The following is a 72,089-nucleotide window of genomic DNA, read 5'->3' as shown; positions in this document are numbered from 1 at the left end:
TGGTAACAACTCATCACGAGCGACGGTTGAATCCTTCTGGGTTGGTGCATTATGACCATGCCACCGAATCTTATTTCATAAGTGCTAAGGGGAGTTGCCTAGACCCCCCACACTGCGGCCACACAGTTACACTTACATAGGTGAGTTCTCCAAGGATGTACTGCAAGCATCCTGTCATTTAAGACCTTGAACTCATTAAGAGCTCCTAAGCTCATCCTTACTAGCAGTCAAGCATCTATCCAGGGAAGAGACTATGAGATTACATCTCAATCAATTTGATGCTTACGTTTCACCCTTATAGCTTGTTTGTACCACATTGAACCTACTTTTTGGGATCTCCAATCAGATAGGTTGGGTTGCCGCTATAGATGAAACCAGACAAGTCCCATTCCCTTACTGGATCTCTTGATTTTCTCAGAATCAAGTCCTTTAGTGAGTGGGTCAGCAATATTGTCTTTTGAACTTACAAAGTCCAATGACACCACTCCAAGAGACACTAGCTCACGAATAGACTTTAATCTTATTCGTACATGTCTCTTCTATTTCTGGTTATACTTGGAGCTTCTAATCTGAGCTATTGTTGTTTGATTATCACAGTGTACCGAAATAGAAGGTATTGGCTTCATCATCAAGGGAATTTTAGAAAGAAGACCCTTAAGCCAATTAGCTTCAGTTACTGTGGTATTCAAAGCACACAATTCTGCCTCAGATGTAGACCGGGTTATAATCGTCTGTTTAACAGACCTCCAAGCAACTGCACCGCCTCCAAGTGTAAAGACATAACCAGTAACGCCTTTACACTCAGCAGTGTCAGCTATCCAACTAGCATCACTATATCCCTCCAGGACTGCAGGGAATCTCCCGTACCACAAGCCCAAGGATATAGTGCCTTTCAGATATCTGAGTACTCTGTCTAATGCATCCCAATGCGTTCTGTCCGGACAGCTGGTAAACCTGCTCAATTTCGATATAGCAAAAGAAATATCAGGTCTAGAACAATTTGCTAAATACATTAGACTACCTATTATTTGTGAGTATCTTAATTGAGACACTGCCACACCACTCTTATTCTTGTGAAGAGTTTTTGAAGGATCATAGGGTGTGACTACAGATTTAACTTGGCTATAGCCATATTTCTCTAATACTCTCTCAACATAGAGTGACTGAGAAATTGCTATTCCATCAGTTGATCGAGTCAACTTCAACCCTAAAATCATATCAGCACAACCCATATCCTTCATATCAAACTTACCACTTAAGAGGGTCTTAGTCTCATTTATAATAGAAAGGTTAGTTTCAAACAGTAGAATATCATCTACATATAAGCATAGTATAATACAATTATCACCTTTCATTTTAACATATACACATTTATCAGAGTCATTCACTTCAAAGCCAAATGATAGCATAGCTCTATCAAATTTTTCGTGCCACTGCTTTGGGGCTTGCTTCAAACCATAAAGAGATTTGACTAACCTACAAACTTTGTTCTCATTTCCAGAAACTACATATCCCTCAGGTTGATCCATATATATCTCTTCTTCAAGATCTCCATTAAGGAATGTTGTTTTAACATCCATTTGATGGATCTCAAGATGATATATGGACGCCAATGCTATTAATACTCGGATTGTAGTAATTCTTGTAACAGGAGAATAAGTGTCAAAATAGTCAATCCCTTCTTTCTGTTTGAATCCCTTAGCAACTAGACGGACTTTGAATTTATCTACTGACCCATCAGGTTTTAGTTTTCTTTTAAACACCCATTTACATCCTATAGTGTTACACCCAAGAGGTAAATCTACTAACTCCCAAGTAGCATTAGAGATAATAGAGTCCATTTCACTTTTAATGGCCTCTTTCCAGTACTTAGCTTCAGGAGAAGCCATAGCATCTCTATATGTCATAGGGTCACCTTCTATATTATAGGTGATAAAATCCTGGCCTAAATCCGTAGACACACGTTGCCTCTTGCTCCTTCTTGGTTCTGTACACTCACTAGATTCATCTAGTCTAGAGTGACTTGAGGAAGGTGTACCCACTACGGATAATGGGACCTCTACAGAAGAAGGCTCTTTTCTAGTAGGAATACTAGATTGAGGTGTTCTCGTCTTCATAGGAAATATATCCTCAAAAAATGTAGCATCGCGAAGTTCTACAATAGTATTTGCATCTATTCCAGGAATTTCTGATTTAATAATCAGGAACCTATATGCAATACTATTTTGAGCATAACCCAAGAAGATACCATCTACGGTCTTTGGACCAAGTTTTTTCCTTCTGTGTTCAGGTACTAGTACTTTTGCAAGGCACCCCCACACTTTAAGGTATTTCAAACTTGTCCTTTGGCCTTTCCAAAGCTCATATGGGTTTTTATCCCTTGACTTCATTGGGACTCTATTTAGCACATGACATGCAGTGTATAGAGCCTCCCCCCACATAAAGTTGGGTAACCCAGAACTGCCTAACATGGAATTAATCATATCTTCAAGGGTTCGATTTTTTCGTTCTGCTATACCGTTGGATTGAGGACTATATGGAGTAGTTACCTCATGGATTGTACCTGTATCTTGACAAAATTTTTGAAACAGGTTCGAGGTAAATTCTCCACCCCTATCAGACCTTAACTTCTTAATAGTTTTATCGGTTTGATTCTCAGTTTCAGATTTAAAAATCATAAATTTATCTAAAGCTTCATCCTTGGTTTTTAGCAAATAAACATAACAATAACGAGAGTGATCATCAATGAAGGTAATGAAATACCTTTTATGGTCTCTCGTTATTACACCGTTAAACTCACAACAGTCAGTATGAATCAATTCTAAAATATCAGAATTTCTATCAACTGATTTGAAGGGTTTATGGGGTTGTTTATATTGCACACAAATTTCACATTTTTTCTTATCATTTATAGCATGCTTAGGGATCATGTCTAGATTCATCATCCTTTTTACGGTATTAAAATTGACATGTCCTAATCTGTCATGCCACAGATCATAAGACTCAATGTTATATGAACAACCAATATCAGAAGTTTTATTTAAAGTAACATTTTCTACATTGAGTTTAAATAAACCTTCATTAAAGTAACCTTTTCCAATAAAGGTTCCTAAATGTAATATTACAACTTTATTACATTTGAAGTTCAACTCATAACCAGCACGAACTAACTTTGATCCGCTAATCAAATTCCGACGGACCGCTGGAACATGATGCACCTCATGCAGTGACAGGACTTTTCCAGAGGTGAACCTCAGGTCAACTTGTCCTATCCCAAACACCCTGGCTGCAGAATGGTTCCCCATGGTCACGGAAGTGCCTTCAATTACCTGATAAGTAAGGAAGGCAGATCGATCAGCACAACAGTGTACATTAGCACCTGTATCAACTAACCATTCATTGGGTTGATAGATCAAGTTTAGTTCGGGTTTGAAGGTAACAAACCTATCGCTGGTGTCGTCACTAGCAGTCACGACATTTACTTGTGCCTTGGTGTTGGACGTATTGCTTTGGTTCTTGTCCTTTCGCTTAGGGCAGAATTTGGCATAATGTCCAACTCGTCCACATGCCCAGCCTTATCAGTTTTCTTTTGAACCTTTGGGTTGGGTTTCATCTTGTTCTTCATTTTCTGATTTTTGAATTTCTTCTTGTCAGATGAGACTACTACATTTGCCTTTGGAATAAAATCCATAGACATTCTTGTATCATCATTTTTATGTTGCTTCCGATGTTCTTCTTCGATATTTAAGGCAATCATCAAATCTTCTAGAGAGATTTTACCTCTCCGATGTTTAAGAGTCATGCCAAAATCTTCCCAACTCGGAGGCAATTTTTCGATGATAGACAAGACCTGAAATTTTTCAGGTAATGGCATATCTCCTTCAGCAAGACCATGAATTTGAACTTGGAATTCATGTGTCTGCTCAACCACAGATTTGCCTTCAACCATTTTGAAGTTCAGGAATTTTGTCACAGTGTACTTTTCTAAACCAGAATCTTTAGAATTGTATTTTTTATCCAAAGATTTCCACAGCTCTTTAGCTGAAGCGGTTGAACAGTACACAGTATTATTTTTTAGTTATCTTTTAATAACAACCACAGTATTATTAATTCAATTTAACCAGTGCAGCGCAGTACTTGGAATTAATTAAAAAAGTGGTAAAGAGCCATGCATAAAAGTTGATCAGAACAAGCTAACAATAGCATATCTAAGGAGCCTTTTATGAACCTCCCAAATGCAGGCAAGAGTGCATAATTTTTTTTTTAAAAAAGGAAAAAATATTCTCCTCCTCGTTCTCATAAAAGTGATTCGAGCTCGGCTCGTTTAAAGAGCTCACGAACATGTTTATTTATAGGTTTTCGTATCAAAATAAATACAACTTTTCGAACCAAATATCAGGCCCTAAGAGGGCCTGATTGTTGGTAATATATTTAAAGCAATATAAACAGCAGTATTATATTGACACAAAAATAGCATGCAATAAACAGATAAATAAAGTAGTCGGGTTTAGAATATAGTTATCCGGTTGAAGCGTCGGCACGCCGACTGTCCTTAGAGAATTTATTGCCGCCTCACGGTGCAAAGGCTCCCGGCAAAATTCCCCCAAGATCCGACAACCGCTCGTCTTGTCCGTAGGTGCACTCCAAAACGGACGCGACACTCGGACCCAACCTCAGATCGCCGAAAGACCAAGCCTCAGGACACGACAAAGGCACAGAAAGACTCGAACTCGAAAAGAAAAACAGAGGAGGTGCTGTGCAGAATGTATCTCACAGAGAAGGGAGAAGAAGGAAGATTGAGTGAAGAATAGAGGCACTGCTTGTCCCCTTTTATTCACTCCGAGGAGGTACGAATCACTGCTTCGCTAGCGAGGAAACGCGTCCGTGTCTCCTCACGCGCGGTGTCGCGTCCGTGTCTCCTCTCGCGCGGTGTTGCGTCCGTTCCTTACTCGGAACAAAAACCAAACTCTGGTTTGGTTCGAACCAACCGAACCGGAAACCAAACTGGTTTGGTTCAGACTGAACCAAACTAGCAAAAACAGACCGGGCCGCCCGTGAGCGCAAGGCCCACGGGCTGGGGATTTGCACCCCCCCCTGCGCGCGTTAATCGCGTACGTGATGCCCGGTTTATGGATTTCCGGCTCGAACCCCCCAAATCCACTCGATTTGGGCTTGGCACGCGCATGCGTGTAGGTCCCCTTATCATTGCTAAGCAAGGATGGAAGGGCTTCCTATATAAGCCCTTCCAAGCTTCTCCACTTAGCAATGTGGGACTAAAAACACTACCAACAATTGCTTTGAATTTAATACAAAATTCAACACTGATAAGATAAGATGATATTAGACCCTCTTTGAGTTTCATATTCACAATGGTATGATTTTGCGCTCATCAATGAAACTTAACGATATTCACAATGGGTTTCGTATCAGGCTCTCTTTGGGTTTCATATTCACAATGGGTTTCTTTTCCAATTGTTATTCTCTTTGGGTTGCGAGCCTATAAACGAACACATTCAGGAGCCCTTTAAATGAGACAAGCTCAAACATGAGATCACACTCGCGAGTCTATAAACGAACACATTGGAGAACCCTTTAAACGAGCTGAGCTCGAACCCGAGATCACGCTCGGTTCTTTGGGCCTGATATCTTATGATATCATGCCCAAAGAGGGCCTGATATCTTATGATATCAGGCCTGTTGGTGCAGCAACGGGGTCGGCCAGAGGACGCAGCGTCTAAAAAGAAAAAAAAAATCTTTTTCTATTTTTTAACTAAGATTAGTACCACTATTACAATAATTATAAACTCAAAATGGACAACTAAGACAATTAAAAGAGGCTAACGAGTTTAACTTGATTACAACCTAGGTGGTTGTTAATCCAAGGTGATTGCAAAGCTCCACTAGAAATATCTCCTTCGTTTAGATGGAGAAGTCTCTTACAATCTTTGAAAAGCTCAGGAAAGACTAGGAAATTGATTATAGTAGTTGTTGTTCATTTCCTAGGTCTAGGAGTCTTTTTATAGCCCCTGGGAAATCTCATCCGAAGCTTAAGGGCGCCTCCAGCAGGCTTAATCAGCTCCTTTCACTCTCTTGCTGCTCCGATCGCCTAGGTGATTGCGGCCAACCGAAAGAGGGCTCACCCGAACCCAATTTTCGACCTTCTCTTCGAGCAGGCTTCCGCTCCGGCTTCTTGTCTCTCGAATGTCGTGTACGTTCTTCTCGTCCACCGGTGTACTCTTCCACAGTACTTCGCCCCTCGGATGCACCGAGCCCATCGACTCCCTTTCCGTGTCATCCTTCTCGCTAGCTGCATCTTCCACTCGTTTTCCTGTGCTCCTAAGCTCCTGCACACTTAGATACAGGGATCAAAATAAAACAGAACCCAACCTAACTTGGTTGATCATATCAAAATAACTACGGGGTCCAACAATCTCTCCCCTTTTGATGTGCATCAACCCAAATTCAAGTAGTAATAAAAGAAATTGCAAATAACACATTAATTTATAATAAAAGAAATTGCAACACTAAGTATAATATAAACTGATTTGAATTCAGAATTTTAAAAAAAAAATCCTAACTCCCCCTAAACTTGTACCTATTCCTCCCCCTTTGATCACATAAAAAAAATTGGGTAAAAATATGAAAATTTAAGTTTTAGGAAAAAATTTGATTTAATAAAACAAGTAAAAGAAATCTAAAACAATTTCTAAGTTATGAAGTTTTCCAAAAATTGACAAATATTGAAAGCATTATTTTAATTAATTTCACAAGCTTATCAGTTTGTCAATTAAATATTTAATTCAATAATCGGCTTCCAGGTTGTGGTGAGGTACTAGACGTTCTTAGTTATTTGATCATCAATCACTTCTAGACAAAGTCTTCTAAAGAATTTAAATATTTAACTTTTTTGAAAGCCTTAAAAAAATATTTTAATCTAAGTATGATCTTGGAACCCAATATAAGTTCTTTCCTACTGGATTAACTAAAAATTTGGGGGGTAGAAGATTTTTTGGAACTTTCCTTATTTGTCCCTGGTGATGTCTAATATACTAATGTAGTCTACCATAAATTCTTAGTTTTGATTTTTGAAAGTTATTTGGTTTCAAGAATGTATGGTCATTTTTCAATTTTTCGATTTCTATTTTCAATTTTTCATTTTCTAATTTTAGATTATCATACAATTCTAGAGGACATGTCTTTGCTAACTTCAATTTTAACTCAGCATTTTCCTTTTCTAATTTCCCTAGATCTTTAGTAAGAATTTTAATAAAATTAAAGGACTGCTTGGGAGATAGAGCACGTACCTCACTTACCTCAATTTCTGATGATCCCCCTTCATCGCTGCTTTCTTCCGATGATCCTCCCCCTTCATCTATGCTCATCTCTGAGTTGGTCTCATCTTCTTCTTGATGGATTTCCGTTAGGGCTAGTCCAGCGTATGCTTCGATTCCAGATTCGGAGGATGACGACTTGTCCCACGTGGCTTTGAGATTATATTTGGGTCGAGCTGACTTCTTATTCTTTTCCTTGTCTTTGTTCTTCAATTTCGGGCAGTCATCTTTAATGTGCCCCTTCTTTGTTGCAATTGTAACATCAGACAATCCTTCTATTTCGAAGATACTTTCTCATCTACGATTTAAATTTATTAGATTTAATAAATTTATTGAACTTTATTACCATAAGAGCTGCTTCGACTTTATCGATGGATGCTTCGGAGTCTTGATCTTCTGTCTTTGCTTTTAGGGCAACATTGAGATTTTTCGTTTCTATTTCTTTAGGATTTGGAATTCGAGATTCATGAAGTTCAAAAGTGGAAAATAAATTCTCTAGCATAATTACCTAAAGATCCTTAGAGATGTAGTATGCATCAACTAAGGACGCCCATTTTGAAGTTCTGGGAAAGGCGTTGAGCGCATACCGGATTGAATCTCGGTTTGTTACCGATTCTTCGAGATTGTTTAACTGAGTAATCAGTTTCTTGATTCGTGCTTGGAGTTGAGCTACCTTTTCTCCATCGTTCATCCTCATGTTTGTTAGCTGGGTTCGGAGAATGTCTCGCCTTGCTAACTTTGCTTCTGAGGTACCTTCGTGAAGTTCTAGAAACTTCTCCCAGAGATCTTTAGCGAAGTCGTAGCTGCCGATTCGATTGACCTCCTAGGGCGGAAGAACTTTGCTGGGTTCGGAGAATGTCTCGCCTTGCTAACTTTACTTCTGAGGTACCTTCGTGAAGTTCTAGAAACTTCTCCCAGAGATCTTTAGCGAAGTCGTAGCTGCCGATTCAATTGACCTCCTAGGGCAGAAGAACGTTGAGCAGATGAAATTTTGCTTTACTATTCGCCACAAAGTCGGCTTATTTCTTCTTCGTTCACTGATATTCTTCTTTGTCTTTTGGAACTATAAAACCATATTTCATTATTAATAGAATTTCAAAATATGTTTTGAAGAATACCTCCATCCGACATTTCCATTGTGCGAAGTCTCCCTCGAACTTTGGTGGGTGAATGCTTGTACCGACCATCGTCTTGATCTTGATGCTTCAGTTGACGGTTAGTCCTTCTGAGGCGGTTGGACTCTGATACCACTTGTTGGCGAAGTGGCGGGGCCGGCCAGAGGGCGCAACATCTAAAAAGAAAATAAAAACCTTTCTTTATTTTTCAACTAAGATTAGTAGCACTATCACAATAATTATAAACTCAAAATGAACAACTAAGATAATTAAAAGAGGCTAACGGGTTTAACTTGGTTACAACCTAGGTGGTTGTTAATCTAAGGTGGTTGCAAAACTCCACTAGAAATATCTCCTTCGTGTAGGCGAAGAAGCCTCCTACAATCTTTGAAAAGCTCAGAAAAGACTAGGAAATTGATTACAGCAGTTGTTGTTCATTTCCTAGGTCCAGGGGTCTTTTTATAACCCCTGAGAAATCTCATCCGAAGCATGAGGGGGCCTCCAGCAGGCTTAATCAGCTCCTGTCGCTCTCCTGTTGCTCCGATCGCCTGAGTGATTGCGTCCAACCAAAATATGGCTCACTCGAACTCAATTTTCGGCCTTCTCCTCAAGCAGGCTTCCGCTCCGGCTTCTCGTCCCTCGAACGTTGCGTACGTTTTTCTCGTCCACCGATGTACTCTTCCGCAGCACTTCCTCCCTCGGATGCACCGAGCCCGTCGGCTCCCTTCTCGTGCCATCCTTTTCACTAGTTGCGTCTTCCGCTCATCTTCCTATGCTCCTAAGCTCCTGCATACTTAGACACAGGGATCAAAACAAAACAGGACCCAACCTAACTTGGTTGATTACATCAAAACAACCACAAGGGCAAATAAGGCCCTCTTCCCACCACGAGGCCTTCCCAAAGAGGGCACGATATCTTATGATATCAGGCCTCCACCTTCTTCAATCACTCATAACTCATGCAATCCAAAAATTGACTAGCCTCCACCTTCTTCAACCAATCCAAAATTTTTATTTGACAATCTAAAATTTTTTTTGACGATCAATCCGTGTACTTGTTGTCGAGAAGAGCTTGGAGATGGACCATGAGCTTATCTACATAGGCCCTATGTTGGTAAGGCCTAATATGGAACTAATCAATTTTTCCAGCACTTTAGATACACATAAAATCACTCATAACTCATGTAATCCGAAAAGGACATGCTCTACCACCTTTCAACACAAACTCATAATTCTACAAAAGACATCACCATATAGAAAAACCAAACAGAATGCTCATTCCACATCAATACATCCAGTCTTTGGCTATTTCCAGTTGCTCTATTTCCAGTCTCAGTAAACTAAAAACAAGATATCAGACTAGTCTTTGGCATCAAAATACAATTCTTTGATTACAATATAATCAAACAAAAAAAAATTTTTGATGACTAATTCTCGTTGAGTGAAAGCTTCTCTAACATTGGAGTAAAGGGAAGATACCAAATCAAAACCAAAATCAAGGTAAATCTTCTCTAACACTGGATTCACTAAAAGAAACACACAACAAGTTAGCCAAATGACAGTATGCATTTACAATAGTATGCATTCTAAAAAAAAAAATTAGCCAATTCTGAAAAGGAAGAAGAAGAAGAAACATCAAAGCAATTCTAGTGTAGATAGAGGGAGAGGGTTAACAAAACTGTTGAAGTTATTGAAAACAATTATTAATACAAGAATTACAGGAAAAACATACCTTAGAAGGAGGGAGATCCTTTCCATTTCCATAAACAAAAACTTGTGCTTCTCTAACCACTGTTGATACACACAGGAAATGCACTAAACCAAATAGCAAACACTTCAATACAAGAAATGCACTAAACCAATCAAACATACAAACAAAGGAAATAGATATACCAACAATAGATAATTACAACATCCTAGCGCATATTATTAGAACCTATAACAATAAAGATAATTTATTAATTTTATTTTCTCAATAAATAATAAATTACTATAATTTAACAAATTAAACTTTGATAGTACTAACTATAGATGCCAAATCCAGTTCATATGTGTCGTCAAGACTGATATGATTGTTATCTTCAATTGATCTGATAATCAAAACATTGTCATATAAAAAAATATATTAATAAATTTGTTTACAAGAAAAAATATAATAAAAATGAAAAATTGAATTGGCATATACCCTTGTTGCAAATTGGGACAGTTACGCTTGTCATGTGACACACTTTGATGCCCGCATCCACAATAAAGCTTAGAATTTGATGTTGATTTCTCCTTTGATGATTTTAATCTCTTTCCACATCCTTTAGTTCTTACTACAGAAGGATCAATAATGCCAAGGCTCTCATCAATGGATTTTTTTTCTTTGACTTTTATCACTGTATATTGTACTAATGGACATCTCTTGAATTTTGTTGTAGATACAATCGAATTGTTCATCCAAGAAGGTTGTTCTCTCATTACTCAAAGATGTATCATCAACTAACACTGAAGCTTTATAGGATAACCTCGAGTGCCTCGACATCAAATACCTTTCTGAATCTAGATCATCAATGACATTTTACTCCCCTAAAGCATATATTGCTCCAACTTTTGTATCTTGTGTCCATCGTTTGAGTATATACATATCAGGCAAATGAAACACTTGGTTGATATGAAAAAAAGCTAACATATGTCTGCATAGAATGCCCTCAAACTCAAATTTTGTGCAACTACACGATATGTAATCCCTTTGCTTGTCATGTGTGAGCACTCTTATTTTTGAGGAAGAGGAACTTTGAAATTTCATCACATGGTAAACCGCTGAGGCAACTCCTGTAAATGTCTGTTGCACATAATAACTATGACTCTTGATCATTTCACTTTGAAACTCCAGCCATTTCTTTTTTGTGTACAGTTTAACCATTTGACTTTCCTTTGGCTAGGTTGTATTAACCTTGGGATGTTCATTCATATCAATATATTCTGCAACTAACTCATTGTGTCTTTAGTGTCTCAATGCTCTATTAAAATGTGTGATAAAATCCATTAATGAGTTCTTATTTTAGGCATATTTCTTGAAAAATGCATGTGAGCCTTCGGATCTTTGGCTACTTGACATTCCTGCAGAAAATACATGACTAAAATATGCTGGCACCCATCTGTGTCGCAATTCATATATCAATGAAAATCAATCATTTTTCTCTAAGTTAGTTTCCTTGATAGTCTCTTCCCATGACTTCTCAAAATCATTAGGTGTTGTAGAATTTGTTATAGTGTCCTTTAAGCTATGATAGTGGTTTCGAAAAGTCAAAGGGTCTAATTTATCTGAGAATTTGTGCAATATGCGCCACAAACAATATCGATGCACAGTTTGAGGTAAAACCTGTGCAATAGAATTTGTCATTGTAGGATCTTGATCAGTGATGATAATGTTTGATGCACCTTTAGGCATGATTTCTAAAAACTTTGTAAGCAACCAAACAAAAGATTCAGTTTTCTCATCACTAAGAAACTCGTAACTAAAAAGAATTGTCTGATGATGACGATAAACTCCTACAAATGGTGTCAAAATCAAACTATATTTGTTGGTGTTATAAGTCATATCAAATACAATTACATCACCAAATACACTGTGTGCCCTTCTTGATACACGATCAACCCAAAAACATATACTGAATCTGTTATCTGAATCAGTCTCGTAGTTAAAGAAAAAAGTTGAATTCTTCTCTTGCTCAAATGTAAAAAACTCGATCAGTGTTTTAACATCAATACTTTTTTGTTCATCCCTTAGATTTCTTCCAAAGTTTCTAATATCAGTTTCTGTGCAACCTGTTGGAGCAATTCCAATTGTCCGTGCGACTATATGTTTTGGTATTTTGGACAAAGGGTTTAAGTGAGGTTCACCCTTGTATTTGATATGCATATTTGAGTTGTGCAGTTTTGCAGGATACACATATGACTCAGGTTGATGGCTTCGGGTCCGGTGAAGGATGGAGCATCCGAGGGACTATGGACAAGGCAACAAGGACAAGGACCGAGGGAAGCGACTTCGAGGCATATGCGAATGATGACATTGGGGATGCACCACGGGTTTGAATGCATCTGAGGGACGAGAGACTAAGGAAGTAGGCTTGAAGGCAAGAGATCAATGCTGCAAAGAAGCATCAAGTGAGTCGTAAGGGTGAGGGTCCAAGTACTGAGAGATTGTACTCGGATACCAACCGACTGGAGTAGTCGACTGGGCAGTCGACTGGGAGCAAATAGAATGTTTCTGTTCGCTCGACCAGTGTGGAGCAGTCGACTGGTATCGAGCCGTTGGATTGTAACGGTCAAATCTCCACAGAGAGCAGTCGACTGACATTTTCACCAGTCGATTGGTAGGCGAGATTTTCCAAACCATGGCCTATATAACCAAGACTTTGGAGCTTGGTTGAGGTTGACGAAATAGAGGTGGTTAACCCCTATTAGTAATCTAGCAGTGCCCTAGCTTCTCAAGAGTTCTTGTGAGAGTTGTGGTGAGGTTTCTCCGCCCACAAGGAGCTACGTGAGCTAGCCAGAGGTCTTCCGGGGAGTAATCCACTGACAGATAAGGATCATCCACCTTACGGACAACCATAGAGTAGGAGTCTTATCGCCGAACCACGTAAATTGGTGTGTATTGGTTTGCTTGCTTTTCTTTCTTAGTCTTTATATTCCCTTTAGTGTTTAGCTTGTTTGTTTTGTATTTGCTTGTATTCCGTTGCATAAGCTAACAAGTGTAGGAAGAGCGATTGATTTAGGGACACCATCCATTCAACCCCCCTTCTAGCCGGGCGTAAGATCCTCTTAGACAACCTACCCATTCAGGGTCTCCATACTCTATCTCTAATAAATACATTTGTTGATAAGTTGGTACATTGGCCTCTGAAAACTATTTTGTCAATGCTTTCTTGACTGTCGAAACACTACGATGTGAGCGTAGTAAATGCACCTTTGATGGAGTCGAGAGCGGATGATTATGAGCCTCTATGAAGTTACAGACAACCCAATTCGGTCCCGTCTGTTTCTTGACAAATGCAATATTTGCCTTATAACTCATTCTAACCGTGCCACATGTTCTTTCCCTTGTTAGTTGAACATGGTTTGAGTGTTTATTGTGCCACATTAGATCTGTATGTCCTTTTTAAAACATATAATTTGTTTTCACGTCATTTCATTTGTTATCTTGTTTTTCCTGCTCGTGCTATTCCTTGAACTAAATCCGGCTTCTCATGTATATTGGTTATAGAATGAATATGCATCCTCTAGAGATGAGAATTCCATTTCAATTTTTGACTTTCGATCATCTGTAACTTGGAGGATGAATTCCTGATCATCAACTCTATTTTTTTTCATTTCTGAGCGCCCTGACATTATATTTGACAATAGATAAATAAATAAAAATTGTTCCAATTAACTTGACAGAGACACTAAACTCTAACAGTTGTCTAAAGCATAATAATAGAATAAAACATAAGTGATTCTGATATACAGAAATAAATTCTTATGAAAGAAACACTAAAATAGTGCATAAGGTTATGTTCAAACATTTAAAAGTTAATAAATTCCAGTATAATGGAGTAAATATGCACCATGATATCTGCTATAAGTAAAGCTCCGACTGCCCATTCTCAATCAAAGATACTGCATTGGTCAGAATATTCATTCCCATCATTAATGACTTCATTTGCTGAGAAATAAGGGAAGTATAGGAATAAATATGCTGCATTGGTCAGAATATCCATTCATATCATTAACGACTCCATTCACATCACAGAAAGAGAGAGATTTTACTGGCGAAAACCCTAAAAAGAAAATTACAACACAGCAAAAAGTATATAAGTATTTACTAGTGAAGGATGTCCTGGGCGAGAGACTGCTTAGCTGTGCGGTTTGGTGCTGAGGGATGATCGTGACGTAGGGAGAGCTCATGTAGGCGAGAACAGAGATCGGTGGCTGATCACGACAGAGTGCTTATGCTCGCGGCAGAGAGGCGATGTGCGAAGGGAGAGCTCGTGGTCGGCGAGGGATAGCTTACGACAAGAGAGGGCTCGTGGCTGGTGAGGGAGAGCTGCGGCAGGAGAGGGAGAGCTTGCGACTGGCGAAGGGAGAGCTCGCGGCTGGCAAGGGAGAGGTCACAGCAGGAGAGGGCTAAGCTTGCGGCGTTTTGGCTAGGGTTATGCGGAGAGGAAGGATCGTGAGGAGAGGAACGCGGATTGCCGCGATTTTTTTTATTTTTATAATTTTTTTACCCACACGGAATGCCAACTCACCTGCACCGCACGAAGCACCACAGAATACCACTCCTACACACACACACACAAAACTTTTGGTGCAAAGGTGGATGGCTCAACGGTATAAATTGGGCACCACACAAATTCAAAAGCATAGTGGTTCCTCGCCTAATTGTGGGTACTTAGAACATTACTTGAGTACAGTAGTTCCTCGTCCAATCGTGGGTACTTAGAAAATTACTTGAGCGCCTTATTGTTATACCATCACTAGGAGAGCTAGAAATATTTTTTTTATGGCAAAAGGTGATTCGCTCACCCCTACTAATTCGTCCCTAGGTCAATACGGAAGAGATAAATTATGAGTGACTATAAACCATTAGTGCAAATGATTAAGATATGAGAGAGATCATATTCGAACAAGTCGAGTTTTGATCCCAAAACTTTAGAAAAATGATATGCTCAAGGAAAAAATCTTAATGAAAAATTCAAGGATAGACACATAAATTTATGGGGCCGATAAAAAGTGAAATGAGGGATCATAAATTTATGTGTCTATCCTTGAACTTTTCTCTAAGATTTTTTCCTTGAACATATCATTGCACAAAACTTTATAGGGCAACATCCTATGTCCCACGCTGTCTTCCATGGTTTTAACAAACCTCTTATAGATTCCACTTTCAACAAGAGGCTTCGATTCGTTCCAATCAAGGGAATGGTTAGATTTGTCATACAAGTGGTTACTAAAAATCACACACAAATGGAGAAAGATTTGACTTTCTTTTACTTCAAGATGAAGATGATTGCTTTGTCTCTCCATTACAGTAAGGCTCCCTCAGCACCAAGGTGGATGACACTTATTAAATTCCTTTTCCTTTTTGAAAAATAAATTTAAATAAATAAATAAATAAATAAATAAAGATTGAATTCTTTAACAAATTACATGTTATTTGTTTCACACAAATAGAATAAGATGACGACATGAAAAACCATCTCTTTTTGCCGCATCCTGGAAACATCATCACAGGCACCTACTACTCCACTTCCAAAACACCTTTTGGAAAGTAAAAGAAAAAAAATCATTTAACACTCCGAGATTTACACTTATATTCCAAATTATCTTCTGATCTTTAAAACATTAAAATTAGACCTAAATCATAAAAGGGGGTCCTTATATATATATATAATCTAGATGTCTCTAAGCTTTTGATGCAAAGGTGGATGGCTCAACTGTACAAATTGGCCATCAAACAAATTCAGAAGCACGAGCAGTTCCTCATCCAATCGTGAGTACTTAAAAAACTATTTGAGTGCCTTATCGTTATACTACACTATCACCTCGAGGGCTAGAAATACTCTTTTGTGCTCGATCTTGAAGTAGCTTTGATCAAAATTGTTGCTTTAAGGTGGTGTTTCTTTGGTGAAGCACAGAGATGTATTTTAGGTGTTAAATTATTAGTAAGATGCCTCCTTGACAATATAGCTAGTTAGAAGTGTCTTTTTAATATTTAATTTTAAATTTCAAAGCTCTTGTAATTTCATATCATAATTATTAACATTTTTTTTAGGAGCGAACATAAAAAGCTAGATTTTCTACTCTTCTAAAATAGTATAAAAAATAATATAATTTGTAATCTTGTGTTTCTTTATCAATTATAGTTAAAATTCCAAGGTATTTTAATAGTTTTAACACTAGAAAAGGCTATTGGAAGATAAGATAATTTTTTGAGGGGCAAAATGAAACATTTTCATACCTTTCTAAGTCACCCAAGTCAACCACAAACAAAACTTTCCTTGTAAATAATGATTTAGAATGGATGCAGAGATTTAGTAGGAAATTTGAGTTGAACTTTTAAAAAGGTCACGATGGCACTACTTTTTTTTTTTTTAACCAATGAATCGAATCGTGGAGTATTCTCTTTCGAAAAAGGGATTAGGATTAACTTGAGGTAAACTAGTGTATTTGCGCATTCTCACGATGTCAGATTGGTGTCGTTCGGTGTGACTTTGAAAGTTATTTTCGAACTTAGGGTTCAAAATCAATCCTATAAGCTTGCGTAAATCTGATCAATTTACAAGAACCACACTCAAGATGCACTAAATCCGTGAGGGCATTCGAAGCAGTATTTGGTGATAAGTTTATATCTAGAATTTACGATTGAATAAATTTGTCGAGAAAGGGGGGCATCAAAGGTTTGAAAGTCGATGTGAAGGCATATATAAGTACATAGACGTCAGACGTATAATGAAATAAACGATGTTATAGAACAAAGCTTCCCATGTTGATTGTTGAACGGCTCAATGTTGCATTGCGTTATCGTAAACTTTTGTAAACCTTTGAAGGAAAGTATTTGTATACTTGTTACTTTACTTCCTTATGCTGTTATACATCTTTGCACTTTTTAATTAGGCTGGATGTTGAGCCGACCCAAGGCCATTGAAACGGCCCAGATTGTGCCGGTCTGGTCCTGGTACAATTCACTTGTTCAACAGCCGGTTCAGCCCGTTCCATTCTGGGCCTCACTTATGCCCCATTACGCGAGTCGTGAATTAATTGGTGGCTTAACATGCCTCCTTTGGGGAGCCAACCCTATAAAATAACGAAACCCTGGAACGGAGAACTTCTCTTTCGCTCTCTCTGCTTGCGTCGACGCGCCTCCACGCCGCCATCTTTCTTCCGACCGCAAGCGAGAGCCCCTCCACCACCGCGATGCCTTATCTCCTCTCATCTCAATCTGTCCTCGCTGAGGAGACGATGCTTGTGAAGGAGAAGAGTACGATTTTTAAGAAGCGGAAGGCCGATGATGACGAGGAGGAGAGCAATCCCGTATCTGATTCCACTATGTCGAAGAGGCCGAAGATGATGGAGGAGGGCGAGGAAGCGGATCTGGATGATCCGAATGCCTTGTCCAAGTTTAGGATCTCAAACGTCTTGAGACAGACCTTGAACTCGAACGGAATAAAGGCTCTGTTTCCCATCCAAGCCATGACTTTTGATCTCATTCTCGATGGGTTTGATTTGGTCGGCCGAGCACGGACTGGTCAGGTGTTTGATTCTGTGCTGCTTCATGTTTCATTTTTTGTTCTATTACTGTTAATTGTTTCGCTTACCATCACTGCAAATTATGCTCTGTTTGAAATTTGAGAACATTTTGTAAAAACTATATAATCCTCGAAATTAACTGATGTAGAATATGATATCATTTTCTTATCCTGAAAAAAAACTGATATTTTTGCTGATGGTTTGCGTATACATATATATAATTTGAGAAAATATAAAGCCAAAAGGACTAGCGAAATCTCCTTAAGCAAAATGAAATATATACAATAAGCTGAAATAATGCACAGATGATAGAAGTGGAGAGGTTAAGATGATACAGAAACAACTTATTATTCGTTAATTGTCTATTGTTTTGGCTTATTCAAGTTTCCCAAGTTCATTGTTAGGTGTATGGATTTTTCACAATTTGTAGTGGAGTAGCATCCAGTATCAGTCTTTGATGGAGAACATGATTGGGGATTTGTCTTCAACTCCTAGAAGCATCAGTTAGACTATATAACTAAACTAATTAGACTAATATTGGCAAAGCTCTGAAATCTTGCCCCCAGCTTTTGTTTTCTCATTGGGTGTACCACACTGTTTTTTTCCCAAAGGGCGCTCCAGTTGTTTGCATGTAACCGATCCGTTCAAACCTTACATACATCTTGTCCGCACTTACCAACATTGTAGGCTTCCCCCTTTCTCAAGCCCTTTTTTCTTCCTCCTCCACCTTTTCCTCTGCTCCACCGACAACAGTAAGCCTTTCTCCTTTCTCCTCTTGCCCTCCTCTACCTCTTCTGTTGCCCCATCAAGAATGGAGACATCAAATATTTGACCAAAAAGCTTGAGAGGGGAAGTCAACTGTGTTGGCAAGGGTGGAGCAAATGTATGCGAGTTTTGGTGGATTGGTTGGGTGATCAGATTTTTTGGGGGCAGGTGGGTGAGAGTCAGAAGACATTTAGGACCTTTTTACAATTCAACATGGTCCCCTATAAAAAAAACAAAATATGGGATTTCCAGTGGAAAATACAAAATTTAGGAGCATAATTTGGCAAATTTTCTTTTATATTTTGACATTGATTTGAGCTTTATAATTTCTACTTGATCTTGATTGATGTTGCCCAAGCTTAATCCTCATCTAGCATAGCTGTTCTGTTTATAAGTTTGTAAACTGTATTTTCACTAACGAACTTCAATTTTGGGCACTGTTTTTTCTTATATGTATGTATTGTACTGACTATTTTGATATTTGTATGGACATATTCATAGGGTAAGACCTTGGCTTTTGTGCTGCCTATGTTGGAGTCTTTGACAAATGGAATGCTCAAGACATCAAGAAAGACTGGTTATGGAAGGTCTCCTAGTGTTTTGGTACTTCTTCCAACCCGAGAACTTGCAAAACAGGTATTCCAAATTATAGATTATTTGTGTATGTCGTGTGTGCTACTATTCCATGATTCTTCATTCCGGTACTTGATGCTTATGACAATGAATCCCAGGTGCACTCAGACTTTGAGATCTATGGTCGAGCAGTGGGGTTATCTTCATGCTGTTTGTATGGTGGATCTCCTTTCCGTGCTCAAGTAATGTCAATAAGAGCGGGGGTTGATATTGTTGTTGGAACTCCAGGACGTGTAAAGGTATTTTCTGTTTCTATAGTTTCATAGTCCTTTTTTTTTTGTCTCTGTGCTTCTTTTTCCTAAAAAATAATCTGTCTTTTTTTTTACAGGATCACATACAGAGAAATACTCTTGACCTGAAAAATTTAAATTTCCGCGTGCTTGACGAAGCAGATGAAATGTTGAAAATGGGTTTCGTGGATGACGTGGAACTGATTCTCCGTATGGGTTTTCTTCACTGTTTTTCACTAGTTTAGGATCTTTATGATCTGCTTAATATAGTTGAAGTTTTGTGTTAAGTGTTCATTGCATGTTTGTTAGCTCAAATTCATGTGGCATTCTTTTACTTGTTTTAGGGCCATTATTAACTTTTTTCCCTGGTCTTTTGGCAGGTAAAGTTGAGGATGCTAGCAAAGTTCAAACTCTCCTCTTTAGTGCTACCTTACCTGACTGGGTTAAGAAGGTAAATATTAATTTTGTTTTCTAGAATTTCACGCTTGTTCGAGTAAATTTTGTGCAAGGATGTAAGCCAGTTCGTAAATACCATGGCTGGTCTAGTGTGCTGCATGATTCTGTTGCCCTATAGGTGTAACATCTTATTGATACACTATCACTGTTAAAGATTTTAGGTCCTAAGTTTCAAGTTCAAAGAAACTTTATATTTTTAATATTTGATTATGAATCCAATTTTACTTTAGTTCCTTTTCCTCCAAAATTTTGCAGATATCGGCAAGGTTTCTTAAGAAAGATAAGAAAACAGCCGACCTAGTAGGCAATCAAAAAATGAAGGCTTCTGCCAGTGTTAGACATCTTGTTCTTCCCTGTTCTCTTTCTGTCAGACAAAAACTTATTCCACATATTATCAATTCCTATAGCAGGTTTGTAATTTTATGGTTACACGTTCACTTTGCTTCATTTGTTTTCTCTCGTGTGAAATGGTGAACTTATCTGTGGAAATATTCTTAGTGGTGGCCGAACTATTGTTTTCACTGAGACAAAAAGATCCGCAGCTGACCTTGGTCAATTGTTACCTGGTGCACGGGCTCTGCATGGAGACATATCTCAAGACAAGCGAGAAGTATGTGCATGAAAATGACATTTTTTTTTTTTTTTCAAAATTGTACATCTTGTTTCTAAGTCTCCGTATTATCCAGTTCATACTAGCTGGATTTAGAGCTGGCCGGTTTTTGGTTTTGGTTGCTACGAATGTGGCTGCGCGGGGACTCGACATCAATGATGTGCAGTTGGTTATACAGGTGCATCTTTATCTCAAACTAATTACAATTCTTCTTATTTAAAGTTAAACGAAAAATAGATACATATAGCGGATGTTAAATACTTGTGACTTTCATGGCCATGTCAATGTTGATTTGTCTGAAGGTTTTACCTCAAGTAACAAGTGTTCTAACTAAACTTTTTTTTCAGTCTGAGCCCCCACGTGATGTCGAAGATTACATCCATCGTTCCGGGCGAACTGGAAGAGCTGGTGATTTCCTTTTTGTTTTCAAGTTTACCATGTCCATGTTCATTCGTCCATTGCTGATTGCTAACGTAAGTTTCTACTAGGCAATACCGGTGTTGCAATTCTATTATATGAACCAAAAGGCAAGTACCATATTTCTCGAATCGAAAGAGACTCAGGTGTTAAGTTTGAGCAGATCTCCGCACCTGAGTCTGCTGGTATTATTGAATCCGCTGAATCTCTAGCAGCCAATGCTACCCCAAACTCTTTCGACAGGTAAGCAGCTGCATTCTCGTTTGGAAATGCTTCATTTTAGTAACATCCACTTGATATGCTACAGATTCTCCCAAGGTAGAGGTGGCAATAGATTCTCTGATGGACGAGGTCGTAGAGGTGGTCGCGGAGGAGGCCGTGGTGGAGGCTTCGGCCGTGGAGGTAACAGATTTAACTGGAGGAAGTGAAATGCATAATTTTTAGGTTGATATCCCTTACCGTAGCTGTGGTTTGAGTTTGGATTTTATAGTGTTTCAATGACTGAAGTCTGATTTGGGGCTTTGTTGCTCCTCTAATACGTAGTTGTAGCTAAATTGCTAGATGTATTGATTTATGCAAGAATTTATTATGAAACAGAAAAGTGATTTAATAGTTTTTGATATATCAATTTTTTTTTAAAAAAATAACTAAGCAAATTAGCACTAATATCTATTAATTTTAACATAAAACTATGTTTATAAAATTATAATAAATTATATCAAATGTCGTAGAAATAAGTTTCGATTGTTTTTATTTAGAGAATTTGAGTGATTATCTCTTGAATTTTTTCAGATCAATCCTAATAATTGACACACTCGTGATGGGAATTACTAAATTAAGACTTAATGGCGCATTTTGAAAATATTACTAATGTGAAAGTGTTTTTAACATATTTTATATTATAATTAAAATGCTGTTATTCAAAAGATAAAAATATTTGAGTGAAAATTAAAAAGGTGTTTTAAATTTTAAAAATCATCAAAAGGTATTTTAAAAAATTAGAAGAACATCTCTTCATATATTTTTATTCAAAATATTTTTAAATTTAGAAGTTGCTATAATATGAAAAAATAAATGTTTTAATTTTAATTAAAATTATAATACAAAAAATATTTATTTTTTTTTAAAATCACTTTAATGCGTGAGAGGTATTTATAAGATTTAACCCTCCCACATCAAGTCGACAAGATTTAACCCATAGATCGAGGGGACTCAAAATCACTTTACACAATAATATTAAACGTTGTAAATATTTTTTAAATAAAATATCTAATGAAGTATCCTTTTAATTTTTATTTTAAAAAGGAACGTTTATTCACGATTTATATATTTAGGAGTGCCATTTTATATTTTTGTCCAAGATATTTTTTTGGTTTTCAAAAATAAAAAGAGAATTTGAATTCGCTGCGATTAATATTATTATAACGGCCGTTACTTGACCGGCCTCGATTGAAGTATATAGCGAACCCCGCGCGAGAACCAAGGATCCCTAAAACCCTTCGGCTTTTCCCCGGCGCGCGATCTCTTCCTCGCTGAATTCTCCTCGTTGTCGCCGTCGAGTCTACCGCCGGAGATGGGCGTCGGCGGAAGCTTCTGGGACCTTCTGAAGCCCTATGCGCGCAATGAGGGCATCGATTTCCTCCGCGAAAAGCGTGTCGCCGTCGATCTCTCCTATTGGATCGTTCAGCACGACGCCGTCATTCGAAGGCGGAAACCTAACGCTCGGAACCCTCACCTGCGCAACACCTTCTTCCGCACCGTCGCTCTCTTCTCCAAGGTTCGAGTTTCTGGACCCAGTCCTCCCCTTTTTCTTATAAATGGAGGAGAACGAACGGCTAGGGTTTGTGCCCCATTGGCCTGATCGGTTGCGTGCTTATTTTATTTTGCTTAGATGGGGGCGTATCCGGTATTTGTGGTGGACGGTGAGCCGTCGCCATTGAAGTCGCAGGCAAGGATTGAGCGTTTCTTCCGGATGTCTGGCTTGGATCCCTCGGAGCTGCCGAAACCTGTAGAAGGTGAGGGGGAGGTGACTCCCGTGAGGCAGAGGAACCGCTTCTTCACCAAATATGTGCGAGAATGCATGGTGAGCATGAAACGGCTAGCATTTAGATTTACGCTCGTGTTGCCATCTCTGGATGAATGCTTTAAGTTGCCTGTGTTAACATTCATGTTACAGCTGGGGGAAATCTATATCTCTCTTTTTGAGGCGTGATAATGGAAAATGTTTTGAAATATGAAGTTCTCTCTGATAATAAGAAGACATGTAGTAATACTTCCGAAATATCTTTCAATTCTTTATGAAAAATATTTTGTTCTTTGTTCATTAGTTGCCCTTTTCTTTTAATCTCTTTGCAATTTGCATCCTAATAGAGACTTAGGTACCAATAGGAGAGACCTATTTGTTGCACGCACTCACAGACTTGTATTTATGGTCCAACTGCTTCAAAGTTTTAGATTTGATTTTAAGCATCGATATGTTTTTTGGTTTCAAATCATTAGAATTCAAAAAAATTAAATATTATTTTGTATTTATCCGGTTTATTTTTTAGAGGAACACTTTGAGACCTCCTAGTGAGAGAGATTGTTGGAGAATTAGACACTAATCTATTTTATATTGTTGTTTTCCATTGACTTTTACCTATTTGTAGACAGGACAAGTGTTGGATCTTACCAATTGAACGGGGTTCATTGGTTAATACTATGTTGCTTTGAATTTTTTGTTTAAACTCTTATAAAAATAACTGTAGTTGCATATTCATAGTTCTTTTAATTCACAGGAGCTCCTCAAACTACTAGGGATGCCTGTTATAGAAGCTCATTGTGAAGCTGAAGCTCTTTCTGCACAACTAAATCGTGAAGGTCAAGTGGATGCTTGCATTACTGCCGACAGCGATGCCTTCCTTTTTGGAGCAAAATGCATTATAAAGGGCTTAAGTTCTAATTCTAAAGTAAGGACCAGACTTATTTTTTTTTCATCTTAACATAATTGTTTCATTCATGTCCTTGTTCCATCTGTTCATTTTTCTTGTTTTGTTGTTTAAATAGAATAATTTCCTGCTAATAATTCCATTTTTTTGGTTTGTCTTCACAACATTTGTACAATTTCTTTACTTTCTCATTCTTCTATGTAAGATTTTTGCTACCATTTCATCAGGAGCCATTCGAGTGCTACAATATATCAGATATTGAAGCTGGCCTTGGTTTGAAAAGAAAACAATTGATTGCTATTGCTCTTCTTGTTGGCAATGACCATGACTTACATGGGGTTCCTGGGTTTGGTGTTGATAATGCTGTTCGCTTTGTGCGGTTGTATTCTGATGATGAAATTTTGGATCGGTAGGTGCTAGATTGATGTTTGGCTTTGATTTAGGTTCGTGGATGCTGTTGTTGTTCCAAGCTATTGTTCTAAAAGCTAATTTCAACATGTTTTGTAGGTTATCCATGATAGGGAAGGGAGATCTAGATATAGAAAATGGAATTGCAACCAGTTCAACTATGTTTTCTATGACTGTTAAATCCCCACACTGCACACATTGTGGTCATCCAGGCAGAAAAAGTGTTCATATCAAGATTGCTTGTAAGCAGTGTGTCATGAATGGTTCACATACATGCATGAAAAAGCCATCTGGCTTCAAATGCACATGCTCCAGTTGTGATGAGGTACATTTAGCATCTGAATTCCTTTATATTTTGTCTATTATATTTCTTTTATTAATTGATTGTACATATGAGAAGCTCTTTGGTTCTATTATCTTTCTTATATTAATTGGTTCTATTTTATCTATTATCTTGATGTAGTTCTGTTAATTATTTGTCGATTTTATCTCAAGAGCACTCTATCAGTGGAAAAGTATTGCTATTTATCTGTCTCCTTGTGTTTCTGCCTCCTCGCCCTTCTTTTGACTAATTATGTAACTTTGTTTGTAATGGCAGGCGCACAAACTCAAGGAGCATCAAAGACATGAAAAATGGCAAGTTAAAATGCAAAAATCTATTGCTGCTATGCCTAAGTTCCCAAACAATGAGATCATTGCATTATATTTAAATGATAGCTATGGGTATTTTGATGGTAAGTGTTGCAAAATTTTCAATTATCTTGTAGATGGATGGGTTACTGGAAATATTTAGGAAGAGATTGAAAAGTTTGAGAAGTTTAAATGGATATTACTTTATTAATTTATCTTGGATAAAACTTTTCCTGTTCAGAAAAAAAATGAAGTGGATGTATTGTATTCTGTGAAGCTGCCCATTTATTTGGTTGTTTTATGATTTTCAGATGACAAGGACTCACTGAAAATTTGTTCAATTTTATTAATTGGATTTTATTAGTTCGAGAGACATTAGATATTTGGCACTGAACCTAATGAACTTTGTTGATGTAACCAAAATAGTAACAAATAATGATTCCTATCATTGAATCATCTTTTCTCTCTCATATTATTTTATGTGTAGATCTTTTTCAACGTCCTTATTTTCCGACAAATCTTTCTTGCTTAGATTTGCAACTTATCTGTAGGGAAAGATGGCCTAATGCTCAAATGGGATAAGCCTAAAGTTGAGCATCTGGTTGACTTCTTAAGTTTTCACCAGAACTGGGAACCCTCTTATATACGCCAGAAGATGCTTCCTTTGCTATGTACTATTTACTTGAGAGAAATAGCCTCTACTCAAAATGATAACTTACTTTTGAATGACCAGTATAAATTTCACTCAATTATGCAACAGAAGATCAAGCACGGTCATCCTTTCTACTTAATCAAATGGATGAGAGATGCTATTTGTACTATCCATTCTGTTTCTAATGAACAAGCCGAACTACTCCCACTTCAGTCACCTGGATCTGACGAGTCAATTGATCTATTAGATGAGCCAGATGGTCCAACAATTCTAGTAGATGATGGATGTTTTTTTTTGTTGACGGATGAAAATATGGATCTCGTACGAGCTGCATTCCCGAAGGAGGTTGATAGGTTCTTGGAATTAAAGGTATGAACTATATTTTGCTTCTTGTAACCACCTCTTTAAGTTGTACCATACCATTTAAATCCTGTAATAAGATACTCCAGATTCAAAAATAGTTACCATAATAGTTTTGTATTTTTGGGGATGAATTAGAAATGCTAATGATTACAACCGACAACCATTATAGTGATCCTAAAGTGTAACAATCACTTCTTTATTTTCTATTTAAGATCCAAAATGCTCCAACCACTTTGCTGATTAGGAGTACAATATTTTTTCTTTTATAAGGTTCATTTATCCATCAAGTGTATGGTTTGAGACAGATATAATCAGTAAGTAATTTATGGTACTGTTACTTCTCCAACTTTCAAACCATTGAAAGAAAATACTAATAGTTACTTTTTCATCGCTCAGGGCATTTTTTTAGCATAATATAGTAGGATAGAAAACACTTGGTGAATTATGGTAATATTCAATTTTGCAATTATTTGCAGAAGAGCAGATGTAAAAACAAAGTTGAAACGTCCATCAGATTGGCATCTCCTATATCGACTGAGGTCCAGCTTAGCATTAAGCGGTTTTATCGTTCTACAAAGGCTGTGGCTCAAGATCATGAGAAGGGTTCATTCATAGACAGTTCACCATGCGGCAAAAGAGAGAAGCCAACTAACCTGGATAAGAACTTGCCAAAGTCTGTCAGGAGACGGCTCTTATTTGACTAGCTAATGCTGCTTTCTTTCTCCCTTTTGAATGCTTCTTCCGCATGCCTGTAAAGTTTTTTTGATGGTTCGTCTTTTCATGTAAATTTTGATGAAACAATATTTTGATAGACTGATCAAGGATTAATCTATATATCAGCTTTGTCCTCTCTTTAATACCTAAATAGGAAAACGCATTTTGGGAAATGGCAAAGCAGTGAAATTTTTCCTTGCATACTGAGGATCGGTGAACTTCACTTAATTTCCTTCTGCTATTGCAGTGAAATATTTGATTGTTTAGCTGTGGTGTTGCTACAGGTTATCTTCTGACAATTTTATAACAGATCTGTCGCCTGTAACAGGGAATAGCTGATGGGGCTGACAAAGGAGGATATGGCAGAAAGAATTGCTAGCACGAACAAAAAGGTCTGAGAATGGTGGTCTCTGGATTATACACTAAAGTCTTCTCTCATTTCGATTACATCTTCAATTGTGTCAACTAAAGCATAATGTTTGATTCCTTCCGGATCATATTAGTGGAGCAAATCGTCAATAATTCTGATCAAGTGAAATTGGCAACTTTGAAAAAATTAGAATGAGGCAGCGAAGACAATAGTGAGATGGATGGATGGTAGAGTCTTAATTGAACCAGAGAACTCAATGACTTGCAAAATGCTATGAATCATGAAACGATGGTCCTGGTATATGAACTCTCCTTGAGGTAATAGTTCTATTTTCTACTTGTCACTAATTTTGTTTTTTTAAGAGTACCAATCATGATTTTTGATAGAAAAATGATTTAAATTGATCGAATTTGAATTAGTGCGCTTTTCCAGATCATCTCAAGTGTATCTGCGGTTTAGTGGAAGCACCTTAAGCCAGCTGCTCCCTTTGCCTTCGTGCAGTGGCGGAACCAGAAAAAAAGAAATTTGGACAGGGCTGAATTATATAGATATTTTTTTATACGGCTAAATATATATATTTAATAATTAAAATTTTACATCAATAACGATAAAAATGATAAAAATATATGATAAAGTTAAAATTGAAGCCTTTTCACTCAGCTTATAGTAAGTTATAGATATATATATATGTGATTGAAATGATATTCTTATAGTTTACTAAGAGACTAACAAGAACTCGAGAGCTTTTTTCTTGTCCTTAATACTCGGCCAAATTTCTAAAACATGATAAATTAATATTGAGAACATTTGATGTAACTTGCAAGAAGAAAAAATCTAGAAGTTTAGGAAAGTTTGAGATGAGTCTACCTTTCAGTTTCAGATCGGGGTAGTCCATGATCACTAATTCAACAAGTTAGCAAGTAAATTTCATTTCTGCTAGTTAGATAGACCAGCAAATTTATAACTCCAGCCAGGAACGTAACTCCACAAATTCTGGTAGAATACAAGGTGAATTGAGATGTCAAGAAGGGGGAGGAGGTCACCTCATCTATCATGGGAAGAAAGTAGAAACACCTTGGTCTATTGGCACAGGAGTCTGCGATGGCCGATGAGTCGGTACAAGAGAAGACCGTTGAATTTTACGAGATTGTATTTGTTGAAAATGTTGTAATATATGTTCATTTTCAATTGTAGAAAAAAAGATCATTCTCAATGTATACAATTATACTGTCATTCATCTATTCATCTCCTATTTTATTATGTAAATCAGTCTTCATTATGGAAAACACTCGTTTAACAGAAGCAGTTGTAATTGATAAAACTAATGCCAACTCTATTATACGATAAACCAATGGGAAAATTAAATATTTTTCAGTTTCAACCAATTTCTCAAGAACTCTAAAGTCATCAATGGAAGAAAATTGAGGATCATCTCACAAATTATAAAAGTAACTTATAAGTTATTCTAAAAATAAATAATCAGTACCAAAGAAGTTCTTGGGATAAAAATCAGTAAGATGGATGAGTTTGCGAATATCAAATTGAGAAAATGAATTTCTTGGATGAAGGCATACTATGCAATTAAGTAATTTCGTATTAACTTCTGAAAAATGAATATTCATTGCTTGTACAATTAAATCAACAACCTTATATTCAAATTTGCAACCATGATAACATTAATAATCAATAAAATCTCTTTAATAAAAAAATAGATTTTTTTTTTGAAATAATACCTGACAAAAAAATATCCACATGATAATGATGAAATTTGATGATGAATTGTCCTCTACGCCTGCCATGACCACGAGTTAGCATATTGTTTTCCATATCAAGTATTGGGATCATATTTAATTCATAAAATATGTTAACTTGTTCCAAAATTATCTGCATCCATCTTCCCTGAAGTCTTGTAGTCAACATTTCACACTTCTAGTCAAGGACACGACTTGAACAATATTTTGATCCCCTTGTCATAGGGAAAATGATAACTTATTTGTAATTCCTAATATATACTTCATCAAATGCAACACAAACAAATTGATAACTCTCCATCTTCTCAATTAAATCTGCGACGACACCTTTATTCACAGAATAAGAGGTATCATACATTTCCTAACACTTTTATCACTGAAGGCCATATAGAGCATAGACGAAGTAATGTTAAGTAGTGTGATCCCCAACGAGTATCCCTAGGTCTTGCTAAACTAGTTTCTTGATATTTTTTTTTCCTTTTCCACTAGTGATTTCTTCACTTTCCAATTCAACAATTATCTTATCATGTTGAATCATTCTAAGATGATCTCTCCTCTTACAAGATGCTCCAAATATATTCATAATCATGGTGACATACCTAAAAAATTCACTCAGAGTAAAATTGTCATGTGCAACAATACGAAGAACTAATTGGAGTTGGTGAGAGAAATAGTGAACATACATTGCAAATGGATTTTCTTGTAGTATCGAAAATTTCAACTTATTGAACTCACCATGCATATTTGAAGTCACATTATATCCTTGGTCTCTCAATCTAAATAATGATAAACTATGTTGCATAGATAAAACATCAATAACCCTTTTCATAGAATGAAACTAGTGTCACGTATATGTACAACTGCAAGAAATCGTTCAATCACACATCATTTTTTATTTACACACCTCAAAATAACTCTCATATGCTCCTTTACTGAACTATCCGGAGCCTCATCAACCATCAAAGAAAAGAATTTATCTCCAACATCATTGATTATAGTAAGTGTGATCTCTAAGGCACAAGCACATATTAAATCCTTTTGAATTTTTGGAGAAGTCAATTGATTGTTTGCAAGAGCATTTTGTTTTATAACTTCGGAAACATCTTCATTTCATTGACTATACCATTCAAGCTACTTAAGAAAATTATCTCTATTTGAAGAATTTTTTGACTCATTGTGTCCTCGAAAAGGCAACCCTTGCTTCAATAGAAAGCTTGTCACATCCAACATTGCTATTAAATGGGTGTGAGAATCAATTTTTATATCACAACCATGTACTCGTAAAATATTTCCCACATTGTCTGTGATCTTAAAAGGACTCAAATTGTATTTTAGCTTTATTGTGACAACTATTCACAGTCCCCATATGATGATTGAATCTTTCTAATGTTCTTTTTCAATTATTGTATCCATCTTTTATAAAGGCATTATTTACATTTTCTTCTGCCGAAAGGTCTAGGGTTCGATCTTCGAGGTGTCATTGTCTGGGGTTAACGCCTCGGCCATGCGCTTTCAGTTGTGTACCTGCATTTACCTCCCTCCATATCCGTGGGACCGGCTCAAGGGGGGCCGCTGATGTGGCGGTTCCACATTTTATTATTTACATTTTCTTTATTTAAGGGTTTGAAAATATAACACCAAAAATAAAATACCACATCTTTTGATATACTATACTCTAGCCATGTATGTTTTTTATACCAAGTTTTTAAAAACTACTTTCTTGATTACCAAAATTTATTTTCAGGTACACATGACCATTAGGTTGACAAGGCCCTTGGAGCGCATACTCTCTTCGAGCTTGATCTCGAATAGTAATATCAAATTCTTCAATTGATTTTCGTAATCCTGGATCACTAATAATTAGGGGCGAAACATTTAAGGGGGCTAGCTTGGGCTTTAGCCTAGGTTGGCCCGACTGAAAGCCCATTAGGGCATCTGTTATTTTGTTTGCCTTTTTTCCCCCCTTTTTCCTTCCTATTTCTCACTTCCCCTCGTGGCTATGGGGCTGCCGCTTGCTGTAGAAACTTTTTGCTCCACTTGATCACGCATCTAACTTTTTGCTCCTTGCCTTTGGATCTTTCCTTCTTGAAGGGTGGAGGATGGAGATTCTTTTGTGCAATGGTTAACAGCGAGTCAGCGACTTTTTGCTCCACTTGATCACGCATCTAACAGTGTAAGCCTATATAAAACTCAGATTCTTAATTTTTATTTTTCTAACTCATTGACCATTGGTTGTGTTTAATTATTTTATTAATGAATATTAATATAGGTTATTGATTACAATGTCAAGTGAACATATCCCCAAGCGAACAAAATCAAGGTTAACTCTTCATCAATTTTACAACAAAGCAAATGATGGCCAAACAAGTGCAATTAATTCTTCAATGAATGTTGATGATGCCCCATCTCTTTTTCAAGAATCTCCAAAAATTGAAGTTGAGAAAGTTGATATTCCATCAACGATTGATGCTCCTTACTTGGAACGTGATCCTGGATTACGTTTGCCAATATGGTCGCATCCCGTGGATATGCGTAATGATGTTAGAAAGAATTATATCAAAATGGGGTCATGTCAACCTAAATTGAGTAAGTATCCACCTATTGCATATTCAAATCAAAATCGACATTTTCAATATGGTTGGTTTGCACAATTCCCATGGTTAGAGTACTCAAAAGTAAAAAAAAAATAGTGCATTTTGTTTTCCATGTTATCTTTTCGACAAATGTTCCTCGAAGTATGTTACATTTACTCACGAAGGATTTCAAGATTGGAAAAGAGTCAAAGAAAGGAAGAAATGCCCATTTGCACAACTTGAGGGCAATACGAATTCACTATATAATTTTGCTATGGAAAAATGGAATAATTTAGTTGATTCATCTCATCGCATTGACAAAGTTATAAATAAGGTAACTTCTCAAGAAATATTGAGTAATCGATTACGACTTAAGACTTCAATAGAGAGTATGAAATGGTTAGTTATGCAAGGGTATGCATTTAGAGGTCATGATGAATCTATCCATTCTACTAATTGTGAAAATTTCATTGAATTGGTTAAGTTGCAAGCAAGATTGAATGAAGAAATTGCTTCAATTGTCTTAGAAAATGCTCCTCAAAATGCCAAGTATACATCTTCCAAGATTCAGAAAGAATTATTGCATATTTTGGCTAATAAAGTGCGAAATATGATTCGTGAAGAAGTGGGAATGCCAAGTTTTGTATTCTTGTTGATGAAGCTCTTGATGAATCTAATAAGGAATAGATGACCATCATTTTGAGATATGTGGACTGCCAGGGCATTGTCCGAGAATGTTATTTTGAAGTTGTTAGTGTGATCGACACAAATGCATTAACACTTAAAAAATAAATATGCAATGTGCTTTCTCGTTACAATCTTTTGGTTGAAAATTTACGAGGTCAAGGATATGATGGAGCTAGTAATATGCAGAGTGAATGGAATGGATTACAAGCCTTATTTCGCAAAGATTGTCCGTATGCCTATTATATGCATTGTTTTACCCATTGCTTGTAGCTTGCTTTAGTTGCGGTATCAAAAGAAGTGCATGAGGTATGGTTATTCTTTTCAAAATTGAATTCCATTATCAATTTTTTTGGCTCTTCTTTCAAACGTCAATGTGAGTTAAAATCTATTCGAAAAGATGAAATCACCGATATGATAGTTTCAGGAGAACTTAAAACTGGCACATGGGCTAATCAAATTCGTACTTTACAACGAGTTGAACCTACTCGTTGGAGCTCTCATTTTGCTTCTGTCAATAATTTAATTGATATGTATGGTGCAACTTGTATACTTCTTGAAAGAATGATTGATAATGGACTCAATAGTAGCATACGTGGAGAAGCTAAAAGCATTTACAAAGAGATGATGTCATTTGAATTTGTGTTTATCTTGCACCTGATGAATGAAGTTTTCGGAATCTCTAATATTCTTTGTCAAGCATTGCAAATGAATCTCAAGACATATTAAATGCAATCAATTTGGTCTCATCAACCAAGACTCTTCTTCAAAAGTTACGAGAAATTGGATAGGAGAAACTTTTGGAAAGTGTTTTGAAGTTTTGTGAAAGGTATAGATTTATTTATTTATTTAACTATTTATTTTTCATTTTTACATGACATTTATTATATGATGATAATATATATTTTTTTTTTGAAAGACATCACATTGAAATGTCCAATATGAGTACTCGATATTTGGAAGGAACAAGACGTTCTTGTCAACAAAAGAATTATATCACAGTTGAGCATTATTATCACATTAACATATTCAATAATGTTGTGATAGATTTTCAATTGATGGAGTTGAATAATAGATTCACTGAACAAACGATACAACTCCTAACTCTCAGCTTAGCCTTGAATCTTATTGATGGGTTCAAATCGTTCAATATTGAGGATATTTACACTCTTGCTCAAATTTTCTATCCTCAAGATTTTACTCGAATTGAGTTAGATGCTTTGAAAAGACAGTTGGAGCACTATGAGTAGGCAGTGGTTTGTCATGCAGTTTACATAATGTTGCTTCTCTTTCTAAGTTATGTCAAGTATTGGTTGAAACTAGAAAATCATATCACTTCTTTTTGGTTGATAGATTAATTCGCTTAGTTTTGACTCTTCCAGTTTCGACAGCAACTACAGAGAGAGCATTTTCAGCAATGAATCTTGTGAAAACATCACTTCGTAATAAGATGGATAATGATTTCCTTGCAGATTGTTTGGTTGTTTACATTGAGCGAGAGTTTGCCGATTCAATAGATGTCGAATCCATAATAAATGAGTTTGATGAGAAGTCTTGTAGAGTAAAGTATATTATCAATGAACTTGATTGATTGTAATTTTGGTGCCTTATAAGGTTATTCTCTTTATACTCTTTTAATTTGTTTTGTTTTTTTAATTATTTGTTTTTATATTTTGTTGAAATATTATCATTATTATATGAAAGACTTACTTTATAATATGATAACAATTGTTTTTATAATGATGATTTATTTTAAATTTAGCCCCCCTAAAATAAAATCCTAATTTCGCCCCTGCTAATAATATCACCCAAATTTAATTCTATACGTAGGGTTGTAAATGAACCAAGCCACTCATGAGCTATTCGAACCTCGATTCGATAAAAGCTCGTTTGAACTCGTTTAATGAGGCTCGTTAAGATAAACAAATCAAACTCAAGCTTCATAATATTCGCCTTGTTATCTTGTGGATATATTCGTTAAGCTCATGAATCAACTTTTAAATAAAAAAAATAATAGTTTTAATATTAAATTTATAAATTTTACACTCTACTTATAAAACATATAGACAAATATATTAAATTTATTAGAATAAAATTATAAATTTTAATAAAAATATTATAATTTCTCTCTAAATATATAATTTAATTTTTAATGAATATTTAAATTTATAATTTATATTTATTAAGTTCGTTTAGGCTCGATAAAAGTTCGAATAAACTCATGAGGCATAAATATATTCGTTAAATAAAGCTCGAGCTCGGCTCAATTATAAACGAGCCAAACTCAAACATTCAAGAGTTCGACTTAGCTCGGCTTGATTACATACGGGATTAATTTTCCACTTGTTCAATACAATTAGTCAGAGCAAGATCCGACATTACGAATTCGTTTAAAAAATCTCTCCATATCCTACACAAATAAATAACCAAAAATAAATTCATGTATATTGTATAATTTAATCACAATTAACTTCAAATTTTTAACTAAAACTCTAATAAACTATAAATGTAATGGAAAACTAAAATTACACATGTAATTATGTAAATTTAAAAAAAAAACAAATAATAAAATTTTTTAAACACAACAAATCTAACCTTACGGTCCTTATGCAAATGGCGTTGCCGTGTTGTCGTGTTGCCGTGTTGGAGAATGGAGACTTTAGACTTCAAACTTGGAGGGTTACTGCCCTTGGAGTTGGAGGTTTGGAGTTAGGATTTTCCTTTTGGCCTTTTCTATTTCTGAAAAGAAAAAAAAATGAGGAAGTAAGGGATAGGAGATTTATTTTCATTTGTTTGGCTTAGGCCACCCCCACTTGCCACTTGGCCCGCTTTGGTTAGTGTATTTTCTTTTTTAAATTTTGTTTAAGTAATACGCTAAAGCAAAAAAATAAAGGGAAAAAAAGTCGAATACTCCTCCGGCATTGACAGCAAGCGGAGAATGAGTTGTGGCTTGTGCGGTGGCTGACGATCGACGCCCGTCGGCTAGGCGCGGGCCGCTAGCCCGCTAGCCCACTGCTGTCTACTAGCGCCTGGTATCTAAGACATGGGCGGCGGTTAGGTTGGGGGAGGCTTCAGACTCCTCAGCCTCCTCTATTCCTTCTGCGTCCGCCCCAGGATTTTGTTGGCGTCTGGCGACGTCTGGGAGCGGCTGCTAGGCTGAGGGAGGCTTCAGCCTCCCTATGCGTCTGCCACTGTCTTAAAGACCGGTAACCCGAACAACATTGTTGGTCCGAGATATTGAAATCTATTTTTATTCCATTTGATATCTTATTGAGAAACTGGTGAGTTCTTTGAATGTTGAGATACCTATTGTTCTGAGCCTGCAAACGATGCGTGCTAATATGTTGTTGGTTTTGTCATTCCACGAGATTTCAAGGCCTGACCTGAAAGGTTCGACTTTATGTCACTCCAGCTACAATAACATTCCATTCCTTACCAAAAGTTTTAGTCGAGCAATGACACTGCATGGAAAGATTGCATGAAGAGGTCCTGTGGATCTCATGACAGGTGAGACTGATACACTGGATCTATTTCACGCAAGTTTTTTCTGCTCTTCCCCTTTGATTTTATGGTTTGGGCTGGTGATGGGTTTTCTTCGTTGATTGAGTGGGCCAAGTAGACTCAGTGTGGCCGCTAATGCAGCGTTATTGATGCGTAGTGTTCTTTTAATGGTCAACCTTTAAAGTGTGATCATGTCATTAATCATCCCTTTGTTAGGCCCATATATAGTTGACCTATTCGGCAGCTGCTAGGCCGTTATTCGGCTGAGAGATACCCCATCTATGATAGTAAAGATCTTCTGATCCGTAAATTATGAATCAGAAGATAGTTCATTGTATGATAACTCTTTATTTGGATAGACTTCATTTTTAAATAAATGGGGTCTATCCAAATCAAGGGTCTAAAAAAGTAGATCATCCTCTGATCCGTAATTTACAGACTAGAGGATCCGTCCTCCTATGATAGTAAGGATCCTCTGATCCGCAAATTGTGGATCAGGGGATAATCCATTGTATGAGGACTCTTGATTTGGATAGACTCCACTTTTAAATAAGTGGGGTCCATCCAAATTAAGGGTCTAAAAAAGTGGATTATCTTCTAGTCCGGAATTTACGGACCAGAGGATCCGTCCTCCTATGACAGTAAGGATCCTCTGATCCGCAAATTATGGATCAGGGGATGATCCATTGTATGAGGATTCTTGATTTGGATAGACTCCACTTTTAAATAAGTGGGGGTCCATCTAAATCAAGGGTCTAAAAAAAGTGGATCATCCTCTGGTCCGCAATTTACGGACCAGAGGATTCGTCCTCCTATGATAGTAAGGATCTTCTGATCCGCAAATTGTGGATCAGGGGATGATCCATTGTATGAGGATTCTTGATTTAGATGGACTCCACTTTTAAATAAGTGGGGTCCATCCAAATCAAGGGTCTAAAAAGGTAGATCATCCTCTGCTCCGCAATTTACGAACCAGAGGATCCGTCCTCCTATGGCAATAAGGATCATCTGATCCGCAAATTGTGGATCAGGGGATGGTCCATTGTATGAGGACTCTTGATTTGGATAGACTCCACTTTTAAATAAGTGGAGTCCATCCAAATTAAAGGTCTAAAAAAGTGGATCATCCTCTAGTTCGGAATTTACGGACCAGAGGATCCATCCTCATATGACAGTAAGGATCCTCTGATCCGTAAATTATGGATCAAGGGATGATCCATTGTATGAGGATTCTTGATTTGGATAGACTCCACTTTTAAATAAGTGGGGTCCATCCAAATCAAGTGTCTAAAAACGTGGATCATCCTTTGGTCCCCAATTTATGGACTAGAGGATCCGTCCTCCTATGCAGTAAGAATCCTCTGATCCGTAAATTGTGAATCAGGGGATGATTCATTGTATGAGGATTCTTGATTTGGATGAACTCTACTTTTAAATAAGTGGAGTCCATCCAAATCAAGGGTCTAAAAAAGTGGATCATCCTCTGGTTCGCAATTTACGGACCAGAGGATTCATCCTCCTATGACAGTAAGGATCCTCTGATCCGCAAATTGTGGATCAGGGGATGATCCATTGTATGAGGATTCTTGATTTGGATGGACTCCACTTTTAAATAAGTGGGGTTCATCCAAATCAAGGGTCTAAAAAAGTGAATCATTCTCTAGTCCACAATTTACGGACCAGAGGATCTGTCCTCCTATGGCAGTAAGGATCCTCTGATCCGCAAATTGTGGATCAGGGGATGATCCATTGTATGAAAATTCTTGATTTGGATAGACTTCATTTTTAAATAAGCGGGGTCCATCCAAATCAAGGGTCTAAAAAAGTGGATCATCTTCTGGTATGCAATTTACGGACCAGAGGATCCGCCCTCCTATGACAGTAAAGATTCTCTGATCCGCAAATTGTGGATCAGGGGATGATTCATAGGACTCTTGATTTGGATAGACTCCACTTTTAAATAAGTGGAGTCCATCCAAATCAAGGGTCTAAAAAAGTGAATCATCCTCTGGTCCGCAATTTACGGACCAGAGGATCCGCCCTCCTATGGCAGTAAGGATCCTTTAATTCGTAAATTGTGGATCAGGGGGATGGTCCATTGTATGAGGATTTTTGATTTAGATAGACTCCACTTTTAAATAAATGGGGTCCATCCAAATCAAGGGTCTAAAAAAATGGATCATCCTCTGGTCCGCAATTTACGGACTAGAGGATCCGTCCTCCTATGGCAGTAAGGATCCTCTGATCCGGAAATTGTGGATCTGGGGATGATTCATTGTATGAGGGTTCGTGATTTGGATGAACTTCACTTTTAAATAAGTGGGGTCCATCCAAATCAAGGGTCTAAAAAAGTTGATCATCCTCTGGTCCGCAATTTACGGACTAGAGGATCCGTTCTCCTATGATAGTAAGGATCCTCTGATTCGCAAATTGTGGATCAAGGGATGATCCATTGTATGAGGATTCTTGATTTGGATGAACTCGACTTTTAAATAAGTGGGGTCTATCCAAATCAAGTGTCAAAAAAATGGATCATCTTCTGGTCCGTAATTTACGAACCAGAGGATCCGTCCTCCTATGGCAGTAAGGATCCTCTGATCCGTAAATTGTGGATCAGGGGATGATCCATTATATGAGGACTTTTGATTTGGATAAATTCTATTTTTAAATAAGTAAGGTCCATTCTAAATAAAGATCTAAAAAAAAATCATCTTTTGATTCACAATTTACGAATTAGAGGATTCGTCCTTCATCTATGGGCAATTGTCCTGCTTGCTATTGAGCCTTAATTATACTCTCTGTTACGACTGTTTAAAAAAAAAAAACTAAAATGGGTGCGGTAGTGGGCCGACTCTGTGCTTTCTTCTGGACCAGCAACGTCCCGTGACTTCGGCTTTTTTGTTTAGATTAGACGGGCGAGTTACAATGTTGTGCTTTTTGTTAGGCTCTCAAGTGGCACTCTAGTGGGCCGTTACTAAGCCTTGAATAAGTCATACTTGGCCAATTTAACTATATATATGGCCCGGACTGTCATCGGCCCCCAGATGGACGTACTTCGTTTCTAATTGGTCTTCAATGGCCCCTGTTATCGGACATTATTGGGCTTTTTAAGTTTAAAATCCTAAAATCAAAATTGAACCAAGCTGTAAATTGATGACAGAATCACTATAATTTAGTTCATCAAAACTAAAATATAACTTCATCATAAGCTAAACAAAAATTTAGTTCCGAGCAAAATTTCGATACAGAATCACTATAACTTTTATTGTAATATGTGAATTATATAGAACAATGAGAAATAAGAATAAGAATTCGCACTAATTGCCACACTAATTCTATACACATGCAAATATATGTACATATCACAGAAACTTTAACAGTTCAGTTAAATTTCAGTAATTTGTAAAGACTAACCAAATAAAATTAGAACTAATAATTTTACCTAATTTATAAAATAAATCTAAACTGAGCAACTGTTGAGTCAAAAAATTAAATTAAGACAAAATTATCAATTTTGGGTTATAAGCGCCCATCTCTAATAAGTATTAATAAAGACTCATCTTCTTGTGAATACTTTTTAAAGTATTCCAAGAATGAAATATCACACACAATCTTCATCTCACTTTATATTTTCATGCCAAAAAAAAAAAAAAAGGCATTGTCCTTAATTTTAATCACTATCAAATCTCACCTGAATGCCTGAGCCTTCAGATTCTACTAACCAAACTTATCTTACTAAAAAAGAGAGTTAAATCTCTAGATTTTGACATAAAATTTAATTATGATTTTGATTCTAATTACCAGTATTGCAAGGCTGACGTTTCTTTTTTTGTATCTAGAACAAAAAATCTAGATGTGCCCCCCTTCATGGTGCTGTCTGAAAGGTGTTTAGATTTACCATTTTTCAGACTCATCAGTTCTTCAATAAAACACGGATGTGCCTACAAAGTAACTCACCTGCTATACGAAAAGAGACTGCACATAAATGCCCTTAACGAAGAGCACTATAAACGAAAGTGACTATGAATAAGTTTTACATTACTTCAATCCTTTGCTCAATGAATCCTCTAATTCAATATCTAACCAAAGCTATAGGATTACAGAAGTTAATAGAAGGCCAAATTAATGTGTTTAACACCAACTCCAACTGATACAAAATTACAAAGCAGTTAGAAATACTGAAAAGACTTAAAAGAAGTCAAGATCAAACATTAGAATAGTACTTGATGTGGCGGAAACTCAAGCTAAGTTGTTTATTCCAGATCAAGCATTAGAACAGTACTTGATGTGGCGGAATCCTCCAGCTTGTTTGGTCAAAAGAAGTCAAGATGAGTCAGACATGACCCAAAGAAACTTGGACCACTCAGCCAAGATGAGATTCGGATTTGATCGAACTTGAATCAGTGCATTCATCCTAGGGAATAGGATTTACTTGTTTCAGCTTGGGGGCATTATGTCTCAGTCCCAGATCACGACATCTTGTCTCTGCCAAATTTTGGCATCCTGTCTCAACCTCATCCTATCTCGGTCGTAAATTTCGGCATCTTGTCTCTGCCCTAGATCTAGAAATCCTATCTCGGCCTCATCCAATCTCTTCCCAAATCTCGGCATTCTATCTCGACCCAAGACCTTGGCATCCTATCTTGGCCCTAGATCTCAGCATCCAGTCTCGACCTCATCATGTCTCGGCTCTAGATCTCGACATACAATCTCAGCCCCAGATATCGACATTCTGTCTTGGCCGTAGATCTCAGTATCACTCAGGCCTCAGCCTCATTCTCATTCTCAGTCCCAGCATCACCCATGTCCTGACCTCAGTTGCCAACTTCATCTATCCTCAAGGTCACTCCCCAATGATGTCATCTCCTCATCCATCCTTAAATTGAATCCACACTAACCCCTCATTAATGAGGCTAATTTTCCCAGAAGGTACGGACAACGATAGTGAATATTCCAGAACACGTGACATAATATGACTGAAGAGACGATAAAGGGTTATAAGATCTGATCTCATAGATCCTCTCCTTCAAGCATGTGGTGCTTAGCAGATGGAGAGGTAGCTAATGACTATTGGATCTAATGCCTTCATTGACACTGACGTAGAGATGCTCTTCGGATGGCTATATAAACTCTAGATAAGATAAATGCAAAGGGCTCCGTCTTTTCAACATGAACACACACCCTCTACAATATCATCTACCCTTCTTCTTCCTGCTGCTCTAGTTTTATACCTCAAGCAAACTCTAACTTGAACGTCGAAGTGACCTACCGAAGTCTCCTTGGCGCCAATCTATTCAGAACCTTATTCTTTTCACCAATGACCTTTAAAAAGCACACACATCAGATTGTTCATTGACAAGTGGCTTTACCATCCACGTTATTTGGCCAGAACAAATTGGCGCCATCCATGGGAACTTTGAGCCAAGATGCTATAATGGTTAACACTAGAAAAACTAGTGACAACCATGACTCTACCAGAGAGAAACTGCGGCAAAGCAATGGCCATGACATCTCGATCTCGATAAATTCTAACCAAGACATCTCGGCCTCGATAACTTGTCTGTGACATCTCAACCTCGACAACTTGGAGATGACATCTCAGCCTCTGCAATTCGGCCAAAAATGCCTTGATCTCGCCAACTCCACAACTCGACCATGGCATCTCGGACCGACAATTTATCCATGACATCTCGGTCTCAGCAACTCGCCCAAGACATCTCGGCCTAGGCATCTCGGCAACGCAAGGCAACTCCGTCTTCAAGGCAACTAAGTCATTCCAAGCAGTCTATCCTTCCTTGCGTGGTAGCCTAAGATTATTAGTTCAAGTCATCCTGACAGATACGTCTGAAATTAATTTTTTTTTTATTTTCAATACAATAAATTCTCTCCATCTCTAACAAAGACTGTCACACAAATAATAGCCTTACGACAGGCCCAACACTCATAGCCCTCTTAGCCCAACGCTAACGGCTTCGCCTTATAACAGGCTAGGAAAACCTAGCATCACACTAGCGACTGAGACTCTACCTGCTCTCTTAGCTCCACTCATCAATCACTCTGCCTTATGACATGCCAGGAAAACCTAGCATCGCGCTAGAGACTCTGTTTGCCCTCTTGGCTCGACTCGCCAACGACTATGTCTTACGATAAGCCAAGAAAATCTAACATCGCGCTAGCCACTGAGACTTTGTGTGCCCTCTTGGCCACACTCACCAATGACTCTGCCTTATGATAGGTCAAGAAAATCTAGCATTGTGCTAATGACTGAGATTCTGCCTACCCTCTTGGCCCCACTCGCCAAAGGCTCCACCTTACGACAAACCAAGAAAACCTAACATTACGCTAGCGACTAAGACTTCGCCCACCCTCTTGGCCCCACTTGCCAATAGCTCCATCTTACGATGGGCCAAGAAAACCTAGCATCATTCAAGTGACTGACACTCTGCATGCCCTCTTAGCCCTACTCGTCAATGGCTTTGCTTTACAACAGGCTAAGAAAATCCAATATCGTGCTAACAATAGAGACTCATAACCCTCTTTGTCTCACTCTCTAACAACTCAGCATTTTGACAAATTCAAAGACTTATAGCCCTCTTAGCTCCACTTGCTAATAGCTCAAGATTCCGACAGACTCAGAGGTACTTATCCCCACAAATAGAGTTTGCCATGAGACAAATCTTAGTCTCAGATCCTAGCATCTTGTCTCAGCCGTATTGAGATTTATACTATAAGCCTAGCTTTTGTATGAACATCTGTTGTGAAATATTTTGAAATGAGAATCACTTTGGTCAAATGTTTGTATTTTATATTTATATATATGTCAATGCAGTTGTTCATTTAATTTATATTGTAGATAACATAGTGTGTAGTGGCACACAGAAGATTATGTTATCAGTTCCTTATAAATTATAAATAGTAGCTCACAACCAAGATGAATTGGGACAAACCATTGGAACGACAGTAGTGTAATTTGTTATCAGTCTGTCTTGACTATAAAATTACACTAGTACACTATGTGTGTATTGAGCAGGACCGTTTGAGGTTGTTCGATTTGTACAGACTACATAAAAGAACAGAACCTCTGTTATTATGGATGTGCGTGATCTTAATCCTTATATAATAACATGCACGTATACTTAGTATTTATTTCTTTAACTTATCAATGGATGAGATTTATTCGTTAAATCAATAGGCCCGATGAGTTGGGAAATAGTACTGTTTATATGGTGTGTTGTTGATTATAGAAGAAATTTGTGTCATAATTATTTAGGTTGATGATGTCCCCTTGAGGAGCTTATAAGGATTATCATATAAACTCTGCAGGTGGACTTAGTCTCGTATGATAATAAAGTTGAGTGGTACTACTCTTGGAATCAAATATTAATTAATTGAGTTGTCAGTAACTCATTTAATTAACAGACATCCGATATCTTAAACACAGAGAGATTAACGCACTCATGATAAGAAGGAGCCCATATTGTAATATGGGATTGGTGCGATAGTTCAATAATAACCCTTTAGTGGTATGCGTTATTATTGATGGACTTGTGTTGAGTGTTCGGGTCGAACACAGGAAGCCCAAGCCCATCAAGAGGCCTAAATCAATTCCTCCTCTAGGTCCCTGTTATAGACTCTATATAAAATCTTGCATCCACCCATCCATGTTGGTTGTTGGTTTTGGTTTCGACACCACCTCCTATTTTCCTTGCTAGGGCCGGCGGTTTCTTCTTCTCCTTGGTTAGGGCCGGTGGTTTCCTTTTGCTTGCTAGGGGCCGACGCCTCTTGCTTAGATCCCTTGGTGGCCGGCGGTTTGGAGAAGAGGAAGAAGAGGAGAAGGAAGAAGGAAAAAGAAGAAGCACCATCCTAGCTATTCTCTTGGTGGTCGGCAGTTTGGAAACAACAAAAGGAAGGGTGTTTGTTATCTTGGTAGATCGTCGCCCACACGACGTCCAAGAAGATGAGAGGAATACAGTAGAAAATTAAGAGATCTTTAGCTACAAGAAAAAGGTACAACTAGTTCTTTGATTCTGTTGCGTAATTAGTTTAGTTTTCTTTGTATCGATTTTGAATACCAATACAAGAGGCCAGCGATCTTGTATTTCGATCAAGGTGTGCTTTGATCCGTCAAAATCTTGCTTGATTAATTAAACACACGTCTGATCGAACATGCGGGTTGTTAGGAAAAGTTCTGTACTTGTACAATTTTTGTACAGGGAAATTGAAATAGAACGGAATTCCTGCGCCTTTAGGCCTCAGCTATCAACAACCTTCATGACTCAATCTCAGTCTTGGATCCCAGGATCATGTTTCGGATCTACCGACATACTCCTTGACTTAGTCTCAGTCTCAGATCCCAAAATCCTATCTCAGCCTAAGCTGTTGACATGACTCAATTTCAGTCTCGGATCCTAGTATCTTGTTTCAGCCTTAGCTACCAACATCCTCCTCTCAGCTGTCGACGTCCTTCCATTCTCCTTGACTGTCTTAGATCCCAGAATCCTATCTCAGCTTCAGCTGTCAACATCCTCCATGACTCAATCTCAGTCTCGAATCCCAGTATCCTATTTCAGTCTTAGTTGTTGACATCCTTCATAACGTAAATCTTAATCTCAATCTCAGATCCCATATCCGGTCTCGACATCAACTGTCGATGTCCTCCATGATTCAATTCTCAGTCTCAGATCCCAACATCATATCTCAACCTCAACTGCCGACATCCTCCATAATTCAATCTCAGTCTCGAATCCCAGTATCCTGTTTTAGGCTCAACTGTTGAAATCCTTCATAACTCGGTCTCAGTTTCGAATCACATATCTTGCCTTGGCCTCAACTGCCGATATCCTCCGTGACTCAATCTCAGTCTCGGATCCGAACATCTTATCCCTGTCTCAGGTGCTGACATCTTTCATGACTCAGTCTCAATCTCAGATCCAAGTATCTTGTCTCGGCCTCAGCTGCCGACATCCTTCTTGACTAAGTCTCAGTCTCGGATCTCGACATCTTGTCTCAGCTTTAGTCGTCGACTTCATTTATATATAAGGTCACCCAACATAGACTCCATTTTATTATCCTCATATCAGACTCACATAGATTGGCCTACAACAACCTCATTATCGAGTCTTTGCACTAGTCACCACCTCCGCTCAGCATTCTGGAAAGGTAAGCTCGGTAGGCAAATAACAACTTAGCACAATTTAATTAGTCAGACTATGCCTCCTTCGACTAGACTTAAAAATGAGGCTTGTGATATGGCAAAATCCTGCAACATATTTAGTCAAAAGTCATGCTGAGTTGTAGGTCAAAGTCAAGGTGAGTCAAACGTGAACCAAAGGAACTTGGACTTAGCCTAGATGAGATTCAGGTTTGTTAACACTTGAATTAACACATTCATCCCAAGGAATAGGATTTGTCCATCTCAACCTCAGATCTCGACATCATGTCGCGGCCTCCTCCTGTCTCGGCCCCCATTCTAGCATCTCGTCTTGGCCTCATCCTATCTCTGCCCTAGATCCTCTCAGCTTCATCCTGTCTCGGGCCCAATTCTCGGCATCCTGTCTCAGGCTTATCCTGTCTTGGTCCCATATCTTGGCCTCATTTTGTCTCGGTCCCAGATCTCAACATCCTGTCTCAGCCTCATTCTATCTTGGCCCTAGATTTCGACATCACTCGGATCTTAGTCTCAGCCTCAAATCCCAACATCACCCATGTCCTGGTCTCATCACCAAACATCATCGATCCTCAAGGTCACTCCCCATTAACGTCATCTTCTCATCTATCCTTAGATTGATCCACACCAACCCCTCATTAATGAGGATGATTTACCTAGAAGGTACAAACAATGACGACGAATATTTTAAAAACATGTGGCACAAGATGAATGGAGAGGCGATTAAGGGGTTGTCATATCTGGTCTCCTAGATGCTCTCATTCAAGCACGTGATGTTTAGCGGATGGAGCGGTAGCTAACAATTGTCGGATCTAGTCCTTTCGTCGACGCTGACATGAAGATGCTTTTCTGACAGTTATATAAACTCCATCATCTACCCTTCTTATTCCTGTTGCTCTAGCTTTATACCTCAAACACACTCTAACTACCAAGATCTCCCGGCAACAATCTAACCCTCAGTGTTGGGGTCGAAACTTTGGCCATATGGTTGAGGTTTTGGAGTCGAAATTCGGTATGTCCGAGCATGTCTTCCCTCATGTCTTGCCACTTGCACTAATAGCTAGTAGCCACCTGTGATTTATCTTTTCCGTATTGACCTAGGGACAGATTAACGAGGGTATTGAGACAAACGTTTACCATATGATTTTTGCTACAAAAGATTAAACAAATAGATTAATCCCCTTTTCCTTAGTGTTAGCTACGGGTTAGTGGGTTGCATTATGGTTTTTGCTACAAAAGATTTTTATTTCTAAAAGAATAAATAAAAATAGATTAAACAAATAACATACTTAGTTATTAAAAAAATAATATATAAAATATTATTAAAGTAACATAAAAAATATCAGTGTATATAGCAAATACATAATTAATTTTAAAAAATAATAAATTGATTAAGGGGGATAAACTTCCTATCCTATAACGAGGCCAAGAATAAATGAATAATCTCGTAAAAAAAATTTCTCGCATCTTTTAATTAACTTAGCAGTTGACTATAAGATAAGATTATATAGACAAACTTCGAGTAACACAAGATTGAGTATAAAAGCTTAAACAAATAACATACTTATTTATTTTAAAAAATAATATATAAATATGCTAAAAGTAACATAAAAAATATCAATATATATAATAAATACATAATTAATTTGGAAAAAAATAATAAATTAGTTAAAGGTGGCACTTCATTATCATAGACAACCAATTAATTTTCGATAAATATATGTCCTAGAAAAAAATCATTCATATCTCTTAATCTTCTTCATGTAATTTAGAGACGGAGTGTAAGAAATACATGAGTCGAATAGAATCATCTTTTACTGCGTAAGATTTTTTTTTAAAAAATAAATTAAACAAATAACATACTTAGTTATTTAAAAAATAATATATAAAATATTATAAGAGTAACATAAAAAATATCAGTGTATATAGTAAATACATAATTAATTTGAAAAAAATATATATTAAATTATTTATTTATTTGTGTCGGCACAGCATATCTGATGTTCATTTATCACACGAAAATTCCTAATCCAACCAATCAGTTTAAAAATATTAATTAATTAATTAATTAAATCTCTAAATCCAATTTCAAAGCATCTTTTCCGTCTCCAATGGCTTAAATTTGAATAAACATATTAAAAAAAGTTTCGGTATAAATAAAAAGTTACTTTCTTCTTTCCAAGAATTTAATTATGATCTACTACAAAGCGACCTATGAATTTCTTCGTCAAATTTAATTAAACACCGTTAAACTCATGATTCATCTTCCGTGTTCCTCCTGATCGAAAGCTTGTGAGCAAAGGAGTGGAATTGTAAGTTTGCTTTTACAAGTCAGAATAGGATGGACTGCTGTTGTATCAGTTCTTTGGCTTCGTCCTACTTACTACTCTCTGGAAGAGTTCACCAGCAGCGACAGGAGCGCCCCATCTCGCCTCAAATCCGCCCCAATGCCGGATCCAACCCTTGAATCTCACTAAAGATCGAAGCTTTCGCGGAAATGGCTTCTCTCCGTTCGGCGAAGATCCTGTTTTGTTGGGGATTTCTCCTTCAGCGATGGCTCCTTTTGGTGGATTCCGCCATCGGCGTCAACTGGGGGACGGTGTCCTCCCACCGGCTTCCGCCGCCAGTAGTAGTGGATCTCCTGAAGGCGAACAAGATCGGGAAAGTGAAGCTGTTCGGCGCGGATCCTGATGTCCTCCGGGCGCTGAGGGGGAGCGGCATCGAGGTTATGGTGGGGATTCCGAACGAGTTGCTGGGCGTCTTAGCGTCTTCAGCCACTGCTTCCGATCTGTGGGTGAGTCAGAATGTGACCAGGTACATGGGCAAAGGCGGCGCCGACATCAGGTACCACTCGTACAATGCCTTCAGTTGTAGTGTCTATTTAGATCTTTAAGCTTTTCTGCGAAGTTTATCATGGCAATTTAGGGTTTCAGATGCTACAAACAAAAACATATCATTCTCCCTTTGACAGATCTTTGCATGACCACCAATTGCTGTTTTTTCTTCTGTTCTTCAAAACATGAAGAAGGAAGAAGCAAAGGGCTCTTGAATATCATGAGAAACTTAATTCTATTCTAGAATTTAGAGGCAGATAGAAACATTTCAACAATGATTTTGAAGATCACATTACTCACTTTAGGTGTTAACTCACATAGTCACATGATTTCAGTAGGTCATTGGAGAAAGAGTTTTGAGTTCCAAGAGTTCATTTAGATTGCCTTGTAACCATTTAGATTTCAATAGGAAACCTTTTTTCAAGTGCTTCCTTGTCTCCGAACCGAGGAATGATTGCAACTCTTGTGTATCCTTATGGAGCCACATTGATTGATTAGCTGATATTGGTCAGTGCTTCCCATCTGTCACCGGAGGGGATAGGATTTACTACATCAATCATAGTATTTGTTAACTAAATTTCTATGATTATTTTGTTTTAAATATATGCTATTTTTTGGGCCTATGGTGTAATGAATGTGCCTTGTGTTCGTCATCAATGTGTTTATCCTAATTATCGTAGTTAATCTAGTAACTTTTGTAGGTGTTGCTTCCTAATGAGTAATGACTTGACATTTTGCTCTATTAAAGAATGACAAGCCGTACCAATGTACCATTGTCTTATAAATTTTTTCCTTTCATTTGGCCTATGAAAACATAAAATAAATAGGAACTAAGTATCCACATGAGGATTATAGTGACAAGTATATAGCAACTAGGAGAAGGCGAGGGAAGGATTAGACGAGTGAATATTAGTAACACGGTTATAGCAACAAGGAGAAGGCGAGTGAAGGATTCGACGAGTGACTATTAGTAGCAAGTATATAGCAACAAGGAGAAGATGAGTAATGGATTCGACTAACTTGGAACACTGTTGCTGAATTGAAGTGTATGAAGATAACACAATTATGATCATATTATTTGTAAGATTTTGTTGCCTTAAGTTGCTATTTAATATATTATCTCTCGATTACGGACCCATTTGTTTCTCAAGACACTTTTCAAACTCGAACTACATCGTCATTGTTATGTTCTGAATATTACTACATTGATTCTAAACTTTTTGTCGAGATTATGCCTTATTTACAATTGTAAGCTACCGTTATTGCATGATTATCGAATGAAATAGGTTCTTTTTCAGATATGTTGCGGTTGGAAATGAGCCTTTCCTCTCAAGCTATCAAGGCCAATATCAATCACTCGTACTACCAGCAATGCTCAACATTCAGCAATCATTAGCGAGAGTAAATCTTGCAGGTTATACAAAAGTAGTCATCCCTTGCAACGCTGATGCTTATCAATCAGCATCTGTTCCTTCTGAAGGAATGTTTCGGCCTGAACTGACGCAGATAATGACTCAACTCGTCTCATTTCTTAACTCGAATGGCTCCCCCTTTGTTGTCAACATTTATCCGTTTCTAAGTCTATACCAAAGTGCAGATTTCCCACAAGATTATGCTTTTTTTGAGGGTTCTTCTCATCCTGTGGTCGATGGACAAAACGTTTACTACAACGCGTTCGATGGCAATTATGATACCTTAGTTGCTGCTCTCAACAAAATTGGTTATGGGCAAATGCCTATAGCCATTGGTGAGGTGGGTTGGCCGACAGAAGGAGCATCATATGCAAATATAACTGCTGCATGGACTTTCAACCAAGGCCTAATCAATCATGTTTTGAGCGGCAAAGGAACGCCTTTAAGGCCGGGAATTCCTCCAGTCGATGTATACATCTTCAGTCTTCTTGATGAAGAGCAAAAGAGCACATTGCCTGGGAACTTCGAACGCCACTGGGGGATTTACTCCTTCGATGGCCAGGCTAAGTACAACTTGAACCTCGGGTCAGGCAATGCCCTGTTGAAGAATGCTAAAAATGTTCCATACCTTCCATCAAGGTGGTGTGTTATCAATCCGATGCAGGATCCAACCGCTGTCACAAACCACATGAAGCTTGCGTGCAGCGTTGCTGATTGCACGACCCTCTACTATGGAGGATCCTGCAATGCGATCGGTGACAAGGGGAACATTTCGTATGCCTTCAACAGCTACTATCAGCTGCAGAAGCAGGACTCAAGGAGCTGCAACTTTGATGGCCTCGGGATGATTACGTTTCTCGATCCATCGATTAGCGAATGTCGGTTTCTTGTCGGAATTAGTGACAGTAGCTGCTCCTGTGTTGGATGTGGAGTCTGTTGTGCCTTGTGGATCATGGCATTTTGGGTAGTCATCTATCTTAGAGTTATGAATTCCCTGTAGACTTGAAGGTTCTTTTAGATGGTTATCGAACATAATTATACTGATACAGGATTTTAGGGCATTCATGTAGCTCTTTGTCACTTGGAATTTGATGGATGATGCATTACAATCCCAAACTTTACTTTGAGATGCAATTTTCGTCCCCTTAGGATGGACAATTGGATAGTGCATGGTGATGTTGTCATCATGAGGTCTGAGGTTAAATCTCGGCTAATAGTTGGATATCTGTCCTCTCCCATGCACTATTCAACTGATTAAGATTACTAGTTATTCGTGATTTATCTTTTTCGTGTTGACCTAGAGACGGACTAGTGGAGGTGTTGGGGGCAAGCGAATCGCTTTTTATCACCGTGAGATGCAGTTTTCTATAATTTAGAGGGTCTTCATTTACTTTCCGTGCAGTTAAGGCATAATGTGTTAGGACTTATGAGATCATTTTGTTGAATAAATTTGTACAGCGGAAATTTGATGCCTCGTAAGCAACTAATCCAAAATCTATCACTAGTGATCTATCACTTCTAATAATTTTCTTCTTCTCTGACCAAAATCAGAGGTGGAGAAAGCTCTTACTGCAGTATTACAGGGAATTTGCATCTTTCACCAAATGAAGATGAAACAAAAAAGAGAGGAAATAAAGGTCTTTTGGTTGTTTGAAGATGCTGACGATGAAGTCTTCTGGCTGATGTTGAACAAAAATATCACAATGGAACAACAACTTGCTCGTGGAAAAACCCCCTTTTAAAAAGCTTAGAATCAGACCGTTTCTGTACATTTTGCTGGCACAAATCAATTGACATAACTCCTTAATCGATTACTAACCATTGACTATCCATTAAACGGTCATTAACTCTAGATCTGCAATTGAGATTTCCCTGATTTTGAATTTCAATTGATAGCGCTAATCAATTTGGTAGACTTCTGTTCTCTCGGCATACTCCGCCAATCGATTGGCAATGACACAATCAATCGAACTAATTGATTCGAGCAACTTCTATTTGCTCGGAATTGGTTTTAAATCCATTAGCCAATCTTACCAATCAATTGATACAATAATTGCTAACTCTGAATTCTGGGTTTAACCCAATTGATTGTGCCAATCAATTGGTGTTGCAAAACCCGAAATTGGAGTTTAAGATTTAATGTTTTGGCTCAACAATCAATTGCTATATCACACCAATTGATTGGGGAACTCTACTACGAGAATTTTTTAATCTCTAAACTCTCAAGTACATAACTCCCTTCAAATCTTTGATGTACCAATCAATTGATACATCTATTTTAACAATTCTAATTTCAGCCATTCTAATGACTTAAGTTCGCCTAAGCCTCTCTATCCTCGTTTCCCAATTATCTTATATCAAATGAACTTCCTATTTCCTGAACTTTTGTGTCTGGAGCTCCCTCGTCTCTGGTTTTCATCTATCCTTGCATTTGATCTTGCGATTTGCTCGGATTTCCACTTTTTCCTAAGAATTCAATCCTTGACATTCTTGGTCTTTCCTTGCCTTGTATCTGGCCTTCAGACTTAGGGACGGATCCAGGAATTAGAAGTGCACTGGGCTAATCCTAAGTCGACCCAGTCCATTGTAGAAGAGGTCCGAGTTTCACTTTGTGTGAGCATGTTGCCATCTCTTCTTTAACTATTTCATCGATTTTTTTTTTCATTATTTTTGAAATTGTTAAGTTAATTTATCGATAATGATATCTAATTCGTAGATATTGAAAATTTAGGATAAAGCACGACCGCTGACACTTGTGTTAGAGAGCATGTTGTCAATCGCGAGATAGATATAGTCAGTCTACTAGCACGGCGTGAGGCCGTGCTCGAGCGTCTTATGTAGGACCTCAATCGTAACTATTCGAGGGTGGCGTAGCTGCCGCTATCACTATAGGTTCGCATCGTTGTTATTGTTGTAGCCTTATGTCGTTGTGGCCTTGCAATGTCGCTATCGTCGTGGCCCCATACCAACTACGCTCCACGCCATCTTGGCACCATGTATTCACCATCATGGCCTCACAACTCTATCATCATCGTGGTTGACGCTGCCGACTGTCGTCAATGTGGCCTCAGGATGTCGCCAACAACTCACGACACCAACACACCATCAATCCATGACACTGCTATTGATGTTACAACCGTGCATCCTGTACAATGAAAATTACGACAATTTACCAAAAGGCACACCTAGTTTTTTGAATTTATCAAAAAGCATACTATACTTTGGTAATTATCAAAAGACATACTAATTTATTTGAATTTTCCCATTCTTCCCCTCCTATCAACTGCATACAACCTTAATCTCTCTCTCTCCTTCTCTTTCCACTCGTGGAAAACTAATCTTTTTCTCACCTATCGATTTATTCGACTCAAATTTATTTTTTCAAAATACCTCCACCAAAGAAAACTAAAAATAATAATTGATAGCATATTTGAACTCCTTACCACCTCAGAAATCCACAGGATATGAAATAAGTGCAATCGTAGCTTTTTAGGTCAATCAATGAGTTTCGATCAAAATCCATTGATTGACCTAGAGAGCTTGGATTGTATCCATTTCAGGTCCTGTAAATTTCTGAGGTCGCAAGGATTCAAATATGCTATCTATTGTTTATTTCGACTTCTCTGAATATATTAAAATGTTTTTGAAAGAATCGGCTGATAACTTACATACGTTAGGATTGATATAAAATCTCACCTCCAAAGAATCTGAAATAAATAATGGAGGGCATATTTGGACTCCTTTCAACCTCAGAAATCTATAGAACCTGAAATGAGTGCAATCGGAGCTCTCTAGGTCGATTAATGGATTTCGATCGAAATCGACCGAAATCCCACGTTGGGTATGATATGAGTTCATATCAGACCCATTGAGCCTGATATAAACTCATATCAAGCCTAGTTCATATCAGGCCCAATGTGGGAGTTCAACTGATTTCGGTCAAAATCTTTTAATCGACCTAGAGAGGTCTGATTGCATCAATTTCAGATCCTATAGATTCCTGAGGTTGCAAGAAGTCCAAATGTGCCCTCCATTATTTATTTCAGATTCTCTAGAGGTGAGATTTCATATCAGACCCAATGTATATGAGATATCAGCCGATTCTTTTAATAATATTTTAATACACCCGGAGAAATCAAAATAAACAATAGATAACATCTATGAACTCTTTGCAACCTCAAAAGTCCATAGGACTTGAAATGGTGCAATCGGAGCTCTCTAAGTCAATCAGTGGATTTTGACTAAAACCTACTGATTAACCTAGAGAGCTCTGATTGCACTATTTCAGGTCCTGTGGATTTCTGAGGTGGTAAGTATTGGAGCAATCCCAATGGTCTGTGCGATCATGTGTTTTGGTGTTTTGACAAAGAGTTTAAGTTAGATTTACCCTTGTATTTGATATGTGTATGTGAGTGTGTAGGTCTGCAGGATACACATGTGACTCAAGTTGATGGCTTCGGGTCCGGCGAAGGATGGAGCATCCAAGTGACTGTGGACAAGGTAGCAAGGACAAGGGCCGAGGGAAGCGACTTCGAGGCATACGCGAAGGATGACATTGGGAGCGAGCCGCGGGCTTGAATGCATCCAAGGGACGAGCGCCAAAGGAAGTAGGCTTGAAGGCAAGAGGTCGAGGCTAGGAAGGAAACGTCAAATGAGTCGTAGGGTGAGGGTCCGAGTGCTGAGAGATTGTATTCGGGTACCAGTCGACTGCTAGTTTCACCAGTCGACTGATGCAATCGACCGGGGTAGTCGACTGGGAGTGAATAGAATGCTTCTGTTCGCTCAAACAGTGTAGAGCAGTCGACTGCTAGTTTTAGCAGTCGATTGGTATGGAGCCGTTGAGATGTAACAGTCGAATTTCCATAGAGGGCAGTCGACTGATGGTTTTAGCAATCGACTGGTAGACGGGGTTTTCAACCCGTGGTCTATATAACCAAAGCTTGGGAGCTTGGTTATAGTTGATGAAATTAGTGGTGGTAAACCCTAATTAGTAGTCTACTAGTCTCAAGAGTCTTGGTTGGTGTTGTGGTAAAGTTTCTCCACCCACAAGAAGCGACTTGAGATAGTCAGAGTTTGCCGGGGGCTAATCCACCGACGGATAGGGATCGCTCGCCTTACGGACAGCCGTGGAGTAGGAGCCCTAATCTCCGAACCACGTTAAACGAACGTGTTAGCGATTTGCATTTCCTTTCTTAGTTTTAGTCTTTAGCTTGTTTGTTTTGTTTGTATTCCGCTGTGCAAGCTAACAAGTGTAGGAAGCGAGTATTTGGGGGTGCCGCCTATCCAACCCCTTCAAGTCGGCCACCGATCACCCTACAAGTGGTATCAGAGTCGATCACGACATTGGACGGAAAAGCAAACCACACGGTCAAAGGCAAACGATAAGGTAATATCAATTTTGGTAGAAATTTTACCTTCTAACGTGTTAAGTGATGTAGGTGAATACAAGAATACCCATGATTTATGGAGCAAAGTAAAGAAAGTTCTAGGTAAAGAACTTATGTCTACACAAGAAGAAGAAAAATTCAAAGAAACAGATGAAGAAACTCAAGTAGAGGAGGAGCAACCGGAAGGTGATGAGTGCTCAACTTTCGAGGAGAAAAAGGATGAAGAAAGGTCATCCACAAGTGTGGATGAGGAAGATGAGGCATCATCTACATCCTCAAAGGTTGAAGAAGAATCCAAGACAAGTGAAGAAGAAGAAGAAATCTTGGAAGAAGTCAACCTAGTGAGCACCTCCACCGAAGCAAAGTCAAAAGATCACATTGTATGCTTCGGGTGCAATGAAAAAGGACACTACAAGAGTAGATATCCATTGGGTAAAAAAGATGTATCTCCTAAACTCAATTCAATTCACATTGAATCTAATGTGAGTTGTAGGAAGAAGAAGGAGAAGAAGCACATAGTGTGCTTCACGTGTGGTGAGCGGGGTCATTACCACACCAAATGCCCAAAGAAGAAAAAGATCAAGAAGTTGGCGCATTTGAAGAAGGAGGAGAAGAAGTGGAGGAAGAATGGAGACTCATGTCAATGGGGAGCTCCAAAGGTAAAGGGTAAGATAAACCCTAGTTTAAATTTGAAGTCAAATTTAAATTCCTCCATGCATGCTAGGAAAAATAATGATTATCATTATGTAGCAATGAAAAATTTTAGATTTAGGTATCATGATAGAAGTAGGGTTAATGTAGATCAAAACCCTAAGGTATCCATTCATGATAACTCTAGAAATGGTAGACCTAAGGAAACCCAAGACATTAATTCTAAGAAGAGGAGACACATGCCTAGAAAGGGTAGGTCTAGGAATGCCCATAGTGGACATGTTCATTCTAGGTTTAGAAACCTAGAAAGGGAAAATCAAGCTTTGAAGGTAAAGCTTGATCGCTTGGAGAAAATCTTAGAAAGATTCAATGTTGGATCTAAGAGTTTAGGTATGGTGTTGGGTAGTCAAAAATCCAATAATGATAGATTGGGTTTGGGATACCGATATAGTATCTCCAATGTTAAGGGAAAGTCCTATGCTAGGGTTGCATATGACTATAGCAAGGAGAAGCCAATAAATGGCAAGAGAAAGTCATTTAAAGATAAGGAGAAGGTAACCAAGGACAAGGTTCCCAAGGTTAAGAAAGTTAGGTTTGTAGGCCAAGTGTCACCGGAGGTGCACCGATATGGTCTAGTTATTGTAGATGAGTCACCTAGGGAGGTGACTAAGGCTAAGAGCTCTAGGGGGAGCTCTAAGAGTCAAGTTGGGACTCATGGAAAATGGATCTCAAGTGGATTCTACTTGAGAGTCTAGATTGGGTCATGGAATGTGCCAAATGGTTTGGAGACGGATTTGAGTCTCAACATAGGGAATTGGCACTCATGAGTTGTATTTCATGCTTAGAAATATGACATTGGGGTCATAGTACATGATAATTGATTTTGGATGTATAGATGTCATATAAATCAATGCTAGGGATGCATTGTGGGTTAGTATGAGCAAATACATCAAGAGGAAGTCAAAACTAGGACTTTAGGTCAAGGTTCAATTGAACCATTTAACTAGTTTTGAGTTTTGTGTCAATCTTAGGATTGGTAATAGATACATTTTGTAATGTATTTTTTCCAAGTAGATATGGGTAAAATATGTTGGAACCCCAAGGTTGTTTTGGTGTGATCAACATGTTAAGTTAGGTCCTGTGTGTTTCTAACCTTGTATCTAAGTGTGCAGGAGCTTAGGAACACAGGTAGTCGAGCGGAAGACGCAGCTAGCGAGAAGGACGGCAGTCCGAGGGACGAGGTGCTGCGGAAGAGTACACCGGCGGACGAGAAGGAAGCGCGCGGTGGTTCCGAGGGACGAAAGCCGGAGCGGAAGATTGCTCGGAGAGCAAGAGACGCAGCTAGCGAGAAGGTCGACGACCCTAGAACGAAGACTGCGGATGAGTACGCTGGCGGACGAGAAGGAAACACGCGGCAATTCCGAGGGACGAGAAGCCGGAGGGAAGCCCGCTCGAGAAGACCGGAAGTTGGGTTCGGGTGAGCCCTTTTCCGGATGGCAAAGATCACCCAAGTGAGCGGATCCGGAGGAGAAGAACCGGACCGAGGCGGGACTGAACCAGAGAAGAGGCCCGGACGAAAAAGTCAACGGTTGTTGACTTTGGGCTCCGGGGCGCCCGGAGCAGCCCGGGGCACCCGGAACCCTTCCGGGCGCCCGGACCCAGATTTTGACCAAGGGGATAAAATTTATCCCCCCCAGGGCGCTCGGAACCCTTCCAGGCGCCCTGACCAAGGCTATAAATATAGCCTTGGTCCAGAAGCTTTTCATCAATTCAGAACTCACGCTTTTTCTTTCAAACACTTGTACGCTTTCTGTAGTTAGCTTCTATTGTGCGCTTCAACTTTGTAAGAGGCTTCTCCGCCTGAAAGAGAAATTCTAGTGCGATCATCTTTCTTGGATTAACAACCTCCCCGGTTGTAACCAAGTCAAAACCTGGTGCCTCGTTTTCTGTTCTGATCTTAGTTTATTGCTTTGATTATTTTACAAGTGTCAGTTTAAGAGTTCGAGAATGGTTGGTTTGTGTTTTGATTTCTGCAGGGCTATTCAACCCCCCCTTCTAGCCGGCCCAACGGTCCTACAAAATAGACCTCTCCACAAAATTTAAGGATTTTTGGATGTCTGTGGAATTTTCTATACATTTCTGAAATTAGGTTCAGAATGTTAAAAATGGATGAAACAGTGTGTCAGTCGACTGGTAACAGTGAAAATTGAACACAGAATGGTTATGTGTGTTGTTTCGATAAGGGCAGTCGACTGGGGCATTCGACTGATACCAGTTTGAAACTATTTTCAGCATTAGTTTTTGATCAGGTTAGCTCATTTAGGTGTATGAGATCCACGGGGGGATGAATACATGAGTTTAGGGTCAATTTGGAAGATAAGTTTTCAACAATTGAGATATTGTTGGAGAACTTTTTGGATATTAGGCAAAGGGGGAGAAGTAAGGTTTAGTTGGGAAAACCTTAGTGTCTTTGCGTAGGGGGAGCCTTGTGATAGACTCTTAAATAGCCCTGTGAAAAATTCCTAGCTCATTGGGGAGCTTAGGTGTAGGGGGAGCCTTGCGATAGGTTCTTAAATAGCCCTGTGGGAAATTCCTAGCTCAATGGGAAGCGTAGGTGTAGGGGGAGCTTTAGGATAGGTTCCAATGCCTGTTGCATTGTCTTGTTTCAGCGGTGTAAATCTAAGTGTGTAGCCTTGGCATCGTAAATCCATTGTTTTAGCATACTGTTTTTGCTATTATGTTTTCTCTAACTTAAACGTATTGCCAAACATAAAAAAAGGGGAGATTATTGGAGTAATCCCAATGGTTCGTGCAACCATGCGTTTTGGTTTTTTGGCAAAGGGTTTAAGTTAGGTTCACCCTTGTATTTGATATGTGTATGTGAGTGTGCAGGTTTGTAGGATACACATGTGACTCACGTTAACGGCTTTAGGTCCGGTGAAGGATGGAGCATCTGAGGGACTATGGACAAGGCAACAAGGACAAGGGCCAAGGGAAACAACTTCGAGGCATACGCGAAGGATGACATTGGGGATAAGCCGCGGGCTTGAATGCATCCGAGGGACGAGAGCCAAAGGAAGTGGGCTTGAAGGCAAGAGGTCGAGGCTGCGAAGGAAGCATCAAATGAGTCGTAAGGGTGAGAGTTCGAGTGCTGAGAGATTGTACTCAGGTACCAGTCGACTGCTAATTTCACTAGTTGACTGGGGCAGTCGACTGGGAGCGAACAGAATGCTTCTGTTCGCTCAACCAGTGTGGAGCAGTCGACTGCTAGTTTTAGCAGTCAACTGATATCGAGCCGTTGAGATGTAACGATTGAATTTCCACAGAGGGCAGTCGACTGATGATTTTAGCAGTCGACTGGTAGGCGGAGTTTTCAACCCGCAACCTATATAATCAAAGCTTGGGAGCTTGGTTATAGTTGACGAAATTAGTTGTGGTAAATCCTAATTAGTAGTCTACTAGTCTCAAGAGTCTTGGTTGGTGTTGTGGTGAGGTTTATTCACCCAAAAGGAGCGACTTGAGATAGTCAGAGTTTGCCGGGGGCTAATCCACTATGGATAGGGATCGTCCACCTTACGGGCAGCCGTGGAGTAGGAGCCCTAATCTCCGAACCACGTTAAACGAACGTGTTAGCGGTTTACATTTCCTTTCTTAGTTTTAGTCTTTAGCTTGTCTGTTTTGTTTGTATCCCACTACGCAAGCTAACAAGTGTAGGAAGCGAGTATTTGGGGGTGCCACCTATCCAACGCCCCTTCAAGTCGGCCACCGATCATCCAACAGTAAGAAGTTCAAATATGCTGTTTATTATTATTTTTTGTCTTCCCAGGTGGAGGTGTTTTGAAAAAATAAATTTGAGTCAAATAAATTGATAGGTGAGAGAGAGATTAGCTTTCCATGAGTGGAGAGAGAAGGAGAGAGAGAGGGATTGAGGTTGCATGCAGTTGGCAATAGGGTTGTTAACGAGCCGAGACGAGCCGAACTTTGGAGTGTTCAAGCTTGTTTGATAAGGTAACTGAGCTGAGCCGAGCTTAAAATGAACCAAGCTTTTGAAATAATTGTTCATGCTTGACTTGGTTTATTTTTTATGAGTTTGAGTTTGTTTGAAGCTTGGCTTGAGCTTGGTTCATTTAGATGTTATCGGACTCTCGATTCAAGCTTGGCTTGAGCTTGGTTCGTTTAGATGTTATCAAGCTCTCAATTCAAGCTTGTTTGATTATTTGAAACTTTTAGTTGTTTGATTGATTATTGAGCTTGATAATTTAAACTTATTTGTTTATTTTATTTTATTTTATTTTATTTTATTTTATTATTTATTAAGCATATTATAAAGAGTTTTATTAATGAATGTGATTCATGAACATTATTCACGAACGTTGTTCACAAACATTGTTCATGAACGTTAACGAGCTGAACACATATGTGTTCAAGCTTGTTTGTTTAGTTAAACGAGTTGTTCAAGCTTATTTGTTTAATTAATCTTGTGTATATTGAATAAATATAAGCAAGCTTTTACCAAGCCGAACACCAAACTTGTTCACGAATGTTTGGTTCATTTACAATCCTAGTTGGCAAGAGGAGTAGAATGGGAAAATCAAATAAATTAGTATGCTTTTGGTAATTACCAAAGTATAGTACACTTTTTGGTAAATTCAAACAACTGGGTGTGCCTTTTGATAAATTACCGTAAATTAAATAGGTTATAGATTTGCACATGATGTAGTCATGTAGAACAAACTCTTATATTTCTTCTTTTCAGCAACAATTTTGTAGCAGCCAATAGTTAATCTAAGATTAATAAGTGTATAGTTTCCGCGCCTAACCTTATATGTTTAGGGCACGTTTGGTTTAGGATTATCACGGATAACCTTGGTTATTTGTCTATCCATGATAATCGTGTTTGGTTCGAGTTTTCTCGATTTCAAAGTTATTCTCGATTCCGAAACATCAACAAACGTCATCAATTAGCGCATCAAACCTGAAATCATAGTACCTCGAGTTGCCTTGGCTTTTCTCAATTCCGAAGGTTAAGCAAAAAAATTTTCCAAAATTATCCTCGAAGACATCAAACCCAAGCGCGGAGGTGGTAGCAGGCGGTGACAATAGGTGAGGGGTGGCTGGTGGTAGCAAGCATCGCCGAAGATGGTAGCAGATTGCCGAATGGCGACAGCGAGCGACAGACAGTGAGCGGTGGGTGATAGGCTACGAGTGGGAGTCGACCAGCGGCGGTTGGCGGGCAGCAGCAGGAGTCATCGAAGGTGGCAGCAGATCGCTATATGGTGGTAGCACATCACCGGATGGCAACAGCAGATCATCGGATGGCGGCAACGAGTGGTGGGCAGCGATCGACGGGCACTGGTCGACAGAAGACGATCAGCGGGCGACTGTCTGTGGAGCAGGGGATTGGGAGGAAGAAGACCATTTTTTTTAACTTTAGTATTTTAATTAAAACTTTAGTAAATTAAATCATTCAACTCCTATCTATAGTTGGGATAAACCTATTGGGCCACACGCACTAACGAGTCTCTGAAAGACATAAAATAAATTAAAGAATAGAATTCTTAGATCAAGAGATAAATATTTCATTGGACCATACATAAGACAAATATGAAAATATTTGTCATAACAAAAGCGCGGATGACCTACATCTCTTATGCTAGAGTTGAAACATATTTGGTTTAATCATGAATTAGTCATGAACCAACTTGATTTAGTTGTAAACCAAACCAAGGGGTTAATGTGCTAAATTTTGATTAAGGGATAATGGGTTGGATTTGGGTTTTCTAATACAACTCATTAAAGAGGATTATATATAGATATAATTAGGAGAGAATTAGATACAAGTTTTATTATTTGGTTGATTAGATTTTTGAAAACTCAATCCTCCTCTCCCTCTCCCCTCTCTTTGCCTCCACCCATAACAAGGAGAAATCCTTCTCCTTGTTACTGTGACCACCACAAGGGAGAAAAACTCTCCCTTATGTGCTCCTCTTCTTCTTCCTCTTGCTCCCTCTTCTTCGCTTATGGCTAGTAATTTTCGAATGAGAGGCTTATACTCAAGGAGTTGTCTTGAGGAACTCGGTATGGATACGAATAGAGGTGAGGTTTGACAACATCACTATGGTTGATGTCCTTCTCGTTATAGGTCATCCGTAAGATATATCTAGCGTAAATTTACTTTCTGTAAAATTTTAATTATACGATCATGTTTTGGCATGTTGTATCCTTGTATACGTATGGTGTGTGTGATGTAATATTAGGAATTATTATTGTTTTATTTTCTGCTGTGCATGTTTATGAAATGTGTTCTAGCATGCACCCACATCGGGCATATCCCAACAAGCAGAGCATCCAACCCGCTAGTGTTCCTTGTCGCATCGAGACAGCCAGTCTTCCTGGTAGAACAGAGCATCCGACCAGCCAATATTTCTTGCTGCGTTGAGCTATCTAGTCTTCCTAGCAGAGTAGAGCATCCGACCCGCCAGTCTTCCAGGATGGGCCCAGCCAGCTAGTCTTCCTGGCAGAGCAGAGCATCTGACCCACCAGTCTTTCAGGATAAGTCGAGCCAGCCAATCTTCTCGACAGAGAAGAGCATCTGCCCCTCCAGTCTTCCAAGCCAGGTCAAGTTATTCAGTCTTCTTAGCAAAGCAGAGCATTCGACCCACTAGTGTTCTTGGCCGAGTCGAGCCAACCAAACTTCCTGGCTGAGTCGATCCACCAGTCTGCCTAGTAGAGTATAGCAGAGCAGGCCACTGGCCCCATTATCCCTTTTGTCTCATCTATTGATACCTAAACAGGGATAACATGACTTGTGATATCTTTGTCTAGACATGATCCTCTATACCTAAACAAAGGTATCATAACCCTCTGATATCTTTTGTCATGAAATGACCCTCCTATAAAAGAGTTTTACCCCCGCAACCCAAAAGGGAGGGGCGAGGGAGGGAGGAAACTCCTTACTACACACACTTATCTTCATTATCTTCTTTATTCTTGCCATCATTGGAAACCGACTTGAGAGAGGAGTGGACTACCAGGGCAGCCCGGTCTCCATTCTAACTCCTCCTTCGCTCGAAGTCCACAGGCTCTTTCGGCGACGGGGACAACTCACCCGCCTCCTCCTTATTTTCAGCTAGAAGTCCTTCCGTCATCAACATTCCTACCCTCTCATCGACTCATCTGTATACTCAGTTTCCCCAGTTCCTCGTTGTCCTCTGGCTCTGTGTCATCCTCCGACTCCATGTCATCACCTCCGGCTTCGTGCCATCGCCTCCGGCTCTATGCCACTTCTGGTTCACTCTTGCGGGCCTCATATGCTTTACATTCAATTTTTTTGTTCTTCATTACAGTACTGTTTATTTTCTATTACCAGATGCTAACTTGAGTGTCGGAGATCTAGACTAGGATATCTCCTGGTCTATTTTCTAACAACCTTGCGGGGTACCATTAACTGAAGACTTTTGACACCTTAAGTCCTTCTCTTTTTGGGGGGTCTAGCGACTTAGTCAACATTGAAGACAACTCATCACCCTTCTCTCCCTCCCGATTTTGTTGACTCGGTCAACATCCCAGCCACATCACCGGCAGTTCCATCTATCTTAGCTTCCAGACAGGATCAAACGGTCTTATAGGCAATGGCGGATTCAGAAAAAAATTTAAGGAGATGCTCAAAAAAATAGAAGAGTCGTCTTCTTCTGCTTCTCTGTGACTTTGTAGTTTGCTCCGCTGCTCAAGCTTATCTTCCTCCTCGCCCCTTAGAAGCCTAGAACTGAGGCAGTCAGTAGGGGGTGTGAATAGAGAGTAAGGAAGGTATACTAGTAGAATTTCCAAGAGCAAGTGGGTGTTTCAACACACCTCCGTGCCCCTTGCCTCCGCTACATGATACCAACCTGAAAAAAGGTGTAGATGGCAAGAGAAGCATCGTAAGAATTACGTTGACTATCAAATAAAACGATAGCAAACTATATTGAAGCAACAATACAATTTGAAAGCATCCTTCCAGAGTTAGTTTAGTTAGTTAATGGAGGTAGTAATTTTTTTTTCTCTTTCGTATTAGTTATATAACACAGCAAGAATTGACAATGTGCATTCTTCAATTAATCGACCCCAACATGACAATTTTGTGTGTACTGCAGTCTGCAAAGCGCCTCAAAAAAAGATACCCATGAACCGTGCAGCTCTCCGGGCCCCACGAACTCTCTCAAGGGGGTGATCTCCGCGCTCCTCCTCAAGTAACAATCCAACCATCCCAACAGAAACCTTCATCATCTGCAAAGGAGTGCTCACCATGTCAAGGCTTAGTGGGCCCTATGTATTTTTTTGCGTTGGCTTGCACGGTAGATCCTTTCGAATAAGTGTTTTTTTGCCTTCCTATTGTATTAAAATTGCAGGGTAAATAGTTTAGGGGGTTAAAAGGGAAAATGACACTCTTCTACATTTCACGACCTTCTTCCTGCGCTTTTATGCACTTTTAAAAGAAAACCCTCAAATGTGTACAATATTATTATTTCCTACCCTTGTCCTCCTCCGCCCTCTCCTCCTTCCATGTGAAGATTAGGGTTAGGGTTGGAAGAGACCTTGATATCCTTCTCTCTCTCTCTTATCACAGAGGGAAAAACAGATGAGCCGTCGAAGATCCCACACTGCAACACGTGTATCTTGTTCCTCCTTTTGGTAGCGATCTCCTATTTCGCAGACCGAAGCGGTAAGCAGACGAGTCTTCACGGGGTGGAGAGGTTTGCCTTGTTGCTAGGTTGCTCGAGGCATGGGGCTCCAAGGCCAACCACTCCTCTTGGCTTGGCATCGCATGTGATGGACGGTCATGGGTCATCTCCCTTAATATCTCTACGAAAGACAGGATCTCTAAGCTTCCGCACACCCCGTGCCCCCTTACCCGCCACTGATTATAGGGACAGCGAAGATCACAAAGGTCGGCTACCGACAATTTGATGTTGCACTTCTGGGATTCACCTTTAGGGGTTGATAGAAAATTTCTATGAACTCCGACCCATCATCTTTAGGATTTGTTGGACGGTAAGAATGGGATAAAAAGTGAATTAAGGAAGGGTTTGGTTTTTTCTGTTCTTTCTTAAAAATAGAAATCGGAATAAGAATCATAGTATTGTGGATATGCAATATTAATTAAATATTTTCTATCGGAATAAATCAAAATTTCTATTTTTACCTTTAAAGAAAAATAAAAGAAAAAATTAGTTGTGAAAGAAAAATATGATGAGAGGAGAGAGAAAGTGTTTGATAAAATAAGGAGCAGAAAATATCTCTGAGAGAGAATAAAAAGAGAGAAAGTGATATGAAAGAAAAATTAAATAAATATATTTTGATATTTGATATTAAGAGAGGAATTTTAATTTTAAGTCAAGAGTATTTTTAAAATAAGGGAATATTTGATTGTTGAAAATAGAGTAATAGTTCATTGAATGAAGATATAGAAATGAGTCATTACCCAATTATAAAGATTCATTTCTTTATTTATATTTTTATTTATATAATCTAAATATTAATAATGATAATTAATAATTATTATTCCATTCTTTATTCTTATTCTTCTAAACTAAACGTCTCCTAAGAGAGTAACGTTTCTCCGATGTGCAGTGGTAAAGAAGCCGGCTTCTGAACGTGTATTAATTATATTTTGAAATTATTTGATTGACAAATTAGGATAAAGTTTTAGACATCAGAATTATGAAAACAAAAAATGAATTAAGAGATTTTTCTGATATTTAATAACAAGACACTACTCTTTATTAAAGCACCCTTGTAATTATTAAGACAGTTAATTTATCACAGAATAAGGACGTAGAAGGTATATTATTGTTAGGGGAGTCACGTTGCAGGAGTTCTACAATTCTGTAGTAATTTTGGCAATTTTAAATGGCAGAAAATTAAAACGACTTCCTTAATTATTCATTCGGTGAAAATGATATTTTTTAAAAATCTATTAAAATAACACCTGCTTATAATTTGTAATCCTCAAATTACCCTTTTATTTTATTATTTTTTTAGAACTAATCGATCTATAAAAATTTATCATCAACCACCAATAAAATTTAAAAAATACTCATTATTACCGATTCAGAACCGTCAATGTCCTACAAAATTATTCTTTTATACTCCACACTAGAGTAGTTAAAGTTTCTCCAAAAGGATATACTTTTGGCTAGAAATAGTTTTAGTTAAATTGCTCAAGATGATATAATTTTAATTAAAGTTATTACAAGGTGATATAAAAAAAATAAAAAATTGACTTTTGAATATGAATAAATTATACTGTAAATATAAGAAAGTCATTTTATCTATTATTAAACAAAAATTAAATGCTAAATCATAGATGTAGTATTGTTTTTGATAATTTTTAATAGTATACTTTTTGATTGGTAGGCGTCTTTTAATTTTCTACCATTTTAAATTAAAACATGTTTTTTTTTTAAAACAATAGACTCCATGAAATAAAAAACTTTCTATTCCAAATTTACTGTTTTTTAATTATATTTCTTTTTTCTCAATGTTCAAATAAAGTAAGAAAAAATATATTAAATCAAGTAATATTGAACCTTGCCGATTGATTCGGTCCTAAAAAAAATTTTTCCCAAAAGCCCAATATTCCATAATTACACATCCCATTTGACAAAAAAAAAAAAAAAACCCTTGCAAATATTTGAATGACAACTTAGCACACATCCAGTACATCATAACCCTGAAGCAAAACACTATTGGAAAGTTGCATACAACAAGGTCATGGGATTTCATGGGCAGCTAATTGAAGAAGGCTGACGAGGCCCTACAACGGTGAAGTTATCTTCATAGACAACTTGGACACAATTTTGTATTATTGATTTTCGTTAACCAAATCACTTCCAAATGCTGATTTAATAATATTATTATTATTATCATGATTTAATCATATTTACCCAATTATTTTTTTAAGGATTATTATAGTTAAAATATTCAATAATTTTTATTTTACATTTTTGAAAAGTAAAATTTTATATTTGATTTTACATTAAATTATGCTGCAAAATGATTTCCCATCACGTTGCATTTAAAAAAAAAATGTTAAAGAGAATATGAAAATCTTGAATAATCGTAGAGAAAATCATAGGGAGGGAAGCTTGGTAAAAAGAAAAACAATATAAGAGAAATGTTCGTATAATGGAAAAAGTTCTTTTTAATGAAAGATTAAAAAAAATGAAATTTCCTAAAAGAAAATTGTTGGTTCAAAGGCATGACTTCAAAGAAGAGTTTTTTTTTTTAATTTTTGAAAATAAATTTTGATTTGTGAGTAAGATAGTTGATGATCATCAAAAGTAACAAGGAATCATAAATATATTTTTTTCAAAAAATCAAAATAAGGACTAGCTTTACGATTAAAAAAGAGATTGTGCTTCATACATTACCTTATCATTAGTTGCATAAACACGATCCAACGTCAAGGATGGTAAATAGCATGAACAAACTTGTATGCCCCCCCATGGCTTCGAGAACAGCATTGGATGACAGAAGTCCTGAGGCCTCTGGACTCTTGAACATATCAGTATGCTTTAATCTGGTCAAATGAGCAACAAGATTCATAGTAATTTTTGCTCAGAACAACTGAAATATAGAAGTTCATGTAAAGAGATGTTCATCAACCATACAAATCCATAATCAAATAGATTATTGATAAGTATTAGTGTTTATGAATAATAAGTCCAGGAAGAAAGTATTTTTATTCGGTTAGATACGGTGGCTAACCACGGAAGCATACAGGCTGCTGCTTTAGAATGAGTCTAACTTCATCCTCTTGGTTTGGAAGACTATGCTATCTTCTTCCTTAGACTTGTAAGCCATCAATTCTAATGACAAGCATTCTTCCCTACACATTTTTAGTGATGATAAAGATTTTCTACTTCGAATATGAACAATAACCGTCATTAAGGAGCGATAGGAAGAAGATAGAAAATTTTAATAGATATATACAATAATAACAACAAAATCTTATCTCGCTATATGAGATCGAATATATGGATCTTTCTACGTATTGAACTCTATCCCCTACTATATCGTCATTTATATTTAAATAAATTTTATTTTATTTTATTATTACTAATCAAATTTTTTTAAAACTTCTTCTTACTTGTTTGAGCCTAGCTGAAACATTTATTGGTAGTACATATCCATATCATTTTAAACGTTTTTAAACGTGTCCCCAAATTTCCCTCAATAGGTACAATCCCAACTTTCTCTCTAGTATTTTCATTTCTTATCATGCTCATCCTTATATACATCCACCTTAACATCCTCATCTTTGCAACTCCTATTTTCTATTCTTATGCTTAAGTCATAGTAGCTCAACATTCATTTTCATATAACATAGCTGGTCTAACCATCGTTTTGTAAAAATTCCCTTTCAAATCTTAGAGGTATTTTACGATCATAGAGAACATTTGATGCTCTACTTCATTTTTCAACTATCCGGCCTATATTCTATGTAATACATTTCTCTCAATCTCTCTATCCATTTGTAAAAATGATCATAAATATTTAAAACTCTCAGTTACAGACAACTCAGCATCTCCTATCGTAATAATTGTCTCATTACGTCTAATATTACTAAACTTAAATTTCATATATTTTGTTTTTGCAATACTAAACCTAAAACGCTTCACTTCTGACGTTTCTCGCTAAGATTCAAGTTTAATATTTATTCTTTCACGTGTCTCATCTACCAAAATAATATCATATACAAATAACATACACTGTGGTATTGTATCTTGGATGTGTCTAGTGAATTCATTCATTATTAATGTAAAAAGATAGAGACTTAGAGTGGATCGTTATGAACCCCTATGTTTATGGAAAATGCTTCTGTCATTACATCTTTATACATATCTTTAATTAGTTCAATAGATGCTATGTTAATACCTCTTTTTCTAGAATTCTCCATATAATTTTCCTTAAGACTATCATAATTTTTTTCGAAATCAACAAATATCATGTTTAAGTCTTGTTTCTGTTCCCTATACTTTTTTCAATCAGTTACCTAATAAAATATATAACATCTATTGTCGACTTTCCAAGCATAAATCCAAATTGATTTACGACAATTATTACTTTTTCCCAAAGTTTCATAGTATGAGTCGTATAACTAATTAATTTAATGCTCCAATAGTTTATATAATTTTGTACGTCTCCTTTATTCTCCTTTATTCTTATATAAAAGAACTAGAGTACTTACCCTCCACTAAGCAGATATTTATTTAGTTTTTAATATCAAGTTAAATTTCCCTTAATGCGTGATTGATTTAAAAACACTAGGTTGATTGGTCGCCCACTACGAGTGCTTCCCGATTTACTTTGGTGGCCAGTCAAAAATTTTTGTAGGGTTGGACCGATCATTCCTAGGATTAGTCGGAGTAAGCTAGATACCTGGTGCCAACTAAAAAAATTAGAAAAAAAATATACATGACTCCTAAAATTAAGTGGTAGAAAAAGAATTGGACGTAAAGTATATTTAAGGAGAGGATAGAAGCACAAATATAAGGAGAAATATACGACAACTCAAATACGACATGAGATAAGATAATATTAAAGTTTAAAATAGTAGCCAAGAGTGTACTCGGTGAATCAAAGGAGTGTGCACTACTAAATAAAAAATATTGATGGAGGAATGAGAAAGCCCAAGAGAAAGTGAAAAAAGACAACTAACCTATAAAAAATTATATATTTGTAAGAACGAGAAAAATTTTAAAAACTATATAATATCTAAAAAAGAGACTAAGAAAGCAGTGAATGAAGTTAAAAATGAAATTTTTGAATACTTATATCGAAAATTGGATTAAAAAAAGAGAAAAAATATATTTACAAAATAGCTAAAGTTAGAGAGAGCAAGACAATAAATCTTATCCAAATAAGAGATATTAAAGATGAACACAATAAAGTACTAGTAAACGATGAGAAAATCAAAGAGGAACAAGTATTTTCATCATCTTTTAATGAAAGTTAGATTATCAACTTAACTTATGTAATTTAAGTGGATTAAACAAGTATAAAAATATAAATTTTTTATCATAGAATTCAAACTTCACAAGTAGAGCAAGTTTTAAATGGTAAAATAAAAAATTAGTTGGAGGTATGGAAGTACTGAATAGAAATCGATACCTAACTTATGTTGAATAGTTAAATTTTCTTTAAGGATAACTTGTAATTTTATAAATTTTTCTATCATTCTGCCTAACCATAAAAAAGTTAATTTATGATTTATTATTTTCATTTTGAATATGACCAAGTGTTCTTTTCTTTTCTTAAAAAACATATTAGCTAGTATAATGTCATATGTCATCACAAAATCCAATATAGTTTTTCCTTCATTATTTTTTGTTCCAAACTCATAACCCTGATGCACCCTAATAGAACAATATATTTGGAAAAGAAATTCATGTATGCAATTAATGCATAATCAAAAAAATTAAAGCTACATCTGAGCTAACACAGCATATCGTTCTCTTTTGCTTTAACATGATTCAAATTCCAACTGAAGATTCTCGCCCTTTTGAGAGTTAAATGCATCAACACAAGTTCAATTGTTATACCAGGTTCTCTAAGGTTATTGTATGTTAATTAGACTAAGTTTCTACCCTAGATATGGCAAGCTATATATTCATTGAAGTGTTACGAGTATGAAGATGCGGTAACTGTGTACCTCATCCAATCTACGGTTGATCGGTAGATTTTGATTGTTGCTGGATCTGTTGAAGGAGTGCTGCTGCCAGCTGCAGAGTTGCCTGCAGACGCTTCTGGGGATCTGCTTCTGTTTCTTCTTGTTCGTTTTGGTGGCCAGAGTTTGTCACAGTTTGCACTGAAGAAACATTAGATTGTGGCTGATGGTTCTGCGGCACCTGGTTGACTTGGGCACCTAAAGAACTAGAAGGGAAAGCCGAATACATGGGTGCCACAGAGTTCAGAGAATGTGGATCTGAAGCCTGGGAATGCATCACTGGAGTGATGGAATGCGAATTGTCAATTTGCAACAACTTTGTCAGTTTGTTCTGACCATCTGTCGATATGGATGGTACCTGACCTAACTGTTTGTACTGTCCCAGTAAGGCAGCAAGCTCTGTGAGTTGCTGCGGCTCTAAGGGAAGCGGCACATTTGAGGAAACTTGCAATTTTGTTCCCACTTGTGTTGGGAACTTGCTATTGTGCAATGGAACAGAGGAAGTTTCAGGTGCATAATTGCTTGAAGGAGATCCTTGCGAAATCTTATTGTTTCCCAGATGTGGGTCTGCTGTAGCACTCCTAGCTATATGTAACGCGGCACTTGCAGTGAAACTCCCACCATCAGAATTTGGAATATGCAGTTGACTAGAACGGTTTGGTGATGTTGCAGGATTTAGAGACCACCATCGGTCATGTCTGCTAGCCTCATGATAGTTAGGTAGTTTTTCCATTGGTTGAATAGATCCTGAGTAAGGAAGATGGTCACTCAGTTTCTGTGGTGGAGAATAAGGAAGTGGGGGAGGTAGAGGTGCCATTGATGGATTGGAATAGTTCTGACTCTTAGAGAAAGTCCTTAAATCAGGGGATCTACGATTTGCAAAGGGTAGCTGTTTTGCTTCTGTGACTTCCAGAGGTTGGAGGGAACTGAAATTGTGCTGAAACTTCAAAATGACACCAGAAATGCTCACCTTCCCAGGTACTTTTAGAACTTGTTGAGAGAATTCTGATGGTGGCACTAGGAATAAGGTAACCTTCTCTTCAAGCTTAGCAACAGCTGCACGCTGCTTCTCTCCCAGATAATGCATGAATTCATTATAAAAAGTAATATCTGCGTCAGTTTCAGGAACAAAAAACACCACCCAGGAACTGGTGGCCTGGTAATAATGGTTTGCGAGCATATCCAAGCTTGTTCTAGCTGTGCAGTTTAAGAACTCTGGCCTGTAGTGAGGTATAAGTGTTAATGTGCACGGTTAAAACGAACTAACTTGGATATGCCCTTTCAACAAAGTATACCAAAAAAAAAAAAGCAAGCCTATTTCTATGAAGTATACCAAGGGCATAAATGGTAGGTAAAAGAAAGAATTAGCAGTAGAATAAATAAGCGAAGTATGTAGAGCAATCAAAAGTTGAGAAAAGATGAAAAAAATGAGCAAAGTAATAAAAAATGAAAATGTTTCTAACAACACTAAGAATAAAATAGCTACTGCCATTTAGTGTATAAATCATCGTATTCAGTTTTTAAATGTAAAATTGGCTAAGTTCCAAAGAAGAATAAAGTATAACGTTAAGGCAGTTTTTAAGATGCAAAACCAAAGAAGAATAAAGTATAACGTTAAGGCAGTTTTTAAGATGCAAAACCAAAGAAGAATAAAGTATAATGTTATGGAACTTACAATATAAAATCTAGGACCTTTCCCACCGGAAAGCAACGCACACGACAAACTGGAGTACCTCCCTTTGAGATTGTACCCTCCCACTTCCAGTCCAATATCCGTGGGGGCTGATGATGCTCAGGAATTGGTTTTTGCAAATTGGCACTATCGAAAGGAAAGGCACCAGGACCTGTGTTTAAGTGATCAAATAGACTGCGTGAGTCATCCCTATCTGCAAAAGGACCATTCATGTTCTTCAAAGTTTGAGGAGTCAAATAGTTATGATCAAAAGGAACCGACTCATAATCTTTATTCAAGGCACTATCGTAAGGCAAACTGGGCAAGAATTTTGTCCGTCCAAAATCATGTTTTCTTTGATCTAGGTCAGAGAATGGATATTCTGGAAGTTCTCTGTCAGAAAATGGATGCACCTTTTCCTTCTTATTTGATTGAAAAGAATATGGATATTCTGGAAGTTCTCCATCAGAAAACAAGTCTACTTTTGCCTTCTTAGCTGATCGAAAAGAACCATCCTCCATACCCAAAGAATCATCTGGAAGTGGACTTCTCTGTCGTGGCTCAAAAGAAGCATCACGCCACCATCCAGCTCTCTCTGCTGTAGGACTTCTTCTGTAGTGACCACAAAGTTCTCCTGGCATCTTTCTTTCTGAACTAAAGTCGTGAAACCATATGCGTTCATTGTTGCTACCTAAATTGGATCCTGGAACTGCATCAGGTCGTATAAGATTTTTCCCTAAACCGATGAACTTTGTATCATTAGCTCGCAAAAACTTTGCATCTCGAGGAGAAGTAAGAAAATCTCCAATATGACTGTCATAATCTCTACTCCGTTTAGAAGGTTCAACACT

At 37.8% G+C, this 72,089-nt stretch overlaps 4 protein-coding genes across 4 annotated transcripts in view; 3 read left to right on the top strand and 1 right to left on the bottom strand.

Annotated features, from left to right (window-relative positions):
• Positions 1-17,295: 17,295 nt before the first annotated feature.
• Positions 17,296-21,455, top strand: LOC121976379 (DEAD-box ATP-dependent RNA helicase 7-like). Its single transcript, XM_042528517.1, has 11 exons — positions 17,296-17,725; positions 18,989-19,123; positions 19,219-19,359; positions 19,449-19,560; positions 19,731-19,801; positions 20,062-20,216; positions 20,305-20,416; positions 20,493-20,594; positions 20,764-20,824; positions 20,905-21,076; positions 21,141-21,455. Exons 1-11 carry the CDS (start codon positions 17,390-17,392, stop codon positions 21,259-21,261), a joined length of 1,518 nt encoding a protein of 505 aa, XP_042384451.1. The 5' UTR covers positions 17,296-17,389; the 3' UTR covers positions 21,262-21,455.
• Positions 21,456-22,315: 860 nt separating this feature from the next.
• LOC121976378 (flap endonuclease GEN-like 1) lies at positions 22,316-26,647 on the top strand. The gene is made up of 8 exons (XM_042528516.1): positions 22,316-22,610; positions 22,725-22,916; positions 23,611-23,781; positions 23,988-24,169; positions 24,268-24,493; positions 24,767-24,902; positions 25,350-25,819; positions 26,290-26,647. The coding sequence occupies exons 1-8, from the start codon at positions 22,407-22,409 to the stop codon at positions 26,515-26,517; spliced, it is 1,809 nt and encodes a 602-aa protein (XP_042384450.1). The 5' UTR covers positions 22,316-22,406; the 3' UTR covers positions 26,518-26,647.
• A 20,309-nt stretch (positions 26,648-46,956) lies between these two features.
• On the top strand, positions 46,957-49,939 carry LOC121976377 (glucan endo-1,3-beta-glucosidase 6-like). The gene is made up of 2 exons (XM_042528515.1): positions 46,957-47,416; positions 48,705-49,939. Exons 1-2 carry the CDS (start codon positions 47,070-47,072, stop codon positions 49,816-49,818), a joined length of 1,461 nt encoding a protein of 486 aa, XP_042384449.1. The 5' UTR covers positions 46,957-47,069; the 3' UTR covers positions 49,819-49,939.
• A 16,276-nt stretch (positions 49,940-66,215) lies between these two features.
• The window catches only part of LOC121976376 (flowering time control protein FPA-like), a 10,955-nt gene continuing 5,081 nt past the window's right edge, over positions 66,216-72,089 (bottom strand). The window contains exons 3-5 of the mRNA XM_042528513.1: positions 71,242-72,089; positions 69,552-70,786; positions 66,216-66,416 (exon numbers count right to left, since the gene is read on the bottom strand). The exon at positions 71,242-72,089 is cut by the window's right edge and continues 471 nt beyond it. Of these exons, the coding sequence (XP_042384447.1) occupies positions 69,562-70,786; positions 71,242-72,089 (2,073 nt within the window). The 3' untranslated portion in view covers positions 66,216-66,416; positions 69,552-69,561. The remainder of the gene's footprint in view (positions 66,417-69,551; positions 70,787-71,241) is intronic.

The sequence above is a fragment of the Zingiber officinale genome, chromosome 4B, assembly GCF_018446385.1.
Source record: "Zingiber officinale cultivar Zhangliang chromosome 4B, Zo_v1.1, whole genome shotgun sequence".
NCBI classification, from domain to species: domain Eukaryota; kingdom Viridiplantae; phylum Streptophyta; class Magnoliopsida; order Zingiberales; family Zingiberaceae; genus Zingiber; species Zingiber officinale.
Note: the sequence above shows the minus strand (reverse complement) of the source record. Positions and strands in the feature narration are given on the sequence as shown.

Excerpts from the sequence above, each read along its gene's own strand:
- LOC121976379 (XM_042528517.1), top strand. The coding sequence starts at position 17,390 with ATGCCTTATCTCCTCTCATCTCAATCTGTCCTCGCTGAGGAGACGATG. Across the intron at positions 19,124-19,218 it reads CCCGAGAACTTGCAAAACAG|GTGCACTCAGACTTTGAGAT; the intron begins GTATTCCAAATT and ends AATGAATCCCAG. Across the intron at positions 19,802-20,061 it reads TACCTGACTGGGTTAAGAAG|ATATCGGCAAGGTTTCTTAA; the intron begins GTAAATATTAAT and ends AAAATTTTGCAG.
- LOC121976378 (XM_042528516.1), top strand. The coding sequence starts at position 22,407 with ATGGGCGTCGGCGGAAGCTTCTGGGACCTTCTGAAGCCCTATGCGCGC. Across the intron at positions 22,611-22,724 it reads CCGTCGCTCTCTTCTCCAAG|ATGGGGGCGTATCCGGTATT; the intron begins GTTCGAGTTTCT and ends TATTTTGCTTAG. Across the intron at positions 22,917-23,610 it reads AATATGTGCGAGAATGCATG|GAGCTCCTCAAACTACTAGG; the intron begins GTGAGCATGAAA and ends TTTAATTCACAG.
- LOC121976377 (XM_042528515.1), top strand. The coding sequence starts at position 47,070 with ATGGCTTCTCTCCGTTCGGCGAAGATCCTGTTTTGTTGGGGATTTCTC. Across the intron at positions 47,417-48,704 it reads AAAGGCGGCGCCGACATCAG|ATATGTTGCGGTTGGAAATG; the intron begins GTACCACTCGTA and ends GTTCTTTTTCAG.